This window comes from Lactuca saligna, chromosome 8 (assembly GCF_052625555.1).
Source record: "Lactuca saligna cultivar CGN05327 chromosome 8, ASM5262555v1, whole genome shotgun sequence".
NCBI lineage: Eukaryota > Viridiplantae > Streptophyta > Magnoliopsida > Asterales > Asteraceae > Lactuca > Lactuca saligna.
This window is the reverse complement of record NC_136424.1, coordinates 228,064,267-228,136,355: the sequence shown is the minus strand read 5'-3', so window position 1 is coordinate 228,136,355 and position 72,089 is coordinate 228,064,267. Positions and strand designations below refer to the sequence as shown.

Genomic DNA, 72,089 nt, shown 5'->3' with positions numbered 1-72,089 from the left:
CCCAATATTAGTTACTTAGGCCAAAGTGAATTGATGCAATTCCATGAAATTACACTTTGTGCCATTGCGAAGACGTTAGTGGAGCGTGTGTGGTTTACCAGCACACTAAATGGTTCGAAGCAAAGGTAGCAAAGGGTGACTCAATGTTTGTCATAGTTCGATGGAGCGTGTGTGGTTTACCAGCACATCGAATAGGTGATTGTAACATGTGAGGGCACCATGTAGTTTGCATGGTTATTCACACCCGCTTTGTGATCCTTGGCATCCCAGTCACAAACAAGAGGGGCATATCGAGATTTAAGCATGCCATTGAAATATTCAATGAATCTCAAAGGATCTAGGAGTTTTCATAGATTTAAAACTTAAAATTAATTTTTCGTTTTTCATGGTGGAAATTAGTGAATCGTCATTCACTTACCTTCAAATGTTCTTCAATTTGGGTTACGGCATCCCTCTCCCGAGTTGTAGAATGTTGTGTTGGGTCCTATCCTTGGAATTTCATTTGGGTGATTTACCAAGGACTCAATCAATCAACTAACTTGATTTCGTTTTTCTCCCGATGTCAAAGTTCGACAACTATGGTCTTCTCAAATCCCGTGGAACAAGCATTCCACATGAAGATGATATTCCACGATTCGATCGAGGAACAAGAAATCATGCTTCACTTCCTCCTCCTCCTCCAATTATTCTCCCTAACCCACAAGATTGTAAAATTGAAAGGTTCAATATCACTTAAGCCCTTTTGGCAAGTAAACATAAAGAGGGCAAGTCGGTGTGTGCACACGTCTTAGGAATGAAGTCACACATTGATAGGTTAAGAATGATGGGATCCGTTGTCGGTGAAGAGATGGCTGTTGATTGGGTTCTTCAATCACTTCCTAACTCATATAGTGAGTTCGTAAGAGAGTACTATATGATGAACCGAGACGTGACCCTTATAGATCTCACCTATATGCTTATTGTTGCTGAATCAGCAATGGTTTGGCGCAATAGAAAAGCAAAGTTGATTGGTGAATCTGCCTTTGAGACCTCAATGGATATAGACAATGGCAACGAAAGACATGCTATGATTGAAAAGATTTATCATAAGAGAAAGGCGATGTGTGAAGTAGTTCCATGTCCTATTCCAAAAAGAGTCAATTTGCTTTTATTGCCAAGAGAAGGGGCATTGGAGACGAAGCTGCCATATTTACCTAAGAGATCTAAGAGATGGGAGAGTCGAAACGTATGGCTCTAATTTAGGTAAAATCCACTGACTAACTCTTTTAAGCTTCATTCTAGATTCTGAATACATAATGTGATAAGATTACAATTGATGTTTAGAAGGATCAAAGAAAAGAAAAGAAGCTTAAGGGAAGAAGTGAGCAGAATCTAACCATGAAGGAATGGATTTCGATCGCGTTTCTCGAAGATTAGATTCTTGAGCTACTACTTAGAGTAAGAATTAGATTACTAAGAAAGATGTATTAGCATAATTTTTTCAATGAGTTGCGTTGTAAGGACAAATTTTTCCGCAATAAAATAAATTTTTGATTTTAAAATTTATTTATTTATCCTTACAATGGCGTGTATGAAAAATTGATGTTAAAATGATTAGCAATAATGGATTTGTTTCTTATTGTGTTATCGAAAGTCAAGAATTTACCAAATAGGGAGAGTTTCTCATCGCCCAAGTTTCAATTGGATAGAAACTTGGAATCATACAACCTAGTTGCACGATGAATGAGAAATTTCATATTTGGAAATTAGACTAATTCATTGACAAAGTGTCAAGTGAAGGACTAGGAGATCGAGTACACAAAGTTGTGTGTTGATCAAGTTCACCATAAGAGTAACAAAGATATTCATCATGATTTACTAAAGGCTTAGTAAATATGATTACACTTACAAGATTAAGTGTAATTTTGAATTGATTAAAGGGTTTAGATCAATAGCAAAATGAATAAGAAGAATCAAGTATGCAGAAAGATAAGAGTTTCTCCATTCTAAGAAGAAGGGAGAGTAGCTTTTATGCTTTATGATAGGTCTTAATGATTAAGAACCATATCTTAATTGATCCTCTAAATGAGTCTTGGTACAATTGTATGTCCAAGAAGAGGAATCAAAGATTGAAGAAATGGTCAAATCAAGAAGTCAATCATACTCCATCCCAAAACAAGTCTTAAAGTCAAGATTGTGGCATTGAGTGAATAGTATTAAGAAGGTTTATAACATTCATCAATTGTGGAAAGTTGTGATGTCTTGGATAAGACAAAGACCAACTAAGACCAAAATTATGAAGTGTTTTGTTTTGAAAAAAGCTACACTAACTCTTGAATATTTGTTTGTTAAGAAATGTTTTGATAAGAGAATCGTATATGTCAAGGAGTCAGTGGGAGTCTTAATAGTCTTGAAAAGTTTCAAGAACAAATCAAATAAACCTTATCGATTATCACTAGCACACGAGTTGAGGCTTACAACCTATTGTGAAGACATTATTTTGTTTTGCTATAATTAAGGGAGAGAATATTATGCTTCATTTCAAATCTAAAGGATTAGGTTGTGGAATGTTAATAAATTTAGTCAAAGGTACATAGTGTGTTCTTCAAATTTCGATTTTGATTACGGCATTCCTCTTCACAATTCGAATTTTGAGAACATTGAAAATAAAACATTGTGCGTCATGTCCCATACACTTTGGGTATAGGATCGATTGCAAATGCTTTAATGTTTGACCATTCTAAAATTTTCCAAATGTCCAGCGCATTTAGAGGGAAAAGGTACTAGAATTGGTTCTGACTAAAATAATTAAACAACTATCAAAGGACGATTCGAAGTTCGATGAGAATTGGTCGCTTGTGAGTAGTTGGAAGTATAGTATTGGAAATTATGGAAATGTTACCATATTGGATGGACAATATCGACATCATTACGAATAGATAAGATTCTATTAAGAAATTAGTTGTCATATGGAAAATATGGAAGCGTGTCCATATTGGGAAGTAAATATTGAAAATCTATGACTAGATTAGAAACCTTTATGCAAAAGGATGTTTAAAGGAATGTACTTTGAGTGAGAGACATCATATCTAAGGAATTGTCTTGTAACAATCTACATTAGAGGACTTTGTAATATCATTGGCAATATTCTTTGAGACTTTGGTGCAGTGACATTACAAAAGGATCATTGCATAAAGTGTTAGAATCTAGTATATTCTATAAGTAACAAGAATTTGATATTCTTACACTTAAGAAAATGGATTTGGAGTTGTAAAATGAGAATGATTGGAAATGTGTTCAATTTGTCTATTTCACAAAGTAAAAAACATAGGTAAACATTGTGTGCATGCTAGGAGCATGGGACAAGTGTAATAATTCAAGTATAAAGTTGATTACCCGAAACGACAAATAATGATTAATCGATATGGTGATAAATAAAATGTGTTTTATTTATGCTCAAAAGGTTGAGGCCATATGGGATTAGTATTATTCTTGTGTTTCACTTTGCATGTTTTGACTTCCAGAATAATTGAGTTTATTAAGAATAATCGAATTATTCGAACGTGCCACAGTCGTTCATATGTTGGAAGTAGATATGAATGAAGATTGTTGTGAATTGGTGTGTGGATTGTCTAAAAGAGTATTAGACATAAGCAAATGTTTTCTACAACGTTCATGAGTGCTTATAAATATGATTTGAGCATTGGATTAAACCCACGCTCACTTGGATCACTCCATGGATTGTATTACGAGTGATTGGTGAGACGATAACATCTTATATTCTTGAAACCGAGATGTGTGAGTTGTATCTTGCTAATCTGTTGCACATTGATAATATGTAAACGCACTAGTAACTTGGTGTTATAAAACATATTGTTGTGTGTGATTTGGTTAGTGAGTGCAAGCAAGCATTGTATCAAAGTTTATCCGTTCCTTTTATCCAAAGAAGGATAAAAGCGATATCTTTTGGGCCCCTCGATGGTTTAGTGATGACAAACGTAAATGCTCGGCCGGGCTAGGGCTAACTTGATTTGTTCAATTAGTATGTCGTCATAAATCGGAAATCGAGATATAGTACAAAGAGAATGATTAGAAATCATATCTCAGACGATATCTAGAATGGAGGAATATATGATCCCTTATCTAAGGACACGTGTATCTGATAGGATCAGAGTTGACAGCGGCTTTGGAAAGCTACGATTGCAGATCGGGATCTGAAGTCATACGCATAATAGTTATTAGACTTATCCTAGTGGGAGACTGTTGGATTAGTGTCTAAGTCCATGACTATTTTTGTATGTACTTGACCCGATGGTGCATGGTCCTTTTGGGTTGCCTTCACCAAAGCAACTTGATAGGATGAATTATGGAGAGAAAGGATTAAATGTGATTTATTAATATATTATGGGAATAATATATTAAAGGAGAAATCATATTGTTTAATTAATATTAGTCAATAATTAATTGGTAATTGGTTTTGTGACTAAAAGAGATTAATTAAACTTAAGGGACTGGAATTGTGATTATAAGATAATTGCAATTTGGGCCATGGATTGCCTTATATTAAAGGATAGACGAATTCTAATGGGAAACCCATAAGGAAATCGCCCATGGGCTTAATTAAAGGAGTCTATGGGTTGCTTAGGGCTTAAGCATCCAAATTAGGGTTTCCTTGTTAGATAACCCTAATAGCCCAACTATATAAAGACCCCTTAAGGCTCAAAAACGTGGCTAAGCTTCTTGTAAGGGTTTACACACGTTTTTGGCAGCCTCAAACCTCTCTCATCTTCATCCTCTTGCTTATGGTGTTTGTAAGCCATTAGAGGAGTGACACTTGTGACTCTAAGCCTTCCAAAGTCAATTCAAGGAGGAATTGGGATTGTTATTGCTACATAACAATCAAGGTATGATCTTAAACCTAATTACATATTAATATGATTACTTGTATGCTAGAATTAGGGTTTATAGTCTTGGATTCAAAGCATGTACAATAGAGAAACCTAGATCCAAGCAGTAGGGTTTGTATGAGCACATAGGATGTCTTATGACCAAAACCCATCAGAACATTCATGAACCGTAAACACCCAACAAATGGGTTTTGATGCCCCAAAGCCCTCCCAATGCTTGGATATTGACCTAGAATCTTGCATAAATGACTTAAGGACCCCAAATCATGAAATGGATGGAATAGCCATGAGTTTACTTCCGTAAACTCATGGGTTTATGGTATTAAACTCCCAAGAACCATTCAAAAACCGTAAACACCCCAAAAAGGGTGTTTTGATGACCCAACTCCCTATCTAGCATGACTTATGGACTAGGAACTTGCTTGGATGATCTACGAACCCCAAAATTAGAAGTGGATGGATAAAACATGAGTTTACTACTGTAAACTCATGGGTTTATGGTAGTAAACTCCCCAAAAAGGGTCCAAGGATCGTAAACTCCAAAAAGTGGGCAATTCATGCCCTAACCACTTCCTACACCCTTGAAATCAACCCTAGAACCTTCCTTAGTGAGGCATGAAGCTTAAAAGCACACAAATACACCCCTTCCATGAGTTTATGGCTGTAAACTCATGAGGAAATGGGTCCCTCAACCGCAAACTCACCTAAGGTGAGTAATTGAGGAGTAAACTCCATAATGGGACCTTACACTCCTTCTTTGCAACCCAATAGCCTCCTAACACTTGACCAAAGAGTTTTTCTTCACATTAGGATGCCTATATGTGTTTAATTAGTGTCTTAGTCACTAATTCCATGTAAATATATCTCTTCATATGTTACTCGGGTCATAAAGTGTGTTCAAGCCTTCACTTGACTCCAAGCGCTCATCCGACACTTCCACCCGATCTACTCGCTACAGGTGAGTTCATACCCCTTAATTAACCTTTCAAATGTTTTTACATGTTTTAGGGGGAATACAAGTTAAATACAACAAGTTATAGTATCAAATCATATGTGATTTATAACTTGCAATCAAAAAGGATTATTCTATACTTTTAGCTACTTGTCAAGAAAACTGTTTTAGATAATTATCAAACACATTTTCTATGTTAAATTGTTATTAAACTATTTTCAAACTATTTTTAAACTAATTTTATTTTAAACTATATCTACACCAATATATTTATATAAGTAAGACTTGAAGGACTTAGGACCGATAGCTCGCCTTACTTCCTGTTCTTGTTTGATTGTGGTCTTAGGGTATACTATTATCCGTCCGAATGTCATTGAATTCTTAGTTATATATCATGTATATTTGTGTTAGATACGAAAGTATTCATCTTATCCAATACCTTTGTAAATCAAAGGCATGAAATCCCACACTCTATTTAACTATAACAGGTATAGTTAACACTACTGCTTTTTACCTCTCTCATTATGATACTCATTACTATTACAAGTTAATGAACGTTAAAGAGAACACTATATATACTATACTAAAAGTTTACTATACTATAATACAAGAAAATACACTAATCCAGAAAGTGACACACTATCCCTCTATACGACACTCTACTACGTGAATACCATGTAACCAGAGCTTCCCGGAAGGAAAGGAACACTACATGTATAGATCTATACAGGATGGGCGCTAGTACATCCCGACTGTTAACTACAGTCCGAGCTGACTAGGCCTAGGGGTGACAAAATATCGCTATACTACGTGTAACCGGGAAGGTCATCGGACTCTCTATTATCACTCAGTTTGGTTACATGAGAGATTACATTCATATCCAAATTAACACACTAAGAATTAATGTCTAAGCTAACTTCCGGAAGTAAATAAATATATATTACTAATTGAAGTTTGCAACACTACTACAGCCAGTTGGCAATATCTTTCCTCATATATTTTACTTGAATGAAAATTATTAACTTATTTTTATAACTGAAAGTTTAAATGGGAATAATTTTACACACTCGAAGGATTAAACTTATAAATGCTCAATTCTAGAAAATATAGGATTTTTTAGGGATTTTTACTATTCTCAAACATTAAATGCAGATTTTATATTTCATCATTGTAAACACATTTATACAAGCAACGACTCTAAATTCTTATGAACTCACCAGCTTTATGTTGATACTCATTTTCAAAATAATTTGTATTCTTAGATCAAAAATAGACAGGTACTGGTGCAGCTTTTGAGAAGATGGAGCATATACAGGACCCATCTTTTATTTTAGTTTATACTTTTGGTGTCTATTAACTGCACAAAACACGATTGTATTTACAATTACTATATCAATGAAATGGTTGTTGTCGCTTGTATTTACTATTATGCAATTCTTATGATACTGTACATGACATCCTCTACCCCAGAATGTATTCTGCCGTTCTCGGTTTTGGGGTGTAACACAAAGAAAGTTGCCAAAACTCCTCATGAGATGTGAACTGGTAAAGTACCCAAACTAGACCACATCAAGATTTGGGGTTGCGAGGCTTTTGTGAGATGCGAGACTCATTATAAGCTTAAACCTCGAAGCGAGAGGTGTATTTTCAGCGGCTACCCACAACAATCCTTTGGTTACCTCTTCTATAGACCTAGTGAAGATGTGGTCTTTGTAGCTAGGAGGGTGTTTTTTCGAGAGAGAGAATTCACAAGCCAAGGAAACAGTGGGAGGCAAGTTGACCTTGAAGAAATTCAAGAGTCAAGCGGTGAAGGAACTTCAAACCCTATCACTCAACTTGAGGAGGAAACTCCTGTTGAGCCAATTGACAACTCTTTACCTCTAAGGCGTTCCACAAGGGTTAGGAATGCACCTGAGCATTACTATGGATTCCATATTACTACAGAAGGTGATACACTTATTAGTGGTGAGACACTTATAGGTCTGGATAAACCTAACAGTTACACGGAAGCCATGGCATGCCCTGAGTTAGCCAAGTGGAAAGAGACAATGGACAGCGAGATACAGTCCATGCATGAAAATCAAGTTTGGAAGTTGGTTAAGAATGTACCATGTCGTAAGACTGTAGGGTGTAAATGGATCTTCAATAAGAAGACTGACATGGATGGTAATGTACACACTTATAAGGCACGACTGGTAGTAAATGGTTTCTCACAAACTCCAGGAATTGATTATGATGAGACCTCTTCTCCAGTGGCCAAGATTAAGTCTATTAGGGTTCTATTAGCCATTGTCGCATTTCATGACTATGAAATATGGCAAATGGATGTCAAAACCGCTTTCCTTAATGGAAATTTGGTTGAGGATGTTTACATGAGTCAGCCAGAGGATTTTTTTCAATATAGAGTACCCTAATAGAGTGTGTAAGCTTGAGAAATCCATTTATGGGTTAAAGTAAGCACCTCGCATATGGAATCTTTGCTTTGATGAGAAAGTCAAGGAATTTGGCTTTTCTAGGAGTGAAGATGAATCATGTATATATGTCAAGGCTAGTGGGAGTATAGTTAGCTTTTTGGTATTGTATGTGGATGACATACTACTTATAGGAAATGACATCCCAAGTCTGCAGGAAGTTAAGTCCTGGCATGGGAAGTGTTTCTCTATGAAGGACCTGGGAGAAGTTGCCTATATTCTAGGGATAAGGATCTTGAAAGACCAGGGATAAGCATCTCCAGTATGCTCGGAGCATATGGCTGAAGGATAATATTAGATTTAGTAGTTAGATAACCTTGAAATTTGTAAAGTGTAATTGACATTAGATGATGAATAAAAGGTGTTTTATTTATGAGCAAAGTGTTGCTATCTCTTGTCGATCGTTTACTATATTTCTTTTGCATGTTTTGACTTCCAGAATAAATATGTTTGGTATATCATATTATTCGAACCTCCACAGTCGGTTATATGTCGGAACTAGGTATGAATCAAGACTGTCATGATTGGTTGCAGAGGTGTGACAACACGAAGTTCAAGACACGGCCAACATGTGCTTGGGAGTGACTGTGGTGTGCGGCATGCCTAAAACTTACCCAATACCCAAACAATGAGCCGTCATTGCAACGAGACATGAAATACTATGGGAGTATTTCTTGAGCCAAATCCGTTATAAAAATCCTCATCCCAGTGTTGCTCCTCAATCATTCCTTTAGCGATAATTTATCTGATTTGATAACTCTTTCCTGCCTTATCGCTTAATAAAATTCTATATCTGTCATAAAGAGATATCCCTTGTATGATATCTCTTGATTCAATTCAGAGGACTTACCATCCTCCTTTTCCTGATCTTATTAGATCAAGATGCCTCCAAGAAAGAGACCCAGCTCAAAGAATAACAACAACCCTCCTCCGCCACCACCTTCTCTTCAAATCGATCCGGTAACCCTTCAAACAATTTTTACTGTTGCATTTATAACAACCATGTTGCAAACGAACCCGGGTAGTTCAGGAGGTGGTCCCCAACCTCAAAACCAGGAAGGTAGACAAGGACACCAAAAGGAGTGTTTCTATAAAGACTTTATGAATACAAGACCCACGTTCATCGATGGCACAATAGGTGTCATTGCTCTAACTAGGTGGTTAGAGAAGATCGAATCTATCTTCGAGATCTATGCTTGTTCAGAATCCGACAAGGTGAAGTTTGTCGCATGCACTCTCACCAATAAAGCTCTGACTTGGTGGAACGGCCGAGTCAAATCCCTAACTCTACCTGTAGCCAATGCTATGGGTTGTTAAGTTATGAAGGAACTTCTGCACGCAGAATATTACCCTCAGAGTGAAATTCAGAAGCTGGAGCATGAACTCTGGAACCTAAAGATGAACGGTTCCGATATCGCCACCTACACATCTAGATTTGATGACTTAGTGCTTCTCTGACCGGGATTCGTTACCTTGGAGAGTAAAAAGATTGAGAGGTTTATCTGGGGGTTGACCCAACCAACCAAAGGGAATGTTTTAGCTGCGAAGCCAGATACCTATGACAGTGCCAAATGCCTAGCGCAAACCCTGATCGATCACAATGATGAACAAGAAGGAGCAGCCACCACTCCTGAGCCAACAGAGAAGAGTGGTGAGAAATGAAATTTTTGGAAAAAGAAGAAGAAGAGTCAGTCTTTCATGAAGCCCTCAAAGAAACAGCAGATAGTGGCAGTCCACGCTGCCACTACCCCTGCTACTATTTCTGTTGTTAATTCCTCAACCCAAGGACCTATCACCAGGTATGCCGGCATCCTCCCGTTGTGTAACCAGTGCAGTTACCACAATCTTATCCCTGGTCCTTGTCGTGCAAAGATTTGTAAGAGCTGTGGCCAAGAAGGTCACCTCGTGCGAAGCTGCAGAGCACCAACCCAATTACTAGTCAAGCTTCTGGAGCTGGTACCGTGAACTACAGACTTCGACTATTTCAAGGGCATAGCAGTATCCATTCTGTCGTCCATGTCTCGAATCCTTATAAACGCCTATCCAACGATACCTTAGTAATCCCTTTGATGAGACCAAAATCAACGAAAGTTTGAGCCTCCATTGAAGAACAAGTTGAGATCATGGACAGAGAGATCAAATGTACGAAACAAAACCGCATCCCGATAGTGAGGGTTCGCTGGAATGTCAAGCGGAGACCCGATTCCACTTGGGAGCGTCAAGACCCGAAGCATTAGATTCATCCACATCTCTTTTCATTTCATGATCTGCATCTTAATCTATGAATTTCAGGACGAAATTCCCTCTAACGGGGGGCTAATGTGACAACCCGAAGTTGTCCATCGCCGAAACCCATTTCGTCCGTAAAACCCATCTATAGCGGTTCGTTCTGAATCTGTTTTTGGGCTAAGTTATTTAAACTTATAAGTTTGTTTTAATCTTATAAGTGCTCAAATCCTTTAGAAACTCATGAAAATGGCCCAAAATCATTTAATTGAAAATTTATAAATTCTATCCCACCGGATTACGATAGCTTAATCGGGTGCTACCAAAAGCCCCGTTTAACGTCAGTATCGGGAAGAATTCCACCATATCCCAAACTGACGACCTATTTAAAGCTCAAAAGACTTCATTTGAAGCCTTTCCTCTCTCTCACTACTCTCTCTCTCTAACCTCTCTCCTCAAATCAAATCTAAGGGTCCAAAAACATCAATTTAAGGCTTCAAATCATCAAGGTATCTTCCACAACTCCTAGTATATCATCCTTAGCCTTCAAATTCGTGATTTATCTATGATTTAGGACCATGTTTATGTGTTTACAGCCTTGGAGCATGCTTGGGCCGTAAACACACATATATGGAGTTTTCATGCCTTTAAACCCTTCCAAAACACCATTGAGGCTTAGATATGACTTATAGAATTATGGAACTCGACTTGGAACACCTTGAACATCAATTTAGAGGATTAAACATGAGTTTACTACCCAAGAACATGCTTGGGAAATAAACTCATTAACATGGAGAGTAAACTCCTTCTAAGGTGTTAAATTGCCACTTACACACCTCCTAAGCCTTGAACAAAAATCTGGAAGCAACCACAAACGAATTAGGTGCGTAAAACTCAAGGAAAACACCCCCCCCCTAAGGAGTTCATGGCCATAAGTGAGAGTATTGGGCCGTAAACTCCTAAAACTATGTCAAATGGTGCCCAAATTTTACCCCTAGACTTGTAAAATAGCTTGAAATCACATGTTATTAATTAAGGACCACCAAAACATCAATGAGTTAGTGTGTGGGGGAGTTTATGGCCATAAACTCCAAGTTTACTACCATAAACTCCAATAAATGGTCCATATGTGTGATAAATCCATTTCAATGCCCTAGATGTAATCCTAGCTAATTTATGCAATTGATTCAAAGCCATTTTGCACCATAAAACACCCCACCATGAGTTTACGGTCGTAAACTCATAAGGAATGGGACTTAGGGCCGAAAACTCTAGTATGAGTTTACTCTTGAAGAGTAAATTCCATATCCAAGCCATATTTGTCCTTAAATGCCACCTAGGTCCCTCCAAACGCTTGTAATGAAGTGTTTTCGCGATTAGAAGTGTTTGTCCCTAACAAATAAATTATTCAAATCCTAATTAGATAAAAATGTGTATCTTTTCATAATACATAGGAATCTTGTGCGTTTGCAAACCCAGAACTGACGTTTAGGATCCAAACCGACGCGTTCCTCAACCAGTGAGTTCATACCCCTACCCTTTTTCAAATGTTTTTCAAATGTTTTCAGGGGGGGGGGGGGAATACAAGAAAAAGTACAAGGAAATCTTGTACTTAAACTTATTGTTTTCTGTTCAAATGTTTCACATTTTGAATACTTTTAATACCGAAAATCATACTAACCATTTATTCGAATTGCAGAGTGAATTGTCAAACTAAATGTAGATTCCTTTAATAGATGTTATAATCTAAGTTTCATATTATGTTTTGTATAAGGAATCATACTACTCATAAACTAAGATTAATACTAATAGGACATAACGAATACAAATACAAATACGAATATAACTAATAGGATAGAATGAATACGAATATGAATACGAATACGAATATAACTAATAGGATAGAATGAATACGAATACGAATACGAATAAGAATACCAATAGGAGTAGGAATAGGATTAGGAATATGAATACAAATACGAAATAATGCCTTTGGATGACGCCAAGACTTTGAATATACAGCTAGTGTACCCCTTGGGTGTCACCAGAGTTTCGAAATTAATTTGGCAGTACGCCTCTGGACATCGACTGTCAACAGAGCTTCGAAAATACATCTAAGGTACTCTTTTGGAAATCACCAGAACTTCGAAAACACTGTTAATGTACGCTTCTGAGTGAATCCAAAAATTCGAATATACCTCTAAGTATAGCAGATAATCAACAATCGAATGTAGGATAACTAAGATATCAAAATACTTAACTAATACTATAAGTAAGGTAGTTACTAGTACATCGAAATCTAAACTACTAATTAAGTATCAAAAGGACAGCTAAACACTTAGGAAAATATTGGATTTTCCTAGAATAACGTAACAACTCATAAACGAATTAAGTAACGAAATGATAACTAAACTATTTTTACATAAGAAAATATGGGATTTTCTAGGATAACAACTTTTTCAGAAACCAAAAAGGGAACTCATTCTTTTCAAAACTAAACCGCTTATGAACTCACCAGCTTTATGCTGATTTTCAAACTGCATGTATTCTCAGGTCAGCATTAGACAGGTACACCTCCACCTTTTGGAGAAGACGGAGCGTTAGAAGACTCTTCTTTGTTTTTTTTTCATATGATATATGTATATAACACTTGTGTAATTTTTCTTTCAAACAGATGTAAACAATTCTATGTAATGTAATGTTTTGTGTTTACTGTGTTACTATGTACATTGGATTTGATACTCAACGTGGAGTCCGCCCCAGAAATGTTTACGCCTTCGGTTTTCGGGGTGTGACAAGAAGTATAAGGTGTTCGACGTGGCTACAACAATCATAAGTGCTCATAAGGTCTGAGCATTGGACTCAACCCACGCTCATTGGAATCACTTCATGGAATTTATCTTGAGAGATCGTGAGACGGTAATATCATATAAGTCTTCAAACCTAGAGATATGATTTGTTACTTATGAGTTGGTTATGCATTGATTGTACGAAAACGCATTTGTAACTCGATGTTATAAAACATCCTCTTGTGTATCATTCAATGAGCGGTAGAACAAACATATGAGTTGAAGTTCATCTGTTCCTTCTTGGATTAGAAGCTGATATATGGGCCCCTCGATGATTTTTTTTTGACCTATGTACCGGGCCCAGTCAGAACTACGTTGATGTGTTAAATTAAGTTCTTTGTCAAAAAAATCGGAAATCGGGAAACAAATTGTTGGACACTAAGTAAGACATTGTTCCATGTATTTGTCCGGATGATATCTCGAACAGAGGATTATATGATCACTTACCTTAAATGGCGTATCTAATGGGTTTTGAGCATTCTAACACTTCCTAAATGTACATGCAACCCTAATAACCTTGGATGTATGTTTGTCTAATTACCATGCAAAGTTGATTTCCAAAGTTATTATCCTATCTAGCATACATGGGGAACAATTTTAACTTGAATAAAAGATAGAACTACATACCTTGTTGTTGCTTTTGATCCTTGAAACCTTTTGAGCCTAGCACCCCAAGTGTGATGCCTCAAATGCTTCGCACAACACCAAATGCTATGTAGTAAACTTGGAGAGAAAGTATAACACTCTAAAAATCAGCTCTAGCCCTCAAGTATGCATGTGTAGCCGATTTTGCGAGAAACATGAACTTTATATAGTATTGACACATCTAAGGTTCCACCATGTAAACCCTAATGTGTCATCACTCTTCATTTCCATGACCCATGGGTTTGTAACTCCCATGGAGCCTCCATGGAGCATCCAATGGGTTTAACCCAACTTGATTATCTATGGAGCCTCTTAGCCCACTATACAAGATATGGATGATATACATAATCAACCCATATGTTTAATTAGTTATGCTTTGATCACTTAATTAATTCTAAATTAATTCATGATCAAACTAATTAAATAATATTATTAATATATTAGAACTTATAATATATTAATAATCACAGGTGTTATTTCTCTCATTTAGTCTATCGAATTGCATGGTGCCATGCAACCCAAATGGACTATGCCGGGTCGGGTCAAGTACTTACCAGAAATAGTTATGGACTTAGACACCTTATCCAGCAGTCTCCCACTTGGATAATTCTAATAACTATAATAGTAATACTTCAGGAACCGATCAGCAATCGTAGCTCTTTTCAAGGTTTCTTGGAACTGAGAAGATGATGGTACACCATTGATATGATCTCACTCAAAATTGAGGTTTGAACACATTTCCCCCGATCGTTCTTTTGGTTGCAGAATTGTAAAACAACGGTGGAAACCGCGACGCGTTGTCTATAAAGAGACAAGAACATTGGTATAAAGCGCCACAATCAACCCACCAAATTTATTGATTAGTTTGAACGCCACAAGCTATGAAAACCTGATAAGTTCTAAAGTTCACAAAGAACAAAAAGAGTTAAAAACTCACAAATTGTATTCAAAACTTGATTAATTTCAAATGGATACAAATACCACATTTTTATAGTGTGGGAAGAGCACCTAAAGAGCCATGAATTAAAGAAGTGTCTTTAATTTAAGGCATTTAACCCCCAAGTCTAAACTATGAACCTAGACATGGTTTATCACAAGGTTCATGTAACCTAAGCCCCTTTTATCTTCCCAACACTTATTTAGGAGATATAAAAATGAAAATTACATAATAAAATATAGAAAAAATCGAAATGGGCTTATAAAGGCTCTTATTGGATCTTGTAAATCACTCTTGGACTTGAATTATGGTAATCCAGCTTTGATTAGGTCCAATGGGTCTCCATTCACTTTATTTAGTACAAACTTATCTAATCAACCCATTTAAAGCCTCTTTGAATGCTTTAGCTCGTGCCCTCGTAATTGGTCCATTTGGCATTTGAATTGGATCCTTTATTGATAGTTGTGGGTTTGCATCATTCCCCTCCTCTTGAAAAGGATTTGTCCTCAAATCAGAACCTACATTAAAAGGAGCTAGATCAGTGACATGAAAGCTGTACTAACATTATACTCACCCGGCAGGTCCAATTTGTATGCATTGTCATTGATGTGCTCTAAAACTTGGAAAGGACCATCCCCTCTTGGAAGAAATTTTGAACGTCGTTGGGCTGGAAATCATTCTTTTCTCATATGTAACCAAACCCAATCACCAGGTTCAAAAATTATCTTGTGTCGCCCTTTATTCGCTTGTTTTGAATATTGCTCTGTTCTTCTTTCTATATTTAGTCTTGCATTCTCATGTATCTGTTTCACAAATTTAGCCTTTTTGTTTCCATCTAAGTTAACCTGCTCAGGAAAAGGCAGAGGTGATAAATCCAAAGGAGTCAAAGGATTAAAATCGTATACAATTTCAAATGGTGACATTTTTGTAGCAGAATGAGTGGCACGATTGTATGCAAACTCAACATGTGGTAAACAATCCTCCCATGTTCTGATGTTCTTCTTTATTAAAGCTCTCAAAAAAAGTGGACAAGGTTCTATTCACCACTTCTGTTTGACCATCAGTTTTTGGATGACAAGTTGTTGAAAACAATAGTTTTGTCCTTAATTTTGCCCACAAAGTTTTCCAAAAATAACTCAGAAACTTAAAATCCCGATCTGAGACAATGGTTTTTGGCATTCCATGCAACCTGACAATTTCTCTAAAATACAAATCAGCAATGTGAGATGCATCATTAGTTTTATTTCATGCAATAAAGTGATCCATTTTAGAAAACCTATCAACAATCACAAAAATAGAGTCCTTTCCACTTTTGGACCTTGGTAGACCCAACACGAAGTCCATTGAAATATCGACCCATGGTTCACTTGGTATCGGAAGTGTAGTATATAAACCATGGTGTTGAACCCTGGATTTGGCTTGCTTGCAGACAATACAATTATTACAAATTCTTCCAACATCCACCTTCATTTTTGGCCAAAATAAATGTTCCTGCAAAGTAGATAATGTTTTTGCGACCCCAAAATGTCCCATAAGGCCTCCACTATGTGCTTCTCTAACCAAAAGCTCACGTAAGGAAGATTTAGGAATGCAAAGTCTTGATTCTTTGAGCAAAAAACCATTATGTAAGAAAAACTTTTCAAAAGAGCATTGTTCACAGGCTTGGTAAATCTACCCAAAATCAACGTAATTGTGGTATAATTCCTTGATTTGTTCAAATCCTAGAATTTTGGAAATCCAGAGAAGAAAGTAGAGAGTATGTACGTGACAAAGCATCAGCTACAACATTTTCCTTACCTTTATTGTATCGGATGACATAAGGAAATGTCTCAATGAACTCCATCCACCTAGCATATCTTTTGTTTAATTTTTGTTGTCCTTTTAGAAACTTCAAGGACTCATGATCTGAATGAATGACAAATTCTTTAGCCCACAAATAGTGTTTCCATGTTTTCAATGCTCGGACCAAAGAATAAAGCTCTTTGTCATAAGTTGGGTAATTTAAAGTTGCCCCACTTAGTTTTTCACTAAAATATGTCGAAGGTTTACCCTCTTGCATCAAAACTGCACCAATTCTAATTCCTGATGCATCACATTCAATTTCAAATGTTTTGTCAAAATTAGGCAAATACAACAAAGGAGCATGAGTTAAGTGAAACTTGAGTTGTTGAAAAGCATGCTCTTGTTCTTTTCCCGATTTAAACCCAACATTCTTTTTGATGATTTCTGTAAGTGGTGATGCTAAAGTGCTAAAATGTTTGACAAACCTACGATAAAAAATTGCAAGGCCATGAAAACTTCAAACTTCACTTATAGTCTTTGGAGTTGGCCAATCTTGGATGGCTTTTACCTTTTCTTCATCAATAGCCACTCCTTGGGAGCTCACCACATACCCAAGGAAAACGACATGGTCGGTACAAAAGGTACACTTCTTCAAGTCAACATATAGCCTTTCCTTCCTAAGCACACTCAAAACACATGTTAGATGCTCAAGGTGATCTTTTGGACAATTTGAATAAATCAAAATATCATCGAAGTAGACAACCACAAATTTGCCAGTATATTCACGCAAAACATGGTTCATTAATCTCATGAAGGTACTAGGTGCATTTGTTAGGCCAAAAGGCATTACTAACCATTCATATAAACCATGTTTTGTTTTAAAAGCTTTTTTCCACTCATCACCTTCTTTCATGCGAATTTGGTGATATCCACTTTTTAAATCAATTTTGGAAAAAAGTTTTGCTCCATACAACTCATCAAGCATATCATCGAGTCGGGGAATGGGATGACGATACTTTACCGTAATATTATTGATGGCACGACAAATCTACGCACATTCTCCAAGAACCATCCTTCTTTGGCACCAACAAGACCGGAATGGCACAAGGGCTCATACTTTCTTGAACCAATCTGTATGCAAGTAAATCTTCAACTTGCCTTTGTAGCTCCTTGGTTTCTTCAGGGCTTGTTCTATAGGCTGGTTTGTTGGGAATAGATACCCCAGGCACAATGTCAATTTGGTGTTCAATCCCACGAATTGGTGGCAATCCATTTAGAACATCTTCAACAAACAAATCTTCAAATTCCAGCAAGAGAGAGGTAACATCGCTCGGAAGAATTTCGGCCAAAATATTAGTGGCTATTGGAGCTTCTTTGAATAAAAGAAGTACAAAATGCATTTCTAATTTAAAAGCTTCTTCTATCTCACTTTTTTTCCAATGCAATATATTTATTTTCCTTTTTTTTTTCTTTCCCTCTGTTTTTCATGTTTTCATTGTTTTTTCCACTCTCTTTTTTTGTTCACTTTCTTTTTTTTGTTCATCTTCTTCTTTTTTCTCACTCATTTTTTTTGTTCATCATCTTTTTTTTCTCACTCTCTTTTTTTCCTTCACTCTTTTTTTACGCATCTTGTTGAAGTTTTACTTGATCTTGTTAAACTTGAATTGGTGACATTGGTACAAGAGTTACCAGTTTTGTTTTGTAAACAAAGGTGTATTTGTTGATGAAACCGTCGTGACTTACATGGCTATCATATTGCCATGGTCTACCTAGCAGCAAATAAGTAGCTTGCATAGGAACAACATCACACAACACCTCGTCTTCATATCTTCCAATCTGAAATGAAACCATCACCTATTTTGTAACTCGCACCTCACCACTATCATTGAGCCATTGGAGTTTGTGTGGCTTTTGATGCTTCACTGTGGGTAGACCTAACTTTTCTCAACCATGGAAGTACTTGCAACGTTAATACAACCCCCACCATCAATTATAACACTACATACCTTGCCTTGAACATAGCAACGAGTATGAAATATATATTCTCCCTTTGGGCGTCGTCTCCCTCCTTGGATTGACTATTTAGAGCTCGTCTTGCAACCAACATATCACCTCGAACAGCCACCTCCTCATCATTACTACAATCTTCCGGTGAAACTATAGAATCTGATTCATCTGTTTCGATCTCGCCATTTTCTCTAATCACCATGGTAAGCTTATTTGGACATTGACTCGCAATATGACCCCTTCCTTGACACTTGAAACACTTTATGTCACGATTCCTAAGAGTAGAAGAATCGGTTTTTCCTTTTGACGAGTTTGTTGTTTTAGGATCAGATCTGGAATTAGAAGAAGAAGTAGGTGTATTTTCCGATTTTTTTTGAAGTACTAGCCTTCCAAGTGTTATTTCGAGACCCGCCACCTCTTTTTAATTGTTTTTCAATTTTAACAGCCATATGGACCATGTCTTCAATTTCAACATAATGTTGTTGTTGGGTTTTGAGCAATCTAACACTTCCTAAGTGTGCATGCAACCCTAATAAACCTTGGATCTATGTTTGTCTAAATACATGCAAAATAATAATTTTCCAAGGTTTATAACCTATTTAACATGGCATGGGGAACATTTCAACATAAAAGAGTTAGAAGAGATTACATACCTTTTGGTGAGTTTGGTTCTAAGGAGTTTGAGGGCCAAGCACCAATAGTGTGAATGCCTCAAATGGAATCACAAACACCACAAACTCTTGGAAAACTTTGAGAGAGTATACACCTTGTATAAAATCGGCCACACACATGCACACACACAGTAGTTCACTAGTTTTCTCTTAGGCTCCATTTCATGCTCCATAAGCATGCTTATATAGTGTGCATGGTTAGGGTGAAACCCTAATAACCCATGTCTTTTCCTTTTCCAAGGATCCATGGGTTAAAAGCTCCATGGATCATCCATGGACTTCCACATAAGCCTAGCCCATTAACAAATGAGTATTAGCCCACACTATATATAAAACAAATAACCCATAATTTAATTAGTATTCCTTTTAATCTCTAAATTAATTCATAATTAATTTAAGACTAAAACTAATTAAATAACGTAACTTCATATTAATATATTATAACTCATAATATATTAATAAACATATGTGTATAACTCTCATAAAATTATCCATAATAGTTTGGATGAGATGCAACCCAAATGGACCATGCCGGTCGGGTCAAGTATATACCAAATAAGTTATGGACTTAGACACCTTATCCAATAGACTCCCACTTGGATAAGTCTAATAACTATATTTGCCTATAACTTCAGGAACCAACCAACAATCGTAGCTCTCGAAAACTCCCTCGAACAATGAAGACTCTGTCGAACTATGAAGCGCCATTTTAGATAAGTGATCACATAATCCTCTGTTCTCATGATATCAGCCGGACAAACACATGGAACTATGTCTTGCTTATTGTCTAGCAGTTGTTTCTCAATTTTCCGATTTGTTTGATGAAGAACTTCACTGAACACATCGGTTTAGTTCTGACCAGGCCTGGTACATGGGTCAACACAAAATCATCGAGGGGCCTAGATATCGCTTCTATTTCTAGAAGGAACAGATAAACTTCGACTGATATGCTTGTTCTACTACTTATTGAATTGTACACAAAGGCACGTTTTATAACATCAAGTTACTGATGCGTTTACGTGCAATCAATGCACAACCAACTCATAGGTAACAACTCATATCTCTAGGTTTAAAGATTTATATGATGTTATCGTCTCACGATCACTCGAGATAAATTCCATGAAGTGATACAAGTGAGCGTGAGTTTATACCAATACTCATAACTTATGAGTACTCATGAATGTTGCAGCAACCATTGCCATGTCTAAACACCTTTAAGGCATCTACAAACCCAATTCATGACAATCTTGATTCATACCTACTTCCGACGTATGATCGATTGTGGAGGTTTGAATAAATTAATTATTCTGGAAGTCAAAACATGCAAAACTGAAACAATAGTAAATAATTGACAATGATAGTAACACTTTACTCATAAATAAATCACAAATTTTATTCATCATCAAACGTCGGTTACATTTTACAAGTTTCAGGAAAACTATCTAATCTGTAAAACTAATATCGTCCCTCAGCCCGATGCGTCTCGCATGCTGAAAATGCTTAACCCTCGTCAGTCCCTTCGTAAGGGGATCTGCAGGATTCTCATCCGACGATATCCTCCTTGTCACAAGGAGTCCTTCTTCAATCTTGTGTCTTATGAAGTGATATTTTCTGTCAATGTGTCGGGATCTGCCATGATCTCTTGGTTCCTTGGCTAAGGTAACCGCACTATTGTTGTCACAGAAAATCTCTATAGGTTCCTTAATAGCTGGTACAACTCCAAGGTCTCCGATGAAGTTCTTTAGCCATATCGCCTCCTTCGCTGCTTCACTCGCTGATATATACTCTGATTCACAAGTCGAATCAGCCACCGTCTCCTGCTTGGAACTCTTCCAAGAAATTGCCCCTCCATTTAAGGTAAAGATCTAGCCCGACTGAGAGCGGAAATTATCCCTATCAGTCTGAAAACCAGCATCACTATACCCTAATATTTTCAAGTCATCACTGCCACCAAGGGTAAGGACCCAATCCTTAGTCCTCCGCAGGTACTTGAGAATGTTCTTTACCGCGGTCCAATGAGCCTTCCCAGGGTTCCCCTGATACCTGCTGACCATGCTCAAAGCAAATGCCACATCAGGACGGGTACAAATCATAGCATACATGATCGAGCCAACTGCGGAAGCATACGGTAATTGGCTCATCTCAGCTATCTCTACCTCCGTACTCGGACTTTGAGTCTTACTCAGTTTGGTATTGCTTTGGATCGGTAAATCTCCTTTCTTGGAATTCTCCATCTTGAACCTTTTCAACACCTTATCCAAGTAGGCACTCTGACTAAGTCCAATTAGTCTTCTACTCCTTTCTCTTAATATCCTTATCCCTAGGATATAGGTAGCCTCCCCTAGGTCCTTCATAGCAAAGCACTTCCCAAGCCAGGACTTAACCTCCTGCAAGGTTGGGATGTCATTTCCTATGAGTAGTATGTCATCCACATACAGTACCAAGAAGCTAACTATACTCCCACTAGCTCTGACATACACGCAAGACTCATCTTCGCTTCTCAAGAAGCCAAACTCTTTTACCTTCTCATCAAAACAAAGATTCCAGCTACGAGATGCTTGTTTTAATCCATAAATGGATTTCTCAAGCTTGCATACTCTATTAGGGTACTCTGCATTGACAAAACCCTCTGGCTGATTCATGTACACATCCTCAGCCAACTTTCCATTAAGGAAAGCAGTTTTGACATCCATTTGCCATATTTCATAATCATGAAATGCTGCAATGGCTAACATAACCCTAATAGACTTAATCTTTGCTACCGGCGAAAAGGTTTCATCATAATCAACACCTTGAGTTTGAGTAAAACCCTTCGCAACCAGTCGAGCCTTATAAGTATGCACTTTTCCTTCCATGTTTGTCTTCTTTTTGAAGATCCATTTGCACCCGACTGTTTTACGGCCTGGTACATTGTCAACCAAGTTCCAAACTTGATTGTCATACATGGACTGTATCTCGCTGTCCATAGCCTCCTTCCATTTAGCAGACTCCGGGCCTGCCATGGCTTCCTTAACACTGCTAGGTTCATCCAAATTTACTAGTGTAGTATCACTAGTAAACGTATCACCTTCCGTAGTAATATGAAAACCATAATAAAACGCAGGTGTGAACGCCTCGAAGGTACAGACTCGTTAGCTGGATCAACAGGAGTTTCCTCCACAGGTTGATTGCTAGTGTCTGAGGTTCCTTCACCAATTGATTCTTGAATTTCTTCAAGATCAATCTGCCTCCCACTGTCTCCTTGGCTTATAAATTCTTTCTCGCGAAAGATCCCTCTTCGTGATACAAAGACCACATTCTCACTGGGTCTGTAGAAGAGGTAACCGAAGGATTTCTGTGGGTAGCCGATGAAAATACACCTTTCACTTCGGGGTTCGAGCTTATCATGAGTTTCGCGCCTCACGAAGACTTCGCAACCCCAAATTTTGATGTGGTCCAAATTGGGAACCTTCCCAGTCCACATCTCATGAGGTGTTTTGGTAACCTTCTTTGTAGGGACTAGATTAAGGATATGGGCGGCAGTCTCTAAGGCATACCCCCAAAAAGAGATTGGTAACGAAACTCGACTCATCATAGAGCGAACCATGTCCAACAAGGTTCGATTACGCCTCTCAGCTACACCATTCAGTTGTGGTGTCCTGGGAGGAGTCAATTGTGAGACAATCCCACACTCCTTAAGGTAGTCAAGGAACTCGGTACTAAGATACTCACCACCTCAATCGGATCAAAGCATCTTAATGCTCCTGCCCAATTGATTTTCTACTTCCTGCTTGAATTCCTTAAACCTTTCAAAGGTTTCGGACTTATTTTTGATTAAGTAGACATACCCATATCTACTAAAATCATCAATAAAAGTCACATAATACTGATTAGCATCCCTTGTGGCGGTTTTGAATGGCCCACGTACATCAGTATGTATTAGGTCCAACAAACCTTCACCCCTCTCACAAGTTCCAGTGAAGGGTGATTTTGTCATTTTTCCAAGTAGACAAGATTCACAACTATCATCTGATTTGAGGTCAAATGATTCCAAGACTCCACTCTTTTGGAGTTGGCCTATGCGTTTCTTGTTTACATGTCCAAGACGACAATGCCACAATGATGCTTTATCTAGGCTAGTAGAAGAATCAATATACAACACATTATTTCCTAAGTTGTCTACAATCGACACAGTTTCATACACACCATCACAAAGTAATGCTTTAAAATAAAACACATTATTAAAGAAAGCATTAATACCACCACATTCATTATCAAACGAAAAGGTAAAACCTTGTTTGTACAAAGCATGAAAAGAAATAATATTCCTCGCCATTTCAGACGAGTACACACATTTATTCAAATCTAATTTTAACCCATTATTAAGCAACAAAGTATAAACTCCAATCTTGGAAACAGGTGAAGCCTTCCTATTCCCCATGATTAAGTTTATCTTCCCGTGCTGCACATCCTCACTTCTTCTTAGGCCCTGCAAATCAGAACATATGTGAATACCACATCCTGTATCAAGCACCCAAGAGTTAGAATATGTTGAGTAATTAGACAATATAGTGTAAATACCTGCATAGGTGGGTTTCACTTTCCCATCCTTTAGATCCTGCAAGTACTTAGGGCAGTTTCGCTTCCAGTGTGCCTTTTCATGGCAATAAAAGCATTCAGCATCCTTGGGAATGGCAGAAGGAGTGACAGAACCGTTCTTAGTCTTTGATGAGGAGCCTTCAAGAGACTTTCCCTTGGTAACCTTCGAAGGGTGCTTCCTCTTTTTCCCTTTGCCTTGCCCAATAGCTAAAACAGGGGTAGAAGTTGGAGTAGGAGTAGTAGAGGTAACAACCGCTTTACCCTTAACACTGGTTTCAGCGGTCTTCAAGAGTCCTTGAAGCTTGCTGAGGGTAACTTCCTCCTTGTTCATGTCACACCCCGCTAAAGCGGAAACGCAAGGTATGACAGCGATAACGATTTCAATGCAAAAGATAAAGATACATCACCATAGCAGTATTTAAAAGTTTACAACCCATAGCTTCAAAAGAAACAAAATACAAGTTTTTCAAAATAACATTGTTCGAAATATAGCTTCATAATAGCTTCAACACGATGCAGCATGCTCTATGATGATGAATCTTTATATCCACTTACTAATTACTTCCTGAAAAAGCATGTAAAACGAGCATCAACTATGAAAATAATTGGTGAGTATCACAAGTTTATAAATCGAGGGTACAATAATGCTTTTCGTAAGTACAAGTACATTGCTTTAATGATAAAACAAAGTTGATTGCTATTAAGTATACAAGTTTATTGCTAGAACGAGAAACGCGTTTGTATGTGTATGAGCAAACAATGAGTCTCAACCAAACCTATGACTGAAGCCCTATCGAGATCTATGCTTATCGTTCCATAGATGAATATGGTATCATGCACTCCAGCGATTCGGGCGAGTGAGGAGTTGTCAATTCCTAATAGCGCTATCCATAACGACCATTGGCTCAAAGAGTTAATGGTTAGAGATAAGGGAAGGGCCTTAGTACGATAAGTTCTCATGTTCCGTGTTGCATAGACATACATAAAGAAACATAGCAATACAATAGCAATCATGTTTGATACAATTCAATTTAAATACAACATGCAAACAGTAGTTTTTCTGGACATGCTTTTCCATCCCAAAACATAAAAACCGAAAATAGGGGAGTGCGTGAATACTCACGATGTTTTGTGTAGACACAAGCGGTACTTCGGGATGCACCAACGTCTTACTACCGGGATCCTACGACATCAAACACACGCACTAGTGAGTTTCCATGTCGATATCTAATGCTAATATACTAAACTCTACATATAGGGAAATGCTAATTTATGTTTTAGTATTGGATTTTAGATCAATTAGTTACACTTTTTCTGAAGTAATGAAATTCTATATATCGGGCGATTAATTACAACCTTGGAATATAAACTTTCCAAATTTTTAAGTCCTTATTACAACATAAATTCATGAAAATAGCATTCAAGGGATAAAAATTCTCAAACTTTTTATTTAACTGTTATTACACAATACTAAGCTGGGAAAATTATAAAAATGGATTTCCAAGCTGTTTAATTATATTTTATGATTTTTGAGCATTTATTTCAATAAAAATTGAAATAAATAGAAAACAGTTTCCAAAATTACCCAAACTTTTTATTTAATTGTTATTATACATAAATAGGCTGGGAAAAATATAAAAGATATTTTTCAGTGGGTATTTCTATTTTTCCTTGCTTTATTCCTTTAAATAGTCATTAATTAAAGAAATAATATTAAACAGTTAAAATAAATCACCATAAATTTTTGTAACATCATTTACAGTATAAATATCCTGAGAAAAATATCAAAAGTGGTTTTCATAATGTATAAACTGGTTTTGGGTATTTATGTATATTTAAGTGTATTTTAGTGCAATTAACTTTAGAAAATAAGAGAAAAATAGTTTACAGTAGAGAAAAATATTCAAAATTTTTATGTAACCTCCTACTCTATAATATTATATCCTGGTAAATTTTCATGAATTTTGGATAATCAGAACTATTTCTCCTATTTTTAGACCATTATAATTACCGAAAATTGGGAAAAATAGTAAAACATGATGGAAAATCTTGAAATTATTTTCTGGAGTCACCCATCAAAGGTAAGGTATGCGAAAATTGTTAGATACAATTTTCACATCCTATAAAGTGGTTTTGTAATTTATCATGTCCTAAATAAAAGAAAATTAGAAATCATATGAAACAGTAACAAAAATTGCTGAAATTTGGTGAGGGGTCATTATTCCCCATAAGGATCATCCATGAATTTATTTAGGATTTATTGACCTCTGGAAGTATTTTATATGATTTATGCCCTTGGTTTTAGCAATAATTCTAATAAATCAAAGAAATAACAAAAGCTCTTGAAATTTTCCAGATTATCTCATGCATGCAAGGGCTTTCAAAAGGAAAAATGTAAAAAAATGTATTCAGAAGAGAAATGAGGGTAATGATTCCAAACAATTTAAGAAAAGTTGCATGCAATAATGCATGAAGTGTAAATGTGGCTGAAGTTCATGAATTTGTGTAGCCCATTCAGTGAGGTTTTAAGCCACGAAATTTCAACCATACTTCACTAGATATGTTAAGTTTCTAAGGTATTTTTCCTCAGATTTATGGTTGGGTTTAAGGCCATTGTTTAAGCAAGATAAAAATAGTGATCACAGAAAAAGAGCTGTATGCGCAACCTTTTTGTAAAATCTGCTAAAAATCGGATATTTAATATTTTACAGTGAGACCAGTTGGGTTTGAAAGCTAGCTCGTGTAACTAACCAATACAAAAAGAATATCATGATTTGGTTAAGAAATGACTGAGTTATGACTGTTCAAAGTCGAACAAAGTAATCTGGCAGATTGCATGTTTGCTTGTGTGCATTATTAGGGTATTTCAACAAGAACATCATGCATGTCTTTGGTAAGGCCCGATTTCTAACACATGCATGGAATGAATGAGCATCCAAGATGTACTAGAAATGGTTTAAATGCTTTTGTTCATGCATGAACACAAAAGAAATGGAGAAGAACATGAAATATTAGGTTTTGATGTCACATGATCATATGTGCATCTTTTCCACTCCTTGCATGGGTTTGATCCCGGATTTTCACCATCTCTAACACATGCATTGTGTTATGGTGAGAATCTACAAACCAAAAGGGGAGAATAAAGATTTCTAGCCATGGAAAGGCATAGAATCCGAAAAGTAGAGAAGACTAAGAAGAAAAAGAGGTTTAACCATGAAACTATGGAAGAAGATGTTGTTGTTTACCTTGGTTTTGACCTTGAGAGAAGTAAGAACACTTCAAGGGCTTCACAATCTCGAAATTTTGCAGAGAAATGAGAGGATTTTCGTGAGTTTAGAGAGAGGTAAGAAGAGAGTGAAGTGTGTGAAGAGAGTGAAGAGGGAAGAGGTGGAGTAAGGGTTTAAGCTTAATGATTGTGTTTTGGGGAAGAGAGAGGGCATGGGGAGAGGTGATGGCCGGTTTTTGCATGCATTTTGGCCTCCTCTCTGCTAAATTTTAAACTTTATAAACTTCTCTCCTATATTTTATATAAAAACATTCATTTTTATAAAATGTTTATTAAGCAATTTGATTTATTTAAAAATCTTGTTTTCAACAAATAATTTATGATTAATACTTGTAATTTATATTTCTAGTTCATTGGTATAATCCATAATTTGATTAATAAAATTTGATATTAGGAAGTTTATAGCCAAATTTTATAAAGTTTTTAAGCTTCTATTAGGAAGTTTATAGCCAAATTTTATAAAGTTTTTAAGCTTTATAATTTATAACTTTGGATTTTTGGCTCTTTAGGGTTTTTGGAATATTGTTTGATATTCAACAACATGTTGAAGTATAATTAGAATGTTTTAATTTATTTTTAGAGTTTTATACCCTATTTCAATTATAACAAAGCTTGAAGCTTTATTCTAATTATAGTATTGGCATTTCCTATTGTAGCTAAGCAACTTACTAGAATTGTAAGTATCAAGTATATTAGTCCTAGACCTTAGTTGGATCCTAGTTTATGCAAGATTTTTGACCTAATTTATACTACTAGGTCATGGCATGTTGTGCATGAATGGTTATTATAAAGATGCATGAGTCCAAGAATGACCTGAATTGGAAGTTGTCACAGTATCCCCCATTTAAAAAGAATTTCGTCCCGAAATTCATTCTATGTCATCGCTTGTCATCGCAAGGGAATAGTTACGAATACTTTTCCTTTATGTAGTCCTCGCGCTCCCAGGCATACTCCGGCCCGCGTTTTGAGTTCCATCGAACTTTCACAATCGGGATCTTACTCCGCTTAAGTTGTTTTACCTCCCTGTCAAGGATTTCTATCGGTTCCTCAACGAAGCTCATCTTATCATTGATCTTAATTTCCTCCAGGGGTACTATCAATGTTTCGTCGGCTAGACATTTCTTAAGGTTGGAGACGTGGAATGTGTCGTGAATGGCGCTTAACTCTTGGGGCAATTGGAGTTTATACGCTACTGGACCAATCCTTTCAAGGATTTCAAAGAGTCCAACATATCTCGGGCTTAGTTTTACTTTCTTACCAAAACGCACAAGCCCTTTCCAAGGCGACACTTTTAAAAGTACCTTGTCTCCTACTTGGAATTCTAATGGTTTTCGACGATTATCCGCATAACTTTTCTGACGATCTCTAGCAGCTTTAAGCTTATCCTTGATGATAGCAATCTTGTCGGATGTTTCCTGGATAAGTTCGACTCTAGTCAACTGTCTGTCTCCGATTTCTGTCCAGCATAAGGGCGAACGACACTTGCGTCCATACAATGCTTCATATGGAGCACATTGGATACTCGTGTGGTAACTGTTATTGTAGGAAAACTCAATTAGGGGTAATTGAGTATCCCAATTTCCTTTGAACTCAATGACACACACTCGTAGCATGTCTTCCAATGTTTGTATTGTTCTCTCTGTTTACCCATCTGTCTGAGGGTGGTAAGCTGTGCTCAAATCTATCTTTGTTCCTAGTGCCCTCTGTAACATCCACCAAAATCGAGATGTAAAACGACTATCTCTATCAGAAATGATAGATAAGGGTACACCATGCAGAGAAACAATTTTGTCGATGTAGATTTGGGCCAATTTTTCCATCTTGAAATCTTCTCGAATGGGGAGAAAGTGTGCAGATTTCGTCAGTCGATCTTCTATGACCCAAATTGAGTCATGACCTTTAGCAGTTCTAGGAAGTTTGGTAACAAAGTCCATAGATATTTGCTCCCATTTCCATTGGGGAAATTCAGGTTGTTGCAACAACCCGGATGGTTTCTGATGTTCAGCTTTGACTATTGAGCATGTCAAACACTTCCCAACATACAAGGCAATATCCTTTTTCATTCCAGGCCACCAACAGTACTCTTTAAGATGCTTGTACATCTTATCTGCTCCAGGGTGGATGGAGTATTTAGATAGATGGGACTCCTCTAGTACCATGTCTCTCAGGTTGTTAACCCTTGGAATCCAGACCCTGTCTTTAAAATAACGAACTCCATCAGGTTTGGTTTCAAATCTTTCTTCCAAACCATGTAAAGTTTCGCCTGGAAGATTTTCCTTGCATAACGCTTTCTCCTGGGCATTAATGATTTGAGATTTCAAGCTTGTCTGAATTACCATTCCCAAAGCTCTCACATGGGAAGGTTTCACTCTTTCTTTCCTACTAAGAGCGTCGGCTACTACGTTAGCCTTCCCTGGGTGATATCGTATCTCACAATCATAATCACTAAACAACTCTACCCATCTTCTCTGCCGCATGTTTAACATTTTCTGATCCAGGATATGCTGAAGGCTTTTGTGATCGGTATAAATGGTGCACTTGGTTCCGTACAAATAATGCCTCCATATCTTAAGGGCAAAAACTATTGCTCCTAGTTCTAGATCATGGGTGGTATAATTCTTCTCGTGCGGTTTGAGTTGTCTGGAAGCATATGCAATGACCTTATCTTTTTGCATTAGCACACATCCTAATCCTTGATGAGACGCATCACAATACACCACAAAGTTCTCTAATCCTTCTGGTAAAGCCAGAATTGGTGCATTGCACAGCTTGTTTTTCAGGATTTGAAACGCCTCTTTGTGTTTCTCTACCCAGAGAACTTTTCTATCCTTTTGGGTCAAAGATCTTAATGGTTGAGCAATCCTAGATAAATTCTCAATGAAGCGTCTGTAGTACCCAGCTAATCCTACGAATTTTCGTATTTCTGTCGGGGTTTTGGGGGCTTCCCCTTTCTTGATTGCCTCGATCCTAGCTGGATCTACATGGATTCCTTTTTCTCCAATCGCATGACCAAGAAAATGTACTTCCCGAATCCAAAATTCACACTTAGTGAACTTGGCATACAACTTCTGCTCCTTCAACAGCTCCAACACTAGCTTCAGATGTCTATTGTGATCTTCTTTGGTCCGCGAGTAAACAAGTATGTCATCGATAAATACAATTACAAACCTGTCTAGGTATGGTCTACAGACCCTATTCATCAAATCCATGAATACAGCGGGTGCGTTCGTTAGTCCAAAAGGCATGACTAAGAACTCATAATGTCCATAACGGGTTCTAAATGCTGTTTTTTGAATCTCCTCTTCGTGAATTCTTAGCTGATGATACCCTGACCGAAGGTCGATTTTTGAGAAGTAGGAAGCGCCCTGCAACTGATCGAACAAGTCATCTATTCTAGGGAGGGGATATCGATTCTTGATTGTCAACTTGTTCAATTCTCTGTAATCAATGCACATTCGGAACGAACCATCTTTCTTTTTGACGAATAACACGGGGGCTCCCAAAGGTGAAGAACTTGGTCGAATAAACCCTTTGTTTAGAAGTTCTTGAAGTTGTCCGGATAGTTTTGAACCACTGGAATCTCCTTGAGTTGCTTAGCTTCAGGTTCTCTTTCTAGCACGTGGGCCATGAATGCAATACAATTCTTCTTCAGGTACTTGTGAACCTTCACGCTTGATACTATGTTTAAACTTCTTCCTGGCTTCTCACCGTGTATGATAAGGGTTTCTCCATTAGGGAGAGGCACTCTGATGACTTTCTCATAACAACCAATGTCCGCTCTATTTTTGGATAACCAATCCATCCCTACTATCACATCAAAACTACCTAGCTCTATAGGAATTAGGTCAATGCTAAAGAGTTTATTAGCTAAATTCAAAGTACAACCAGGAATTATATCACTAGCCCTAATTTCATACCCATCAGCAAGTTCAATAGCATAAGCATTCCTCATCTTTACCGATTTTAAGCCAATTAACGGTCTAAATGCTAAAGAAACAAAACTCCTATCTGCTCCCGCATCGAATATTACTGATGCAAAATGGTTGTTCAGGAGGAACGTACCTGTTATCACTTTAGGGTTCTGACGAGCTTCTTCTGCACCAATCACAAAGGCTACACCTCTTGGCTGTCCAACTTGATTTCCTTGAAAGTTTTGCCTAGCTTGGCCTTGTCCATTGTTACCAGGTCCATTGTTCAGTTTAGGACATGCTCTACGGAGATGATCAGTACTCCCGCACTCGTAACATGTCCTTTTTCCCTCCTTATTCACCTTACAATACTTCGAGTAATGGCCTGTTTGCTTACAGTTTTGGCACACCGGGCAAGCTCCTTTGTGATGGAAGTTACACTTATTGCACTTCGGAAGCGGCCCTGAGTACTGCTTTCGCTCCTGCACTTCTTGTCCTTGAGTTTTCACTGGTTCTTGCTCCTGGGCTCTTACTATAAAGTTTCTTGAGACTTTCTGCTTCCTCCCTGACTTGCCTCCATACTTCTTCTCTCCCTGATTTGTTGGCTTCCTCTTGCTACTAGAGCTTTCCTTTGCTGATGCTCCCATCCTTATCACATCATTGGTTAGTCGATTTGCTAGGCTTACTGCACTTTGAATGGTAGTTGGGTTTGCTGAGGTAACCATTCCCCGAATCTCTGGTGCCAGACCCCAGATGTAACGATCTATCCGTTACTCCTCAGGAGTAACCATGTGAGGTACTAGTTTTGCTAGTTCATGAAATCGGACTGTGTACTTCTCTATTTGTGTTCCAACCATAGAATGGTTCCAGAATTCATATTCAAGTTTCTGAAGTTCATCCTTGGGACAATACTCCTCTATCAGCAGCTTCTTTAGGTCTTCCCAAGTTAGCTGATATGCTGTTGTACGGCCTCGGGTTTGCACTAGAGTATTCCACCAGGTTAATGCCCTATCTTGGAATAGGCAAGATGGATACTCAACTTTGTTGCGCTCGAGGCATTTGCTAATATGAAGGACCGACTCCATGCTGTCAATCCATTTCAGTAACCCGACCGCACCTTCCTTTCCATGGAACTCCTTAGGTTTACAGGCCATAAAGGACTTGTAGTTGCATTCTCTTTCATTGTTTCCCCGGTTTCCTCCACTACTACCTTGGTTAGCATTAAGTCCTGCAGTTACTTGAGTAACAATGTTTGGGATTGCTTGCATGAGTTGTTGTGCTACCATTTGAGCAACATCGGGCGTTTCGTTCTGTGGGTGCCCGCGATTAGGCCTTCCTGACATGGTTCTATGACACAGGAGAAGAAATACGTATAAATACATAAAATAATGTATAATATGTATTTCACTACCATTTTGAAAACCGTAAGTGTTGTCAAATTAATGGGTTGCATTAATACTATGCATATAGATTTGAGAAAGAAAAGAAAAGAAAAATCTCTTTTATTCAACCATTTACCAAATAAATTTTAGGGTTTGACCTCATAGTAAAAGTTTTCAAACATAAAATAAATTTTTTCATTACCATTTGAAATAATCTTAAAACCAAACCAATACATCAATCCCAAAATAAAGTTTTAAATATTTTTCCCAAAAGACACCCAACATGGGTTTTCATTTTAAAACAAAATAAAACAAAATACTGAAATCAGAACCAAAAGCCAATCGCTATCCCAACAAGAAGCATCAACACCACAATCAGGAATAGCCCACCAAACACATAATATGCTGTCATCGCATGACCTGCCTCTCGTCTAGCAGCACTAGCAGTGTCAGCAGTCTCCATCGAATGCTGATACAGGATTTCCATTCCTGCCAAGACTTCATCCAAAACTTCTCGATGCCCAGCTATCACAGCGAGACTGTGACGTAGGCCCGCTGCTATCGACTGCAATCTCCGGGACTCCTCCGGGGTCATACCTGGCTGTCTGACAGGTATCCCTATGACTTGCTGAGGTGAGGGTGCTCTCGGTCCTGCATCGCTGGGTTCTGCTCCGCTAGGTCCTGCCGTGCCATGTCCTGCTGTGCTGGCGGGTATCCTTCCTGGAATGGGAACACTCTTTCTCGCTGTCCTCCGAATGCGAAGTCCATAGAGCGGTGCCTGTGGCAACACCGATGTAGGTGATGCCTCACGTCGTTGACTCGGGGTGATGTCATTGCTGATCTCCACTGAGTTCCCAGTATCTTCCGTGTCCTTTGATGGGTCTTCTTCTACCGAGGCGGGGGGATTACGTCGAGGGATAATAGTGATGTAGCCAGACTCATCGGCTGAGGCGGTAGCGCAGGAAGATGACGATGTTGACATAGTGGACTGGGACATAGTTTCAATGAGATATGAAATAAATGACAATGCATGCCTATAATATGCAATGCTTACACACACCAAAATTACCCATTTTGAATTTTTGAAATCAATTTTTCTCAAATATTTTTGTTGAACATATTCCCATTATAATTAGCTCAAACTTTGTATAAATATTTCCTTAATTAAACATAGGTGATCAGGCTATATTTAATCGAGGTCCAATGATACAACTCCCGACCTAATTATACTAGTAATATGTTTGATGTCAAAAGAATTTCTTTGTAAGTTTTAGTTATAGGTTGTGTTTTCTTAAAGAAAAACCGATGTTCTCTATAACTTTAGCTCTGATACCACTTCTGTCACACCCCGCTAAAGCGGAAACGCAAGGTATGACAGCGATAACGGTTTAAATGCAAAAGATAAAGATACATCACCATAGCAGTATTTAAAAGTTTACAACCCATAGCTTCAAAAGAAACAAAATACAAGTTTTTCAAAATAACATTGTTCAAAATATAGCTTCATAATAGCTTCAACACGATGCAGCATGCTCTATGATGATGAATCTTTACATCCACTTACTAATTACTTCCTGAAAAAGCATGTAAAACGAGCGTCAACTATGAAAATAGTTGGTGAGTATCACAAGTTTATAAATCGAGGGTACAATAATGCTTTTCGTAATTACAAGTACATTGCTTTAATGATAAAACAAAGTTGATTGCTATTAAGTATACAAGTTTATTGCTAGAACGAGAAACGCGTTTGTATGTGTATGAGCAAACAATGAGTCTCAACCAAACCTATGACTGAAGCCCTATCGAGATCTATGCTTATCGTTCCATAGATGAATATGGTATCATGCACTCCAGCGATTCGGGCGAGTGAGGAGTTGTCAATTCCTAATAGCGCTATCCATAACGACCATTGGCTCAAAGAGTTAATGGTTAGAGATAAGGGAAGGGCCTTAGTACGATAAGTTCTCATGTTCCGTGTTGCATAGACATACATAAAGAAACATAGCAATACAATAGCAATCATGTTTGATACAATTGTAAGTATCAAGGAAGTTTATAGCCAAATTTTATAAAGTTTTTAAGCTTTATAATTTATAACTTTGGATTTTTGGCTCTTTAGGGTTTTTGGAATATTGTTTGATATTCAACAACATGTTGAAGTATAATTAGAATGTTTTAATTTATTTTTAGAGTTTTATACCCTATTTCAATTATAACAAAGCTTGAAGCTTTATTCTAATTATAGTATTGGCATTTCCTATTGTAGCTAAGCAACTTACTAGAATTGTAAGTATCAAGTATATTAGTCCTAGACCTTAGTTGGATCCAAGTTTATGCAAGATTTTTGACCTAATTTATACTACTAGGTCATGGCATGTTGTGCATGAATGGTTATTATAAAGATGCATGAGTCCAAGAATGACATGAATTGGCAGTTGTCATAGTTCATATGATATGTCATTCGAAAATGATCATAACAAGAAGGCAAGGAGTGCAAAATGATGTCAATTGCCAACTCCTCGGGGATGTTAACATTCAGCTTCAGCAAACGGTCCACATACTTTTGCATCTTTTGCATGTGGCCTGTGACGGATTCACCATCCTTCATGCGGGTAGTTATTATGGAGGAGATTATTTCATACCGCTCCTGACGAGCACTCTGATGGTACCTTTCCATCAGGTCTTGGTGCATCTCAAAAGGGTAGAAATCTTCATACGACTTTTGGAGCTCGGCTGTCATCGTGGCCATCATGATACATGCCACCTTAGTAGCATCTCTCTCATGAGTCCTGAATTCAGCGATCTCCTCAGGAGTAGCAGTAGACTCATCAAGTTCTTTTAACTCCTTATCGAGGACATATTCCTTGTCCTCGTAACGAGTAACCATCCTGATTTTCCTAATCCAATCCATGAAGTTGGAACCATCAAAGATGACCCTCCCACAAAGATTCATGAGAGAGAAAGAACCAGTTGGGTTAGAGCCTGAAGCATTAGTGTTGGAAGACATCTGAAAGAAGAAAGTAAGTTTAGATTAGATATTTAGGATCCTTAATAAGACACCCAAATGTAATATTAAGGCTAGGATCCAATCACAATATATTACACTTAGAAGAGGGATGCCGTAATCTAAGTAATAATATATTTGAAAGGTAGGTGAATGACGATTCACCAATTTCCACCATGAAAACGAAATGATTTATTAGGTTTAATTGGATTTGAAATTCCTAGATTCTTTTGAGATTCATTGAACTTTTCAATGGCATGTTTCAATCTCGATTGTGCCCTTCAAGTTTTGTGACTGGGATGCCGAGGATCAGAAAACAAGGTGTGAATAACCATGCTAATTCACTTGGTACTCTTAATATTATCACCTAATCAATGTGCCGGTTAACCACACACGCTCCATTGATCTATGACAAACATTAAGTCACCCTTCGTGATCCTTACTAGTCCTAGTTATTGTGCCGGTTAACCACACACGCTCCACCAACGACTTGGTAAGGTACAAAGTGTGAATTCCATGGACTAGCACCATATTCACATTTTTCCTAAAATAACTAAGATTGGGAATTAAAAGAGTTTAGTTATTTTATAATATTTATTATACTTTTAATGAGGATTTAAAGTCATTGTTCTACCCGTTCGGCTAACGACCCTCCACTGATCAAGCAAGCGGTGGGTGAGAGTATACACCCATTAAGTCGCCATTTTATAGGCAACAACCTTATACCCACCTTATAGACCGGCTTCGTGAATGAGGCCTACTAACGGTAAAACGACTTATTCTTATACATATATATAATAATTAACCATTAATGTTATAAATAGTATAAGGGTTGAATTTTAACTATTAAAACTCTAAGGTTTGGAATTAAAGTTTATTAAAGTGTGTGAAACTTTACAAATTCCAAAACTTGAGGGCAAGTTTTGTAACTTTGCAAAACTCTTCTTTTCATAACTTATGAATTAAAGGTTCATAAAAATGAAGACTCTTCATTTTCATGTAACTTATGTGTTTTAAGTGTGTGTTAAATGAAAGTGACCTTTGGTAATCCATAACTTGAGGACAAATTATGGACTCCATTAAAACACATAAATGATAAAGAATTAATCCTAAACAATTCAGCAAATAATTCCTATCATTTTCTAAATTCATAAGAACATGAACATGATCATCAAAAATTCAAGAATTATATGAACACATAAAATCATGGAATTTTGATATATGCTATTGTAAATGGATTAGAACAACCATTACACCAACTAAAATAAGTTTTATAACACCAAAACAGTTTAGGGTAATGTTTCTAGTCCATTTCCAGCAGCAAAAGTTGAGAATCTGCATTCTTTCGATCCTACTCGTCGAGTGCATGAACTTACTCGCCGAGTAGGTTGAAGTTTGCCTTGGACTCGTCGAGTCCCCCCAATGGACTCGGCGAGTCCACCATGCTGACAGCAACGATTTCGACTTTTTTTCACTATTTTGCATCAAGTATCAAACAAGCAAGCCTAGGCTCTGATACCACTGTTGGGTTTTGAGCAATCTAACACTTCCTAAGTGTGCATGCAACCCTAATAAACCTTGGATCTATGTTTGTCTAAATACATGCAAAATAATAATTTTCCAAGGTTTATAACCTATCTAACATGGCATGGGGAACATTTCAACATAAAAGAGTTAGAAGAGATTACATACCTTTTGGTGAGTTTGGTTCTAAGGAGTTTGAGGGCCAAGCACCAATAGTGTGAATGCCTCAAATGGAATCACAAACACCACAAACTCTTGGAAAACTTTGAGAGAGTATACACCTTGTATAAAATCAGCCACACACATGCACACACACACTAGTTCACTAGTTTTCTCTTAGGCTCCATTTCATGCTCCATAAGAATGCTTATATAGTGTGCATGGTTAGGGTGAAACCCTAATAACCCATGTCCTTTCCTTTTCCAAGGATCCATGGGTTAAAAGCTCCATGGATCATCCATGGACTTCCATATAAGCCTAGCCCATTAACAAATGAGTATTAGCCCACACTATATATAAAACAAATAGCCCATAATTTAATTAGTATTCCTTTTAATCTCTAAATTAATTCATAATTAATTTAAGACTAAAACTAATTAAATAACGTAACTTCATATTAATATATTATAACTCATAATATATTAATAAACATATGTGTATAACTCTCATAAAATTATCCATAATAGTTTGGATGAGATGCAACCCAAATGGACCATGCCGGTCGGGTCAAGTATATACCAAATAAGTTATGGACTTAGACACCTTATCCAACAGTTGTATCTCAATGCGATCACGAATTTCAAGATTTAGGCCATTTAAGAATCTAGCCATGGTTGCCTCAGGATGCTCCTCAATATTGGCACGAACCATCATAACATCCATTTCTTTGAAGTAATCGTCAACACACTTGCTGCCTTGTTTTAAGCTTTGAAGTTTATTGTAGAGATCACGAAAGTAATGACTTGGCACAAACCGTCTCCGCATAACACTCTTCATTTCATCCCATGTCTCAATAGGCATTTCTCCATTTCTCCGTCTAGTGATCAGCAGTTGATCCCACCATGTTAGTGCATAATCAGAAAACTCAACTACGGCTAGTTTTACCTTCTTACGATTCGAATATTCATGACAATCAAATATGAACTCCATTTTTGTCTCCCATTCAATGTACGTGTTCGGGTATGATTTTCCTTTGAAAGAAGGAACTTTCATCTTGATAGAACTTAAATTGTTATCTCTTCGTGTCCTCCTTCTATTTGGTCGCCTTTCAGGTTCCCAACCATCCTCCTCCTCTTCCCCATTAGAAACCTGTGATGATGCTCGAGATCGAGTTCTTTGTACTTGTACCTCCATTCGGTCCATTCTTTCATGTACTTGGTTAAATTCATTTGTCATCAAACGTCGCATCTCATCCATCATAGCTTGAACTTGAAGGTTTGGTGGGGGGTTTTGATCACCCATCTTATATTTCTGCCAAACAAATATATATATATATATATATATATATATATATATATATATATATATATATATATATATATATATAATAAGTTACTTCCTCCCAACACTGGCTCACGTGTTTCTCTCGAAAATAGTTCACTCAACCCTCATGTATCTCTCGAATGGCTTTTACCCTCTTTTAGTCTCACCACACAGCCTTTTACCACTCCCTTTTAACTCTTAAAGTTCTAAACAAACTAAAGAAGCAATTATCAAATTTAAACTTGTGGCCTTGAGGAATACAAGCTTACAAAACAACTTAAAAGAAATTGTATCCAAATTAAAGTAACCTCAATACACGAAAAGAAAGCCAAACAAACTTCGCTTTGCTAATGATGAAACAAAAAATGGCTTATTTTTTTTGGAAAAGAAAACTGACTACACTTGGAATTCAAATTGACTTTATAGAGAAAAAAAAAGGTTTTACTTGTTCCTCCTCCTCTTTCTTTCTTTATTTTTTCCTTTTTCATGTTTTTTCTTCTCTTTTTTTGTAAATCTTTTTTTTTTTTGATTTTTTTGTAATTATCTCTTTTTTTCCTTCTTTTCGCTTTTTTTTTACCTTTGATTTTTTTTGAGGAAACTAATAGCCAAATGAAAATATAAAGGAAACAAAAAGAAATGTAGAATCTAGAAGTTTGACAACTTAGAAATTCAAAAGTCACTAGTAAGAACCTTGACAACTTGTGACAAGACCCACTACCAATATGCGTCTTAGAACTCAAGTAATCAAGAAAAAAAACAAAATAGATATGCAACACAAAGAGCTGGCTTTGATACCAAATGATGTGATCTCACCCAAAATTGATGTTTGAACACATTTCCCCCGATCGTTCTTTTGGTTTCAGAATTGTAAAACAAAGGTGGAAACCACGACCCGTTGTCTATAAAGAGATAAGAACCTTGGTATAAAACGCCACAATCAACCCACCAAATTGATTGATAAGTTTGAACGCCACGAGCTATGAAAACCTAATAAGTTCTAAAGTTCCCAAAGAATGAAAAGCGTTAAAAACTCACAAATTGTATTCAAAACTTGATTGATTTCAAATGGATACAAATACCACGTTTTTATAGTGTGGGAAGAACACCTAAAGAGCCATGAGTTAAAGAAGTGTCTTTAATTTAAGGTATTTAACCCCCAAGTTTAAAACTATGAACCTAGACATGGTTTATCACAAGGTTGATGTAACCTAAGCCCCTTTTATCCTCCCAACACTTATTTAGGAGATATAAAAACGAAAATTACATAATAAAATATAGAAAAAAAACGAAAAGGGCTTATAAAGGCTCTTATTTGATCTTGTAAATCACTCTTGGACTTGAATTATGGTAATCCAACTTTGATTAGGTCCAATGGGTCTCCATGCACTTTCTTAAGTACAAACTTCTCTAATCAACCCATTTAAAGCCTCTTTGAATGCTTTAGCTCGTGCCCTCGTAACTGGTCCATTTGGCATTTGAATTGGATCCTTTGTTGACAGCTGTGGGTTTGCATTAGCCATTTTAGATAAGGGATCATATAATCCTCTGTTCTAGATATCAGCCGGACAAATACATGGAACATGGTCTTACTTATTGTCTAGCAGTTTGTTTCTTGATTTCCGATTTGTTTGACAAAGAACTTAATTGAACACATCAACTTAGTTCTGACGGGGCCCGGTACATAGCTCAAAACAAAATCATCGAGGGGCCCAGATATCAGCTTCTAATCCAAGAAGGAACAGATAAACTTCGACTCATATGTTTGTTCTACTACTAGTTAAATTACACACAAACGCACATTTTATAACATCGAGTTACCAATGTGGTTTTGCACGATCAATGCATAACTAACTCATAGTTAACAAGTCATATCTCTAGGTTTGAAGACTTATATGATATTACCGTCTCGCAATCACTCGAGATAAATTCCATGAAGTGATACCAGTGAGCGTGGGTTGAATCTAATACTCATAAATTATGAGCACTCATGAGTGTTGAGGCCCTGTCCAACATCTTAGACCTCTACAACCAACTCATGACAATCTTACTTCATATCTACTTCCAAGATATGACTGACTATGGATAATTTGAATAATATGTAAAACAACATATATATTCTAGAAGTCAAAACATCCAATAGAAATAATATTAAACGATTGACAAGGGATAGCAACACTTTACTCATTAATAAATACACCTTTTATTCATCATCAAATGTCAATTACATTTTACAAATTTCAAAATTATCTAACTACTAAGACTAATATCATCCTTCAGCCCTATGCTCCTAGCATGCTGGAGATGCTTATCCCTACCCAGTCCCTTCGTGAGGGGATCTGTCGGGTTCTCATCCAATGATACCCTCTTTTCCACGAGGAGTCCTTCTTCTATACGATGTCTGATGAAATGATATTTTCTGTCAATGTGTCTGGATCTCCCATGATCCCTTGGTTCCTTTGCTAAGGCAACTGCACTTTCACTATCACATAAAATCTATATGGGCTTCGATATAGCTGGTACAACTCCAAGGTCTCCAATGAAGTTCTTTAGCCATATAGCCTCTTTTTCCGCCTCGCTTTCCGCTATATACTCTGATTCGCAAGTTGAATCAACCACTGTCTCCTGCTTGGAACTTTTCCAAGAGATTGCTCCTCCATTTAATGTAAAGATCCAGCCCGACTGAGAGCAGAAATTATCCATATCAGTCTGGAAGCTAGCATTACTATACCCTACAACTCTCAAGTCATCACTCCCACTAAGGGTAAGGACCCAGTCCTTAGTCCTTCGCAGGTAGTTGAGAATGTTCTTTACCACTATCCAGTGAGCCTTACCAGGGTTCCCCTGATACCTGCTAACCATGCTTAAAGAGAATGCTATATCAGGATGAGTACAGGTCATAGCATACATGATCGACCCTACTACCGAAGCATAAGGTACCCGACTCATTTTTGCTATCTCATCATCGGTACTCGGGCTCTGAGTCTCACTCAATCTAATGTTACTCTAGATGGGTAACTCTCCTTTCTTGGAATCTTGCATACTGAATCTCTTCATCACCTTATCCAAGTAGGTACTCTGACTAAGTCCAATTAGTCTTTTACTCCGGTCTCTCAAGATCCTTATTCCTAGAATATAGGCAGCTTCTCCTAGGTCCTTCATAGCGAAACACTTCCCAAGCCAGGACTTAACTTCCTGCAGAGTTGGGATGTCATTTCCTACGAGTAGTATGTCATCCACATACAACACCAAAAAGCTAACTATACTCCCACTAGCGTTGACATATACACAAGATTCATCTTCACTCCTAGAAAAGCCAAACTCTTTGACCTTCTCATCAAAGCAAAGATTCCATCTGCGAGGTGCTTGCTTTAATCCATAAATGGATTTCTCAATCTTAGAAACACTATTATGGTACTATGTGCTAGAAAAAAAACCTCTGGTTGATTCATGTAAACATCCTCAACCAACTTTCCATTAAGGAAAGCGGTTTTGACATCCATTTGCCGTATTTCATAGTCATGAAATGCAGCTATGGCTAATAATACCCTAATAGACTTAATCTTGGCTACTGGTGAAAAGGTCTCATCATAATCAAATCTTGGAGTTTGAGAAAAGCCCTTTGCAACCAGTCGTGCCTTATAAGTGTGTACATTACCATCCATGTCGGTCTTCTTCTTGAAGATCCATTTGCACCCAACTGTCTTACAACTTGGCACATTGTCAACCAACTCCCAGACCTGATTGTTATACATGGATTGTATTTCGCTACCCACTACCTCTTTCCATTTAGCAAACTCGAGGCCTGCCATAGCTTCCGCATAGCTGTTAGGTTCATCCAGACTTACCAGTGTCTCATCACTGATAAGTGTCTCACCTTCTGCAGTAATATGGAAACCATAGTAATGCTTAGGTTCATTCCTAACCCTTGTGGAACGCCTCAGAGGTACAATTGGAGGTATAATCGGATCAACAGGAGGTTCCTCCTCAAGTTAACTGCTAGGGTTTGAGGTTCCTTCACCACTTGACTCTTGAAGTTCTTCAAGGTCAATTAGCCTCCCACTGTCTCCGTGGCTTATGAACTCTCTCTCTCGAAAGACAGCCCTCCTTGCTACAAAGACCACATTCTCTCTAGGTCTGTAGAAGAGGTAACCAAAGGATTTTTGTGGGTAGCCGATGAAAATACACCTATCACTTCGAGGTTCGAGCTTCTCATGAGTCTCGCGTCTCACGAAAGCCTCACAACCCCAAACCTTGATGTGGGCTAGACTAGGAACTTTTCCAGTCCACATCTCGTGAGGTGTTTTGGCAACCTTCTTTGTAGGGACCAGATTAAGGATATGGGTGGCAGTCTCTAAGGCATACCCCCAAAATCAGATTGGTAGCGTAGCTCGACTCATCATGGACTAAAAAATATCAAACAAGGTTCGATTACGCCTCTCAGCCACACCATTCAACTGTGGTGTCCTAGGAGGTGTCAATTGTGAGACAATCCCACATTCCCTTAGATAGACGAGGAACTCAGTACTAAGATACTCACCACCACGATCGGATCGAAGCATCTTAATGTTCCTGCCCAATTGATTCTCGACATCCTGTTTAAATTCCTTAGACCTCTCAAAAGTCTCTGACTTATGCTTGATTAAGTAAACATATCCATATCTACTGTAATCATCAGTAAAAGTCAAATAATAACAATTAGCATCCCTTGTGGCATATTTGAATGGTCCACACACATCCGTGTGTACAAGATCCAACAATCATCTCACAAGAACCTGTGAAGGGCGACTTTGTCATTTTTCCAAGTAAGCATGATTCGCAACTATCATCTGACTTTAGGTCAAATGACTCGACGACTCCATCCTTTTGGATTTGGCCTATGCGTTTCTTGCTTATATGTCCAAGACGACAATGCCATAATGATGCTTTATCCAAGTTATTATCATTAGTAGAATCAATACACAATACATTATTTCTTAAATTATCTACAACAGACACAGCTTTATACACACCATCACAAGGTAATTCTTTTAAAAAAAACACATTATTAAAGAAAGCATTTATTCCACTAATTTCATTATCAAAAGAAAAGGTAAAACCTTGTTTATACAAAGCATGAAAGGAAATAATATTTCTTGCCATTTCTGGCGAATAACAACATTTATTCAAATCTAAAGTAAATCCACTACTAAGTAACAAAATATGAACTCCAATCTTGGTGCCAGGTGAAACTTTCCTATTCCCCATGATCAAGTTTATATTTCCATGCTCCACATTCTCACTTCTTTTTAGTCCCTGCAATTTAGAACAAATATGAATACTGCAACCGATATCAAGGACCCCAGGAGTTAGAATAGAGTGAATTATTAGATGAGATAGTGTAAATACCTGCATGGTTGGGTTTAACTTTCCCATCGTTCAAATCTTGTTGGTACTTTGGACAGTTACGCTTCCGGTGCGCCTTTTCGTGGCAATAGAAGCATTCAGCCTCTTTGGGATTAGAAGAAGGTGTAACGGAACCATTCTTGGTTCCGCTAGAAGAGGAGCGATCAAGGGTCTTACCCTTGGTACCCTTCGAAGGGTTCTTTCTCTTATTCCCTCTACCTTTCCCGATTGTCAGGACAAGTGTCGAGTTTGGAGTAGAAGTAGGAGTGGTCACAACCGACTTACCTTTAAGAACTGATTATGTGGTCTTTAGAAGTCCCTGAAGTTTACTAAGTGTAACTTCCTCCTTTTTCATGTGGTATGTCATGCGGAATTGATCATAACACGAAGGTAAGGAGTGAAAAATAATATTAATTGCTAACTCCTCAGGGAAGTTCACATTCAACTTCATCATTCGATCCACATACCTTTGCATTTTCTGCATGTGGCTCATGATGGGTTCACTATCTTTCATTCAGGTTGTGATCATAGAGGAGATGATTTCATATCGCTCTTAATAAGCACTCTGATGGTAGCGGTCCATCAAATCCTAGTGTATCTCAAAAGGATAATAGTCCTCATATGACTTTTGGAGCTCGGCTGTCATGGTGGCCATCATGATGCATGCCACTTTGGTAGCATCTCTTTCATGAACCTCATATTCAGCAAGCTCCTTAGGAGTAGCAGTTGGCTCAAGCACCTTGAGCTCCTTGTCAAGAACATATTCCTTGTTCTCGTAACGAGTGACCATGTTGATTTTCTGATCCAGTTAGTAAAGTTGGATCCATCAAAGATGACTCTCCCACAAAGGTTCATGAGAAAGAAGGAGCCAGTAGGGTTTGAGCCAGGAGTAGAATTGTTGGAAGACATCTGAAAGGAAGAAAGTAAGTTTAGTTTAGATATAGGGATAGTCCATAATAAAACACCCAAATGTAATATTAAGGCTAGGATCCAATCACAATATATTATAACCTAGAAGAGGGATGCAGTAATCCAAGTTATAACATATTTGAAAGGTAGGTGAATGACGATTCACCAATTTCCACCATGAAAATGAAACATAAATTATTAGGTTTTATTTGGCTTTTAGAAATTCCAAGATTCTTTGAGATTCATTGAACATTTAAATGGCATGTTTTAATCTCGAGTGTGCCCTTCATGTTTTGTGACTGGGATACCGAGGATCACAAAACAAAGTGTGAAGTAACCATCCAAATTACTTGGTACCCTCAATGTTTTTTCACTTAATCGTAGTGCCAGTAAACCACACGCGCTCCTTCCGACCTCATGAAAAAACCTTAAGTCGCCCTTTGCCTTCCTTGTAAAGTCCAAGTTAGTGTGCCGGTAAACCATACACGCTCCACCAACGACTTAAACAAGGTACAAGGTGTAATTTCATGTATTAGCACCTTATTCACATTTTTCCTAAAGTAACTAAGATTCGGAATTTATAAAATATTTAGTTACTTTATAATAATCATTATACTTTTAATGAGAATTTTTAAGTCATTATCCTACCCGGTAGGCTAACGACCCTCCACCAGTCAAGCAAGCGGTGGGTGAGAGTGGACACCTATTAAGTTACCATTTAATAGGCAAAAACCTTATACCCACCTTATAGACTGGCTTCGTGAGTGAGGCGTACTAGCGGTAAGACGACTTTGATTTTATACATATATATATATATATATATATATATATATATATATATATATATACTATTAACTTATAATATTATAAGTATAAGGGTTGAATTTTAACTTTTAAAATTCTTAGGGTTGGAACTAAAGTTGTAATCAAGACATTACTTGTCCAAAACTTGAGGGCAAGTTTTGTAAACTTTCAAAACTTTTTATTTCTTGTAACTTGTGAGTTAATAGAGTATTAAAAATGAAGACTCTTCATTTTTATAACTTATGTGTTATTTTAATGGTTTTTAACAAAGTGACTTTTGGATTTCCATAACTTGAGGACAAGTTATGGACTCCATTAAAACACATAATGATCATGAATTAATCTACCACATAGGTTACAAACAATTCCTATGATCATCTAAACATCATAAGAACAAGAACATGAACATGAACACTTTCATGAATCAAAAATTACACTTTCAAAACTTGTAATTTTGATAATTGTCATTGTAAATGGATTAGCATAAACATTACACCAACTAAAACATGTGTACAAAAACCAAAACAATTTAGGGTAATGTTTCTAGTCCATTTCCAGCAACTAAAATCGAAATTCTGGAAACTGTAGCTTCTACTCGTCGAGTACAAGAACAAACTCGACGAGTAGCTTGCATTTGGTCATGGACTCGTCGAGACTAGCACCCCAAGTGTGATGCCTCAAATGCTTCACACAACACCAAATGCTATGGAGTAAACTTGGAGAGAAAGTATAACACTCTAAAAATCGGCTCTAGCCCTCAAGTATGCATGTGTAGCCAATTTTGGGAGAAACATGAACTTTATATACTATTAACACATCTAGGGTTACACCATGTAAACCCTAATGTGTCATGACTCTTCATTTTCATGACCCATGGGTTTGTAACTCCCATGGAGCCTCCATGGAGCATCCAATGGGTTTAACCCAACTTGATTATCCATGGAGCCTCTTAGCCCACTATACAAGATATGGATGATTTACATAATCAACCCATATGTTTAATTACTTATTTTTTGATCACTTAATTAATTCTAAATTAATTCATGATCAAACTAATTAAATAATATCAATAATATATTAGAACTTATAATATATTAATAATCACAAGTGTTATTTCTCTCATTTAGTCTATCCAATTGCATGGTACCATGCAACCCTAATGGACCATGTTGGGTCGGGTCAAGTACTTACCATAACTATTTCTGGTATGTACTTGACCCGACCCGGCATGGTCCATTTAGGTTACATGGCACCATGCAATTGGATAGACTAAATGACAGAAATAACATTTGTGGTTTATTAATATATTATAAATTCTAATATATTAATAATATTATTTGATTAGTTTGATCAAGAATTAATTTAGAATTAATTAAGTGATCAAAATATAACTAATTAAATATATGGGTTGATTATGTAAATCATCCATAACTTGTATAGTGGACTAAGAGGCTCCATGGATTATCACATTGTGTTCCACCCATAGGATGCTTCATGAAAGTTACAAACCCATGGGTCATGGAAATGAAGAGTCGTGACACATTAGGGTTTACATGGTGTAACCCTAGATGTGTCAACACTATATAAAGAGCATATTCTCCACCAAAATCGGCTACACATAAGAAACAAGAGGGCTAGGCCGATTTTAGTAGTGTGTATTCTCTCTAAATTCATTCCAAAAGCATTTGATGTTGTGTGAAGCATTTGAGGCATCACACTTGGGGTGCTAGGATCACAAGGTTTCAAGGATCATAAGCAACAACAAGGTTTGTTATTATATCTTTCATTCGAGTTAAAATTTGTTCCCCGTGTATGCTATATAGGAATATGACCTTGGAATTCAACTTTGCATGATAATTAGACAAACCTAGATCCAAGGTTATTAGGGTTGCATGTACACTTAGGAAGTGTTATAATGCTCAAAACCCATCATATAGGTCTTGAGCTTTCAGTAGTACTTGCCCAATACTACCTTCCACACTTACTCGTACCTTCCTTAAGGTCATACCTAATACCCTTAATTAGCCCAACAATACTCAAAACATGACCCACAAAACACAGCTCATATGCATATCCTAGACTCTTCTAGTATTTCTCAATCCTCATAAAATTAGAAACCTCAATTAACATCGCAAGTTGCCTTATGCATGCCAGTTATACATAAATATAATAACATAGACTATCAAAAAAAGTTTCTACCCTATGTCCACAACGAAACAAGGAACGGGAAATGAGGCAGAATCCATCATTCTAGCGCTAGGCAATCCTAAGCATCTATAATTTTGAAAGCATACACTTAGCAAATAACAGAGTTAACATAGATTTCAAGAAATATATAGCATCAAATTTTCCTAGGTTACAATGCATCACACATGTTAGGAAATTTTATCACATACCTCTTGAAGGTATCCCTAGCCCTACTATTGCATTCACTTCACATATTAACATGCTAGTTGCAAATCATTAGCATGGTTTACTTTTGGGAAAAACTTATTTAAGCTTGGCCAATTGCACACATTGCACTCTCCCTTTTTACTTAAGAAAATTATTTTCAGAAAAACTTGAATTTTGTTCTTTTGAAAAGGTTTCCATTTCCTCAGTTTGATTTCTAACACACCTGAGGGTGTGCCCGAACCCCTCAAACCAAGGTCTGATACCAACTTGTAACAACCCAAAAACTAGATAAAATTTTTCATTTTTATAAAGGAATTACAATCATAACTTGTTTCTAAAATTCCATTGCATCATTTCATGTCAAAATATAAGAGTATCAATATCAATAAATACGAAAAATGTTAGAGAGTGAATGATGCGCCATCAAGCCAGACGCTCCCCTTTAGTACCGAAGTTCCTAAAAATACCCAAATAAACTATAAGAAAAACCTTAGTGAGTTCCCAAAATATCACATAACATACAACCACATAATACAATGCAACATACATATAGTTGACATTGGCTACCCCCGTGGTCTTTACCTGGAATGTCATGGGCTACCCCCATGGTCCGATATCCAAGCGCCATGGGCTACCCCCATGGTCTTCATACAAGTGTCATGGGCTAACCTGTTGTCTTCAAATAATTAAATATATAGAAATATCAACCCACATGTCAAATAATGGGCCAACATTGGTGCCTTCGACCCATTGTTATAGTTAGAAGACTCACCTCAGACTGCTGATAAATAATAATTGCTCGGCTACCAGTTCGGAAATCTCACACTGTAAATATACAATCTACCCTAATTAGAATTATGATATGAATCCACTCATGGGTCCAAAATCTATAGGTCCAAACTCTTCAAATAAGGCCCACATGCCTTTCTTCTTTAACGGGCCCAACTACTCGGGTTCCAAAGTCAATAACGGGCCATAAAGTCCAAAAGACCCAACCTTGCCACCTAAGGCCCATTCCATGACACACAAGGCCCACTAAGGAAACCGATTCCAGCTATCCTAAATGGGTCATGGCACAACACTAGATAACGCCCAAGATTCCTAAAAGCCCAAAACTCTCCCCATCAGCCCAAAGGACGTACACGCAGCATACACCATAAGTATGCTGTCACACCCCAAAACCAGAGGCGAAAACGTTCCGCGGAGGACATCATTGTCACACCCCGAAACCGAAGGCGGAAACATTTCCGGGGCGGACTCCACATTGATTATCAAATCCAATTCACATAGTAAGTAAAGTAAACAATCATTACATTACATATAGAAATTTACATTTGTTTCAAAAGTAAAATTGTACAAGTGATATACATATGCATCATATTAACAAAAGTAAAGACGAGATCTTCAGTACACTCCATCTTCTCCAAAAGGATTGCTGGGTACCTGTCCATCGCTGACCTGAGAATACAAGCGGTTTGAAAATCAGCATAAAGCTGGTGAGTTCATAAGATGTTTGTTTTCTGAAAATGTACCAGTTTCCTTTACTTTTCCAAAAAGGTTTGTTATCCAAGAAAATCCCATATTTTCTTAAAAAGGTTTGTTATCGTTTGTCAACATGTAAAGTAAAGTTGTACACTAAAAACATGTTTTCTCTTGTGTAAATGTACAATTAGGTTATCTGGTTTGACATACTGTTCTGGTTATGTACCAACGTATTCCCAGGAAAGTCCCACACTTTCCTGATTGTTTGTTGCCAATTGTGAAAGATGTAAAGTTATTCTGTTTGTTACCCTGTTCTAGTTATGTAAACGTTTCCCCAGGAAAGTCCCATACTATCCTAAATGTTGGTTATTACTGTAAAAGATGTATCTGTAAAATGTAGTTATGTTCAATGTTTCCCCAGGAAAGTCCCATACTTTCCTGAATGTAAGACCGGTTGTATATTACGTAGTATAGTTTAATACATAAAACTATATAATGAGAATCATGGGATTACTATCCCGAACTAGATATGAATTAGTTTGAAATATGCGATCTATAGATGGAAAGTAGTTTGAAAACCATGGGACTCAAATCCCGTACTAAGTACCAGACAGTTTAATATACATGAAAACATGGATTGAAAACCATGGGACTACCGTCCCGTACTAGATATAATATAGTTTGATATTCATGGAAACATAGATTGGAAACCATGGGACTACCGTCCCGTACTAGATGTGGTATAGTTTGATATTCATTGAAATATAGATTGAAAACCATGGGACTTCCGTCTAGTACTAGATATAGATTCTAAACCATGGGACTACCATCCCGTACAAGATATAGGTTGAAATCATGGGATTACTATCCCGTACTAGATATAAGTTAAAGACCCTGGGACTACCATCCCACATTAGATATAAGACCAATAGACTGAAAACCATGGGACCATCATCTCGTACTAGACATGGAAACTATAGATAGAAGGTAGATATGGAATCAAAACATAGTCAAAACCAAACCCAAAGTGATACCATGAATAAACTTATATTAATACGTATTGTGAGTCGGGTAACCATGCGGATACAACAACAAGACCTCCTTGACGTTTGTCAGACGTTGGACGATATCCAGAAATTTGTCACCCCAGGCGTGCCCGCCTAACTGTAGCTAGCAGTTAAGGTGTGGGATTGTCAGTCCCGAATAGATCTATTCACAAATTCCTCGCTCTCCCTCCAGGAGACTCTGGTTGCACTTCCGGGGAGGATTTACTGATCATCCAAAAAGGGTAGTGACGAACTCACAAGCTAGTACTAAACTATTCACAGGGTTCTCATATGATATCAAACATACAAAAGATTATGAAACATAATACAGTGAATACAGATACGTACAATGAAACTATCTGGCAATACATTCAAAATGAAACGGAGATACACTGAACCGGACATAGTTTATCTAATAACTTTGTATACATATCGGTACGTGATGAAACAAGAACTAAAGAACCCCAAATTATTCCCATAATAATTTGATTAGTTTGGTTATTTCCTTAACTGAAATTCATATAGTTGTAGTTGATAAATCATCCCTTATGCTCAGCATAATACATAAGGGGTAAAGGTATTTATAAGTTATCTAGATATTATTTGAAATACATCAATGTTATGTATTGAAAACATTTATAGTTTGCTTGTATTCCCCCCCCCCCCCCCTCTGAAAACATTGAAAACCCATTGAAAAAGTGTAGGGGTATGAACTCACCGGACGAGAAACGTGACAATTTCGGATGCTAAACGTTGGTTCGGGGCTTGAAAACGTACGGGATTCCTTTGTATAATGAAAAGATACACATTTGTATCTAATTAGGACTTAGATTACTTAATTGTTAGGGACAAACACTTTTAGTCGTGGAAACACCCCATTGCAAGTGTTTGGAAAGACCCGGGTGGCGTTTAAGGACTTGTATGACCGGGAAATGGAGTTTACTCTTCAAGGGTAAACTCATGGTGAGGTGGTTTATGGTGCAAAATGGCTTCAAACATGTCACACCCCGCTAAAGTGGAAACACAAGGCGTGGCAGTATAAAGGGTTTCATAGCTAAAGTTAAAAGACCACACCAACCATAGTATTAAAAATCATTACAAATTTACAATGGGTTTGAACAACTTTTACAAGAAATTAGAATGAAAATAGAAATACAACACATGCGAATGCTCCTAAAAGTGAAGTGTCCCTAAGTGCCACTTACTCGATAATTCCTGAAAAAGCATGTAAAACGAGCGTCAACAATAAAAATAGTTTGTGAGTACTCACAAATAAACAAAATAATCTTGGTTCCATGGGTTGAAATCAAGGTTTTGATAAAAGTTTCCAATAATAAAATTATATTGCTAAAAGGAGTAAATAAGTTTGTAAACACAGTTCGTTGTCATCATGAGAAATAAAATATGTTGCCCGAATAAGATGCAACATACATATTGTCATGAAAGATAAAGTTCGTTACTCAAACGAGTAAACAAGTTTCATTGCTAAAATTAGCAATCAACTTCGTTGCTACAGTGAGCAAACAATTTCATTGCTAAAACATGTATATAAGTTTTCAGTAATAAAAGTTCGTTGTTGTAATGAGAAACAAAGTTCATTGCTATAATTAATAAACAAGTTTATTGCTATAATGAGTAATGAGTTTCGTTGCTAAAATAAGTATTCAAGTTTCATTGCTAAAATAAGTATACAAGTTTCGTTGCTAACACGGGAATACAAGTTTCATATGTGCATAAAGAATAGTATGTGCATCAAGTTTCCATTCATGAGTTCACAACCCAAGCCTAATGACCGAATCGTGCCCTATTGACTACTATGTGTATTGCAAACATAGTGTATAAAATTGTAAAATGCACTCAAGCGAATCGTGCTAGTGAGGAGTTGTCTACCTCCTGATAGCGCTATCCATAATAACCATAGGCTCAAAAGAGTTAATGAGTTGTGTCTAGAGATTCCATGGACTTAACCGTGATATAGTCCTCATGAATTAAAGTAACATACACATACATACGAAATATAGCAACCAAGTTTCATACAAGTCAAAATAAATACAACGGATATAATAGTTTAGGACATGCTTTTCCACCCCAAAACATAAAAACCAAAAATAGGGGAGTGGTGAATACTCACAATATGCATTGAGATGATGCAAATGGTGCCTTGACTATGCTCCACTCGTACCACTATCGATTCCTACAATAATGATATTCGCTAGTGAGTCTCTAATCGAAATCTAACACTAGTATACTTACTACTACAATAGAATTATGCCAATAGTGTGCCAAAATTTAATATTGATAAGTTATAAACATTTTTCTGTTAAAATTAAATTCCAATGAATCAATTGTTATATAACAATTTAAGTGTAATTTCTCACTATTGAAATGTTAATATTTAACATTTTAAGAGGCGTTCCAATGATTAAATGTTCAAAACTAAATCAATTTAGTTCTAAAATATCCCAAACTTTGCATTCCAGTTTTAATTGAAGTCAAAGACCTCAAAATAAATTTTCTTGAATTTTTGATTTGTCTAACTATTTTTCACCATTTTAGTTTCTTGAATAACCATAAATTCATGAAAAATAGTAATGAGTTAAGAAAATTCCCCAAACTTTTTATATTACTGTTATTAAACATTATTAAGCTGGGAAAAATATAAAAATGGATTTCCAAGCTGACTAATTATACTTTATGATTTTTGAGCATATATTCCAATAGAAATTGAAATAAATAGAAAATAGTTTCCAAAATTACCCATACTTTTTATTTAACTTTTAGTATACATAAATAGTCTGGGAAAAATATAAAACATATTTTTCAGTGGGTATTTCTATTTTTCCTTGTTTTATCCCCTTAAATAATCATTAATTGAAGAATTAATAATAAATAGTTAAAATAAATTACCAAAAATTTTTGTAACATCATTTACAGTGTAAGTAATCTGCGAAAAATACCAAAAGTGGTTTTCGTATTGAATAATCCGGTTTTGGGTATTTATGTGTATTTAAGTGTATTTAACCTTAGAAAATAGGAGAAATATAGTATACCGTAGGGAAAAATCATCAAACGTTTTTATGTAACCTCCTACTGTACAACGTCATGCTATGATAAAATTTCATGAATTTTGGATGAGTAAAACTATTTTTCCTGTTTTTAATCCATTATACACACAAAAATCATGGAAAAATAGATATACATTTTGAAAAATTCCCAAAATATTTCATGAGTCTTAAATACAGGGTAAAAGCTGTGAAAAATAAAAAATAATATTTTCACATTCCCTAAAGTGGTTTTATGATTTATTAGAGCTAAATAAAAAGAAAATTAAATACCATACTAAACAGTAACAAAAGTCATTGAAACTTCATGGGAGATGTTTATTAACGTAAAGAATCATCCAAGAATTTTTCCAGAATTTATTTACTAGTGTAATTATTTTATATGATTTAACACTCTATTTTTTTATTATTTTCATATAAAAATAAAGAAAATATATATTGAGTTGAAAAATTCCAGAATACATCTTCATGCAATTTAATAACCATGAAAAATTATTTTGAATTTTTTTTTTTTTTTTGATGTTGAAAACCATGCCTAAAGGCTCATAAATTATAGAGAAAACTTGGTTCTTGTGATTTGTGTAAAGATTATTGATGTTGCTTTGACAATTTTTACAACATGTTACAAAGACTTTTGAATCAAGATCTTTTTGTACCTATTAATGCATGATACTAAGAGTTCAAAATAATTTTCGAATGATTTTTAGTGATGAATAAGTCTTTTAAACATGCAACACAAAACAAATGTTCATAAGGAAAGTGTTGTTTGAGCAACATTTTTGTAAAAATTGGTAAAAATCGAAATGTTAGAATTTTCTAGTCTGGTCGGATGGATCTGAAAGCTAACTTAAAATATTATATTCCAGAAAAAGAATCACGAATTTTGGCTAAGCAATGAGTGAAATATGACATCTTAAAGTCAGGTAAAGAAATCTGGCAAATTGCATACATGATGATTGGTTAGAAAAGTGGGTTTTCATCATTTCCTTGAGTAAATCTATTCAAGTGTTTTAAATATATCATGATACACTCATATTATAGTCATGTTTCCAGAGAAAAAAAGATTAAAACTTATCAAAATGTATACATGCATTTATGAACAAAATTTTGTTTCTCAAAAACTCTTAACTTGAGTTTGATGTTTTAGTCCTTAAAATCGATTTTTGCACTAAGATCATGAACATGCAACCTTGTTTATCATACATGCATGGTGTTAGAACACATCCATGATGTTCTAAAAACCATTTTAACAAAAATAAAACAAGTTGGAAGAAGATGATGAAGTAGACATCGGTTTTTGATGTAAAATGCACATGCATAGCTTAAATCATTGTTGTGGATCTTCAAGAGATGTATGTTCTTTACCTTAAATTTATTTGTGGCTTGAAAAACCCTTATGAATCTCCATAATTTCGTGGTTAAGAGGCTGTGGTTGTGGTGTTTGGAGAAAAGAAATTAGAGAGAAGGTAGAGAGAGTTTTCTAGAGAGAGAAAGAAAAGAGATGTGTGTGTGTTGGAGAGTGAGAGTGAGAGAGAGATATATGGGAAGAGAGGGGTCCGAAATTTTTAGTATAATAACCCTTTCTCATTCATTTTGTTTTATAAAATTTAAAATATTTTATAAAATATCTAAATTTTATATAAAATGTGCACTAAAATCAAGTTTTTATTCATGAAACCTTGATTTTTGACTTATAAATTAAGGATGAATGTTAATGACTTAAATTTTTATTTTCCTTGATTATATTTCCCTAAATTTAATTGTTTTAAGATAACATTATAAGTTTCATAACTATTTTTATAGAATACTTGATGTCAAATTTTATAAAATTTAGGTTTTAGGGCTTTTACGGTTTTGAAGTTTAATAAACTTTGAATATCAAAATAAATTGAATATTTGAGACTTCAAATTATCTTATGGTATTATAACTCTTTTATAGTTATAAATAATGTTTGTAATTTATTTTTATCGGTTTATTGGCATTCTATGTAGTGATTCCGAGATTCAAGCGAAATTGAGGAATCAAGTATACTAGTCCTAGTCTTCAACTTTGACTGAAGTTTCTATGAGACTTATTGAAGGACCATGAAATAGTTTGGGCTAGGCTTTGTGTATGAATTGTTTTGGTTATGTATTTGTATCTGAATTTCTGATGTTTATGGTGTTTAGGGTATTTACGGACGTAAACGTGTTTATGGCCGTAAACACGTTTACGGCAGTAAACCCTGTTTACGGTCCAGTTTTGTATAAATAGTGTCAGTGTTAGTCTTTTGGGAGTTAGTGGTCCCTCTGTTTATAGTCTCTATTGAGTTGTACCTGACGATTTTGATATTCAATCGTGTGTATTCGGATCTAAACAATTGGTATAAAAGCAGTAAACTGGTATCAAACACATCTGATCGAGATTTTGGACGTTCAAGGAATTTAATGTTGACCGTAAACTCCATTCGAGAAACTGTAAACTATTGAAACACCATCATCGTAAACATTTTCGAAGAACAGCAAACATTGACCGTAAACATCAAAACAGCAAACACTCACCGTAAACTCCGTTTACGGCCGCAAACATAGTTTACGGCCGCAAACTCTTGTCTTGTCATACCAACCGTACACTCTTTTGGAAATGTTAAAACACTTAATTTTAAAAATGGATTCTCAAGCTCACTTTCATGAACTTGATACTGTTATGGGAACTACTACTCGCATTCCGAGGTTGATGTCTACTGAAGGATTTCCCGAATGGAAATACAGAATTGAGAAGTACATCGAGATGAAAGATTTCAAAATCTGGAGAAGCATACTTAGAGGTCCAGTTTGGGTGACCATAACTGTTGGAGGTTAGTTGATTGACAAGGCCATTGAAGACTACACTGATGAAGAATTTGAACTGGTTCAAGAACAGGAAAGAGCTTTAGCTACATTAACCATGGAATTGTCTGCTGACATTGCTCAAGACTTTCACAAATACACTTCAGCCAAGGATCTTTGGGAAGCTCTTATTGAGGTCTATGAAGGAAATGAAGATATGAAAGCAAGTAGGCAGGACATACTAAGACAAAAGTTTAACATGTTCAACTACATTCCAGGAGAAACTCTTGAGGCTCAACTGCAAAGATTCACTGCTCTTACAACTGACATGAAAATTTCTGGGATTTTCTTAACCAAGTCAGAAATCAACAAGAAACTGCTGAATGCACTTCCTCGATCATGGGATATGAATGTGGTTGTGATTAAGAAAACCAAGGATTTGAATCGTCTCACTCTTGCAGAAATTATGGCTGTCATCAAAGCCTGTGACATTGATGACAAACAGAGAGAAATCAATCATATGAATTCATATTCTACTGCAAATCTTGGTACTATATCCAACAATGCTGCTCTGTCATCCTTCATGACCCACTCAAGTCATGCTTTCTTAATTCAACAACCTCAGAGTCAAACCCTCAATGCCACAACATTGATTCCACCACATCAAGTTCCAAGTGTATCAGTTCAACAAGCTGTACCGGTTTCCAATGTGTCAAACAAAGCCTCATCTTCCAACACCAAAGAATCCGATGAAAATCTGGCTCTAGCCACTAGGCTAGTCAACTGTTACAATGCCTTTGTAGCTGGAGATCTTCCACCGCAACTATCTTTTGCTGATCTGGACCAGATACATCCTAAAGATGTGGAGGAAATGGACATCAATTGGCAAATTGCTATGGCTGTCTTCCAAGCCAAACAATTCGCCAAGAAAACAGGGAAAAACAATTGGGCTATGAATGTTGACAAAAAGGTGGGTTTCAACAAAAGCATGCTGAGATGTTTCAATTGTCACGAGCTGAGTCACTTTGCTTGTGATTGTCCAAAACCAGATCGTAGAGTCAATAACAACCGATAGGTGGTTGCCATGGGAAATAATCGTGTGGGAGCTACAACTAATGGAGAGACAGCTATGGTTGCTCAATCATTTGATTGGGAGGATCAGATTCAAGATTTAAACATATCAGGGCTAGAGAATGCTCACTTGGTTCAAATTGATGATGCTGCTTCAAAGAACAACGATGCTGATCCAGAAGCTGAAGTGATGGAGTTGCAGCTTGCCCTGATGGTTTCTACCTCCTCCGAATCCAAGAAAAATGAGGTAATCCTACCTTCTTGTTCTTTTCTTGCAAGGAATATGTTACACTTCTTCGAAATGAAGTTCAAACCTTACGTAGGCAAGTAGAAGATCTTAAGTATGAGGGTTATCAACTTAGGAAGGGACAGAAACCACTCAAAGCTCAACTAGAGGCCAAAATAAAAGACTTTAGAAAAATACAAACAGAATTCAGTAAAAAATGTGAAATTTATGATGATACTAAGAGACAACTAGATTGTGTGACCAAAGAACTTGATGAATTGAAAATTAAAACTAGAAAAAAATAATGTTAGTTTCAAAAATTACTTTGCTTCCAGTAAAACAGTTAAGTCTTTATGCGAAACACAATTGAAATTCAAAGAAAATGAAAGTAGAGGCCTAGGGTATGATTGTGTTCCACCACCTTTTAATCATAATTACACATCATTCCCTTTGACACAAAACGAAACTGACAGGGAGTCACATCTTCGATATGGCAAACCAGCTAGTTTTGTTTCAAGAGGTTTTATTAACATTGAAAGTACTAATGTTTCTACTTCCTCTGCAGATCCACTCTTAGATCAGGCCAAGTGTGAAGCTGGAGAATCTGTTTCTGTTATTAATTCTAATTTCTCTAGTGTGAACAAATCTGAGTGTGTTAAGATTCAAAAAGTTCCTTGTGTTAGCACACTGTCTGATACTGTTGAATTTAAACTTTTTGATATGTTTGATGAACTGTTTGGTAATTCTAATGACTGTGAATTTCATGAAGAATCATCAACTCCACAAATCAAAACGACTGAGACACCTTCACTTATCTCACAATCCTCATCTCATGCATATTCTCCTGAGAAAAGTAAGAGTGTCTGTAAAGAAAATAAACTTGAAAAATGCAATATCAATTCAAACAATAAACAGATTTGCTTTAATTGTGGTGTTGGTGGACATATCGCTCGGAATTGTCAAAACAGGATGTTTATGCATTATTTGTCATTAAGAAGTGAAAATGAGTCTCGAGGAAGGTCTTTAACTAGAAAATCCTCAAGGTCTTACTCTCAAAATAATAATGGGAAAGGATATAAAAACAAAACAAGAGCTAGTTTACACAAGAATAAGAATGTTGTCAACAATAATAAGCATTTTCAAAAATCGAACAAGGCTGCTTCAAAATCGGTTTCTTCAAAAGGTAGCACTGGATCCTCTAACATCACTGGTAGAAAATCCAAATGCTCATACCAATCTGTTAAGAAACCCATTTCAAAGCCAGATGACTTTTTGACAAAGCCTAATTTTCAATGGAAGCCCAAATCTCTTTCCAGTTCATCCCCGATGTTTTCTAAAGAAAATACAAATAAAGATCAGAATTTGAAAAAGATTAAAAGGGATTCAAAGAAACCATGTAGGAAACCCAGGTTTGTGATGACCTGGGTTCCTAAATCTAAATAATTCCACTCATTTTGCAGGGGCAGTTGCGGAGGAATATCGTTCGTCCATGGTATGTCGATAGCAGTTGCTCCTGGCATATGACTGGAGACATCTCCCAGTTGAGCGAAATTTAAACTTTTAATGGGGGTTATGTTTCCTTTACGGGTGGAGATGGTGGAAAATCACACAGCGCGAAACTGCTTCAAATGGAGTGTTGAGTTTTGAAAATGTGAACTGTGCACCCGAGTTAAAGCATAGTTTGTTGAGTGTCTCTCAGATATGTGACAAAGGCTATTCAACCCATTTTACTGATAAGGAGTCTTTAATTCTCAAGCCTGGCATCGTCATTCCAGAAGAATGGATTCTAGTTAAATCGAAACGGGACGGAAATGCTTACATCATTGACATGAACAGTAACCTACCTGATCATGTCACTTGTCTATTCTCAAAGGTTTCCGGACACAATGCTATGCTATGGCATCGAAGACTTGGTCATGCTAATGCGAAAAACCTGAATCGTCTTGCGAAAAATGAAATGGTCCGAGGCCTTCCTGTCAGAGACTTTATTACTTTTGAAAAATGTTTTTCATGTGCTCAAGGCAAACATCATCGGAAACCACATCTACCCAAGCAAATCAACTCAATTAGTCATGCTCTCCAATTATTGCATATGGACTTGTTTGGTCCGGTTAACGTCCTGAGCAACAACAGAAGCTCATACTGTCTTGTTGTGATTGATGATTACTCTAGATTTACTTGGGTCTTCTTCTTATCCAACAAAGCAGGGGTTGCTGATCTGATAAAGAAGTTTGTTGTGATGATTGAAAAACAAACCAGTAATCAAGTGAAGGCGCTTCGAACTGATAACAGAACAGAATTCAAGAATGCTTCTCTTGATCATTTTTGCATAGAAAAGGGGATTGTGTGGCAATATAGCTCTGCTCACACACCACAACAAAATGGTGTTGTTGAGAGAAGGAATAAAACATTGAAAGATGCTGCGAGGACAATGCTTTGTGATTCCAAACTTCCTGTCTTCTTTTGGGCCGAGGCGATCAACACTGCTTGCTACGTGTAAAATCGTGTCTTAATCAACAAAGCTCAAATGAAGACACCGTACGAAATTCTTTATGGACACAAATCATCCGTAGGCCATTTCCGTGTATTTGGATGCCCTTGCACCCTTCCTCACTTAGATTCCAACCCTAAATTTAATGCCAAAGCTGATGACTGTTACTTTGCGGGATATGCTGCACGCACTGCATACAGGGTTTACAACAAAAGAACAAAGCAGATTATTGAATCTTTTGATGTACGCTGGCTGGAGGAGAATGAAACTGATGCTAGAGTGGGTCCTGATTGGTTGTTTGATTACACATCATTATTCAGATCTCTCAACGTGTTCTCAAATAATTCAAGTGGATCTTCCTCTGGTCTGAAGAATGTTCCTGTAATTAAAGACGAAGATGAAGAAGTTGTCTAAAGACCCCAAATGATTGAAAGGGAATCCTCTGCATCACTTGAGGGGGAGTCTTCTGTTCACTTTGAGGGGGAGTTTTCTAAACAACCAATTAGTCATGCATCTAAAATTCCACCGGAAACTCCTAATGCTGATGCTACACCTCTTACACCCATTGAGAGAGAGTTCATGACTACAGATGCTTCCGCTGTCAATCCAACATTTATGGAACTCCTCTTTCCTGAAGTAATAGCAAACGAGTTTGTAGCAGAGTCTTCTAATTGGACTCAACCAACAGATGATGGAGGTTTCAATATTCACACTCTTCCTGTTTCTATCAATGAGATCAGCCAAGATATATCCTCCCGAATTCAATGCGATCATCCGATCGAAAATGTCATTGGCCGGCTGGATGATGGAGTCAATACTAGGAGTCAGAGTGGGGATGTGAATGAATGTCTTTACTCTTGCTTTATCTCTCAAATAGAACCCAAAAACATTGAATTGGCTCTAAATGATCCCAGCTGGGTAGACGCAATGCATGAAGAGCTAAAGCAGTTTAAAAAGCTTGGGGTTTGGAAACTGGTTGAGGTACCGAAGGGCAAACGGTCTCTCGATACTCGTTGGGTATATCAGAATAAGCAAGATGATTCTGGTGTAATCGTTCGTAATAAGTCACGATTAGTGGTCCGAGGGTTCCGTCAGATCAAGGGTCTTGATTATACTGAGGTGTATGCTCCCGTGGCTCGTCTAGAGGCTATTCGAATTTTCCTCGTGTATGCCTCTTACAAGAATTTCACGGTCTACCAGAAGGATGTCAAGACTGCCTTCTTGTACGGCAAAGTCAAGGAAGAAATTTATGTTGATCAACCCCCGGGGTTTGTTGACTCAAAGTTTCCTAATCATGTCTACAAGTTGGACAAGGCATTGTATGGGTTACATCAAGCTCCTCGAGTGTGATATGCAACTCTAACGAAGCACTTGCTTGAACATGGCTACTCTCGCGGTACCATTGATCAAACTTTATTCATTAAGCATATGGGTGATGATCAAATACTCGTTCAAATCTATGTTGACGACATCATCTTCAGGTCCACATGTCCAAAGCTGTGCAAAGAGTTTGAAAGCGTGATGAAGAAGAAATTTGAGATAAGTTCACTAGGTGAAATGACAATGTTTCTGGGGCTTCAAGTCAATCAGAATTCAACCGGAATGTTGCTGCATCAAGCAAAGTATGTTGACGATATTCTTGAGAAGTTTGGATTTCCAGACGCGAAGCCTGCTTCAACTCCCATGGCTGAAAGACCCTTGCCGACTCCAGATACTGATGGTGCATCCGTAGATCAAACACATTACAGATCGATGATTGGTTCCTTGATGTATCTCACTGCAAGTCATCCTGACATCATGTTTGCAGTGTGTCAATGCGCTCGCTATCAGGCTAATCCTAAACTTTCACATCTTATTGCTGTCAAAAGGATTTTTCGGTATATCAAAGGCAGTCCACGACTGGGTCTTTGGTATCCGAAAAATCCTGAATTTGATTTATATGCTTTTGCTAACAGTAATTATGTCACACCCCAAAACCGATAACGGCGGAATACGTTTCGGGGTGGAGGACGTAGTGTACAGTATCATCACAATTGCATAATAGTATAAAAAGAAACATACAACCATTTCATTTACATAGTGAATTTAATTACAAGCGTGTTTTGTATTGTTCAACAAACACCAAAAGTAAATCAAAAATAAGAGATGTGTCTTGCATGCTCCATCTTCTCCAAAAATGTTGCATTTGTACTTGTCTATCTTTTACCTGAGAATACAAGTTATTTTGAAAACGAATATTAGCATAAAGCTGGTGAGTTCATAAGAGTTTAGTGTGAGTTTTTGAATAAAAAGCATTAGAACCGATAGTATGAAAAGCTGAAATTTACAGTCATAAGTAGAAGTAAAACCTAGAAAATCCTATATTTTCCATAAATACGTTGTAAGTGAAAACCTTTAAGAAACATGTCATTTTCATCTTTAAAAACAATTTATTGTGAAAGTTTAATAGTGACTCACAAATAAGTAATGTAATATGGTAAGTTATGTTTGAAGTCAATAATAGTGGTGCAACTTCCTTTAGTATTAGATACTTGTTTACTTCAGGATATTAACTTTACCTTTAGTTTAGTATTTTAGTGTGGTTATAGTGTATTTATTGTATGTTACCAATAGTGTGAGTAATAGCGGACCCCATGACCTTCCCGGTCATGCAAAGTGTAGTGAAGTAGTGGCATCCCTGGACCTGTGCGGCTCGGACTAAAGTTAACAGTCGGGATGTAATAGCGTCTGCCCCATATCGATCTATACATATAGCGTCGTCTTCCTATCGGAAAACTCTAGGCGTAGTGCGTAGCGTATTATAGTGTTATCTTGTAGTGGGTTTGTGTTATCTCGTGATTAGTGCTTTCTCTTGTATTATAGTGTAGTAGTCTTTTGTATAACTCATATTGTATTCTCTTATTAGTGTCTAGTTTCATAATAGAGAGTATTATAGTGTGTAGAGTAGTAGCTAAAGCGAGTAATAGAGGCCTTAACTATACCTATTATAGTTAACTTAGTGTGTATGGTTCTTGTCAGGTTAGTGATTTAGGCATCTAATAAATTAAGAAATACTCGTAATCCATACTAACATACTAGATATATAACTAAGAAATCAACGACAGTCGGACGGATAACCTCTACCCTAAGCCCACAATCAAACAAGAACAGGAAATAAGGCGAGCTATCAGTCCTAAGTCCTTCAAGTCTTACTTATATAAATATATCAGTGTGGTTACATTTTATAAGAAGATTTGTTTAATAAAAGTATTGTCCAAAAGAAACTTTTAAAAACTTGTTTGTTTATCCAAAATAGTTTTGAAAACGAATAATCTATTTATAAGGCATAGTGATAAATCACATGTGATTTGAACTATGGTAGTGAATCACATGTGATTAACTTCCATAACATGAATAATTGTCTTGTATAACTTTCCATAAACATGTATAATCAACTTGTATCCCCCCTAAGACATATAAAACATTTGAAAGGTTCATTAAAGGGGTATGAACTCACCTGAAATCGCGTAAATCGGGTGAATCGGGTAAAAGTGTCGGGTGAGCGTTTTGTACCAAATAACGACTCGTGCACCTTTTAGGACCCTAATGTCATATGAAATATGTATTTTACAAGAAATTAATCATTTTATGCTTTCCATTTAAGTATTTAGGCATTCTAGCATCAATTCGGGGTTTTAGGGCCTAGAAGGGGTTCCCGGGAGTGGTACAAGGCCAAGAGAGGTTTACGGGGGGAGTCCATGAGTTCACTCCCTTGGAGTTTACGGCCCAAAGGCCACTCCTTGGGAGTTTACGGCCGTAAGCCCCCTAGGCTTGGCCGTAAACTCATGTGGTCCTCCAAAATTGCAAGTTAAGGCCTAATTTCACTTCCCTAAATTCCTAGCAAGTGTCTTGGACTAATTTGGAGGATTAAAACCCTCATTTTGTGACATTTTGGGGAGTTTACGGTCCAGGCTTGTGCTTGGGCTGTAAACTCCATTTTTTTCTTCAAAATGATATGTTAAATGGTCCAAAACACTTCCCTATACCTTAGGTAAAATTTTGAAGGCCTTAAGTGGAGTTTTAGGGACATTTTGGCATAACTATTAGGTGTTTACCCCCAAGCTTAGGCTTGGCTGTAAACTCCTCTTTTTGACTCCAAATGGTGTTTTTTAATGGCCTTAAACATTTCCTAGGTTCGTAGCTAAATTACTACATGCCCTAGATGAGTTTTTGGGACTTTTATCAAAGGTTTTTGGGTGTTTACGGCCTAAGCATAAGCTTGGGCCGTAAATTCCTTTTTAGGCTTCAAAGTCTCAATTTTCCATGTCCAAACTCACCTAGGTAATTTCCCTTAATTAGTACCCAAGCTTAAAGGAAGGGAAAATGGGGCTTTTGGCAAGGTTTTAGGTGTTTACGGCCTAAGGGGCTTCCTAGGCCATAAACTCCATTTAATCCCCTAAATCCTATGATGTTTGGCCTCTAAATGTTATGGACTATGATTAGAACAAGATAGGGAAGAAACCCTTATGTTTGGAAGCCGGAATTCGCGGTTTTGGAGTCGGGTTCGGGTCTAGAGAGAGAAAGTAGTGAGAGAGAGTGAATGAGTGATAAAAAGGCTTAAAAGTGGTGTTCATTTGCTTATATTTGTCTCGGGCATTGCACCCGGTACATGGCTACCCGATGCTAAAGTTTAACGGGGTCAAAACATTTTACCCGGGTGAAGTGGTTGAAAAGTAATATAACTCTATTAAGTTAAACGGGGTGAACACTTACAAGTTATAATTACTTATGATAATACCAAGACATATAAATAACTAGATATTTGTTTATTGACGACTCCAAACACTATAGAAAAATAACATATAGTGACGCATTCCGTTAGTCAAGATGGGATTTGTAACGGCAATATATTTAGGGTTGTCACATCATCCCCCCATTAGGGGAATTTCGTCCCGAAATTTAGAATTCATACAGATAAGAATTACAGTACTACTAAGCGAAGAGATGGGGATATTTGAGTTTCATTTGGTCTTCGCACTCCCAAGTGAATTCCGGTCCTCGCTTGGCGTTCCACCGAACTTTCACAATTGGGATACGGCTTTGTTTCGTTCATTTTACTTCCCGATCCATAATATCTGCAGGCTCTTCCATGAAGTTGAGGCTCTCATTGACTTCAATCTCGTCGAGGGGAATTACGAGAGTCTCGTCGGACAGGCATTTCTTCAAGTTTGAGACGTGGAAAGTAGGGTGTATGTTGCTTAGCTCGCGAGGTAGGTTGAGTTTATAAGCTACATGGTCGATTCTGGTGAGAATCTCAAAAGGCCCTATGTACCTTGGGTTCAGCTTTCCACGCTTTCCAAAGCGTATCGTGCCCTTCCAGGGCAAGACCTTCAACAGTACTCGATCTCCCACCTGGAATTCCAAGGGTTTTCTTCGTTTGTCGGCGTAGCTTTTCTGTCGATCTCTAGCGGCTTTTAGTCGTTCACGTATCTATACAATCTTCTCGGTCGTCTCTCGAATGATCTCTGGACCAGTGAGGGTGCTGTCAGGAACTCGTCCTTTAGCTAGTAGAGTGTCACCCACCTCAGCCCAACACAGAGGGGATCTGCACTTCCGGCCGTAGAGGGCTTCGAATGGAGTTGCCTTGATGCTCGTATGATAACTACTGTTGTAGGAAAACTCCACAAGAGGCAAGTGTATATCCCACGATTTTCCGAAGTCAATCACACAAGCTTGCTGCATATCTTCTAAGGTTTGGATCGTCCTCTCACTTTGTCCGTCGGTCTGCCGATGGTAGGCTGTACTCATGTCCAGCCTCGTCCCTAGTGCCTTTTGTAATGATTGCCAAAATCTAGAGGTAAATCTACTATCTCTGTCGGCGATAATAGATATAGGGACGCCATGCAGTCGTATTATTTCTTTAAGGTATGTTCTAGTGAGTTTCTCCATCTTGTCTGTTGCTTTGATGGGTAGGAAGTATGCGGACTTGGTCAACCTGTCAACGATGACCCAAATGGTATCTAATACACCCGTTGTCTTGGGCAGTTTGGTTATAAAGTCCATTGTGATCCGCTCCCACTTCCATTCTAGTATCTCAGGTTGTTGGAGGAGTCATGATGGCTTTTGATATTCGACCTTGACCTTCGCGCAAGTAAGGCACTTACTCACAAAGGTAGCAATTTCCGCTTTCATGTTCGGCCACCAATATAGCTTTTTGAGATCGAGATACATCTTATCTGAACCCGGGTGGACGGAGTAGTGAGTGTTGTGTGCTTCCCTCATAACCAAGTCTCTGAAACCTCCATGGCGTGGGGTCCAGATTCGGTTCATGAAGTAGTAGACTCCGTCATCCTTAACCTCCAGATTTTTATCCATTCCGCGCAGGGATTCTCCCATCACGTTCTCAGGCTTTAAGGCTTCCAGCTGAGCCTCTTTGATCTGTGTGGATAGATGCGAATGGATAGTCATCGTCAACGACTTGGTCCTTCGACCAGAATACTCCTTCCTACTCACTGCGTCTGCTACTACATTGGCTTTTCCCGGGTGATATCTAATTTCACAGTCGTAATCGTTAAGTAGCTCGACCCATCAACGCTGCCTCATGTTGATTTCTTTTTGGTTCAGTATGTGTTGGAGGCTTTTATGGTCAGTGTACACCACGCTCTTCGTCCCATACAAGTAGTGTCTCCATATTTTTAGTGCGAACACTACCGCTCCTAACTCGAGGTCGTGAGTAGTGTAGTTTACTTCATGGGTTTTTAGCTGCCTCGAGGCATAGGCAATAACCTTACCTCATTGCATTAAGACACAACCGAGCCCCTGATTGGATGCATCACAGTATACAACAAAATCTTTTGTCCCTTTGGGAAGGGATAATACTGGTATGGTGCATAGGGCTCGCTTCAGGGTCTGAAATGCCTTCTCCTGCTTCACTTCCTAGTCGAATGATACACCGTTCTATGTCAGCATAGTGAGAGGCTTCGCAATCCGAGAGAAGTTTTGGATGAATCTACGGTAGTAGCCAGCGAGGCCTAGAAATTGATGAATTTTTGTAGGCGTCTTCGGTGCTGACCAGTTCTCAATAGCTTTAATTTTGGAGGGATCCACGTGGATTCCTTCTTCACTAACCACGTGACCTAAGAATTCAACTCTTCAGATCCAAAACTCGCACTTAGAGAACTTCGCATATAACTTTTCGGACCGCAACGTTTCTAGGACTCGTCGTACATGATCCCTGTGTTCTTCCTCGCTTAGAGAGTAGACGAGGATATCGTCAATGAAGACGATCACGATCTGAACGAGGTATGGATGGCACACCCTATTCATCAAGTCCATGAATACTGCGGGGGCGTTTGTCAATCCAAAAGGCATCACTACGAACTCAAAATGCCCGTAGCGGGTTCGGAAGGCTGTCTTCGGAACATCTTCCTCAAGCACCCGTAACTGATGATACCCAGATCTAAGATCAATCTTAGAGAAGTAACTTGCTCCTTGTAGTTGGTCGAATAGATCGTCGATACGAGGGAGAGGGTAGTGATTTTTGACCGTGAGTTTATTGAGTTCCCTATAATTGATGCACATCCGAAACGATCCATCCTTCTTCTTCATGAACAAGACCGAAGCTCCCCAAGGTGAGAAGCTCGATCTTATAAAACCCTTGTTGAGCAGTTCGTTGAGTCGACTAGATAGTTCTTGCATTTCGGCGGGTGCTAGATGGTAGGGCGACTTAGCTACAGGGGTAGCTCCTGGGACTAGGTCGATTCTGAACTCAACCTGACGTTTGGGAGGTAGGCCTGGAAGATCCTTCGGGAAGACATCAGGGAAATCGCATACTACGGGAATGTCTTTTGGATCTTTCGATTTCTGGTTAGCGTCGATGACGTGAGCAAGAAAGGTACGATATTCCTTGCGCAAGTATTTATGGGCCTGCATACTGGAGATGATACGAAGACTCGTACCTGGTTTATCTCCATAGATCATTAGGGCTTCGGAATCCGAAAGATTCAGGTGAAGGGCTTTCTTGTAGCATAGGATATCAGTGCGATGAAGACTCAACCAGTTCATACCAACAATAACATCGAAATTCTTGATTGAGACTGGTATAAGATCGATTGGAAATGAGTGATCGTCTAACATGAGAGTGCAACCTATGTAGATTTCGCTAGAGCTTTTTGTTTTCCCATTAGCCATTTCTACGATGAATGTTTCTTTTAGTGGTTGAGGGGTTTGTTTGAGTAAGTGTTTAAAGTTATGATTTACGAAGCTTCTTTCTGCACCACTATCAAATAAGACACAGGCATAGGAGTTGTTGAGAAGAAACGTACCCGTGACTAACGTGGGATCAGCTACCACTTCATTGTGACCGATAGCGAGTAACCTTCCAGTTCCCCCAGCATTTGTAGCCTTCAGACAGTTCTTAAAATGACCTGCTTCACCACAGCCATAACAAGTCAGGGTCACTCCCGCACCAGGAACCTGTGTGATAGGTTTGGGAGAGACCTTGCAAAATCGGACAGTATGGCCCTTCCGGCCGCAGTTGGAACACTGCAATTCACGGCAGGGGCCGTTGTGGTGGAAAGGGCACTTAGGACACTTGGGTAGATTCCCGCTATAAGCTTTTGGCGGGGCTGGTGCAGCTGGAGTGGTGGCAGCATGGACCGCCACGATCTGCTGGTCCTTCGAGGAGTTTTGAGTTTTCTTGCCCTTCTTCTTATCCCATCGCTTCCTTTTTCTATCAGATGAATCGGGTGGTGCAGTGGTAGTGGGGGTTGTTGTTGTTGTTGGTGCGGAAGAGACTTCATGGTTGATCAAACTCTGGGCCAATTCCTTGGCGCTGTCAAAAGTGGTAGGGTGTGAGGCCAGAACATTTCCTCGATACAGGGGCACTAAACCCCAGATGTATCGTTCAATCTTCTTGCTTTCGGAGGGGATCATGTTGGGACACATAGCCGCCAAGTCGCAAAACCTAGCCGTATAAGCTGTTATGTTAGTCCCTTTCATCTTGAGGTTCCAGAGTTCTTCCTCAAGTTTCTGAATTTCGCCCCTAGGGAAATACTCCTCTCTCATGAGGTCTTTTAGAGTGTCCCAGCCCATGGCATTGGCTGTGACCAAGGAGAGTGAACTGACATGGCCATTCCACCATGTCAAGGCCCTGTTAGTGAGGGTAGCAGTAGCGAATTTGATTTTGCTCTCCTTGGGGCAAGAGCACATTTCAAATACAGCTTTAGTTCTTTCGAACCATTGGGACGATGCTAGAATTCCTCTAGTACCGTTGATGAAGGTAGGTTTACAGTTCATGAAATCCTTATAAGTGCATCCCTGCACCCTTTGATGGACTTCACCGAACCTGGAGTTACCACCGCTCGGGTCCCCAGAGTTCATCTGGGCCATGGCTGTTGTCACAGCCGTGATCACCGCTGTTTGGAACAACACCGGGTCGATTTGCGGAGGAGGGGTTTGAGTTGCTGGTCTTCCTCTGCTTGTACGCTCTCATGGATTGAATCACATAATTCAAGATCAGAATGAGAGTCATAGCAACAGAGTAGTTAACTGCCAATATACTGGTATTAATGATGTAATACAGGTTCACGAAAATTGACCTAACAATAGGTCTTACATCAAACCATAGGGAAAATGTTGGCAGGTTAGAGGTTTAACTAGAGTACTTTTAAGTTAGGAATGTTTACAGACAGGAGATCTACGGAACATAGAGAGAAAAAGGCTAGTCCTTTAAACAAAAGAGTGAGGTAACTAGACGTCTTCTACTGGCGATGGTTACTTGTTGGGCGAATCCTCAGATCCGCTAGCTGCCGCATAAGTTCTTGAAGGTGTCGATCATGAGTCCTTTGGCGTGCTCGGAGTTCCATAACCTCGGCTCGATATGCAGTCAGCTGATGCTGCAGAGCCTTGTTGGTCCTCCTTGTCCTGTCCATGGCTTCTTCGAGTTGGCGGATGCGAACAGTGTTGAGATTTGAATTGGCATCCACTTCTACAACTCGACCAATAGTAGCTTGACCCTGTTCAACATTCCTGGCGATCCTTCGGATCATGATGGGCAGAACCCGATCTACTAATCCTCCTTCGCGTATGTTGTAGAAGCTACGGTCTCCATTGTAAGGCAAGGGTTGGCCCTGCTCCTCGCTCCATCGGTGCAAGGATATCTCCCACATAGGAGTGGGACCCCGAAATGTCGGACGGGGGTTGGGGTTCGGAGCTCCGGAAGGTAGGTTATTAACTTCTGGCTCGGAGTCGGAGTTATCCGAAAAGCCTTCTGCTCGGTGGTCATCCAGAGGGATTGGGTGATCGTCGTCCGACTCTTCGTTGAGCCATCCTCCATTGCCTTGGTTTGGGTAGTACGGGTCACCTGGAGGGTGGAAGCCAGCCATGATATCTATGTGAGAAAAGGGAAAAGAAGATTAATAGGCGCACTAACCTAAATTACTTATAAGATGATTGTCACGAGTTAGACCAATACATGCATAATGTATACTAATTACATGTGACCGGGGCAGGATAGTCCGTCAAATAAATGACCCTAACTTTAAATCCACAACCAAACAAGGAACAGGAAGTAAAGCAAAGACCACAGATTCTAAGTCTATAACGCCCAAATCACATGTAACCGGAAAGTATCCATTTAGCAACTATTGCTCCATCAGTAACGACCCTTTTTAGTTCTCACATATGTATGTTTTAGAGATACATAATACTCCTATAGTATTCTTATGGTAACATTATTGTGATGGTGTTGGTAAGTTTTTAGACTTGTTGCAACACTACAACCAAACTTAGGCACATGCTAGTCACTTCCAGGAAAACGTAGTTGATCAGGCTACATCCCCCAAATGTGACTATATGTCTCTAAGCCCAATCGTGCTGTCCAACAATCTTAATACTTTAGTTTTGTCCTAGCATGATACTGACTTCTGTGTTTTATAGTGATGTGTGTGTGTGTGTATATATATATATACATATATATATACATATATACTTAGTTAAATCCTTTAGATACTTAACAGTATATATATTTTTGGTCAGAGTGTTTTAGTCCCGAAGTGTTTATAGTTCGTATATCTTTTATAGATTGATATACTTGATTCACTATAAACAATGCTCTGATACCAATCTGTCACACCCCAAAACCGATAATGGCGGAATACGTTTCGGGGTGGAGGACGTAGTGTACAGTATCATCACAATTGCATAATAGTAAAACAAGAAACATACAACCATTTCATTTACATAGTGAATTTAATTACAAGCATGTTTTGTACTGTTCAACAAACACCAAAAGTAAATCAAAAATAAGAGATGTGTCTTGCATGCTCCATCTTCTCTAAAAATGTTGCATTTGTACCTGTCAATCTTTTACCTGAGGATACAAGTTATTTTGAAAATGAATATTAGCATAAAGCTGGTGAGTTCATAAGAGTTTAGTGTGAGTTTTTGTATAAAAAGCATTAAAACCGATAGTATGAAAAGCTGAAATTTACAGTCATAAGTAGAAGTAAAACCTAGAAAATCCTATATTTTCCAGAAATACGTTGTAAGTGAAAACCTTTAAGAAACATGTCATTTTCATCTTTGAAAACCATTTATCGTGAAAGTATAATAGTGACTCACAAATAAGTAATGCAATATGGTAAGTTATGCTTGAAGTCAATAATAGTGGTGCAGCTTCCTTTAGTATTAGATACTTGTTTACTTCAGGATATTAACTTTACCTTTAGTTTAGTATTTTAGTGCGGTTATAGTGTATTTATTGTATGTTACCAATAGTGTGAGTAATAGCGGACCCCATGACCTTCCCAGTCATGCAAAGTGTAGTGAAGTAGTGGCATCCCTG

General features: G+C 37.6%; 1 protein-coding gene across 1 annotated transcript; it reads right to left on the bottom strand.

The window, feature by feature from the left end:
* Window positions 1–16,211: 16,211 nt before the first annotated feature.
* On the bottom strand, window positions 16,212–38,569 carry LOC145010531 (uncharacterized). Its single transcript, XM_078969060.1, has 5 exons — window positions 37,881–38,569; window positions 18,755–19,087; window positions 17,805–18,176; window positions 16,731–17,233; window positions 16,212–16,570 (listed from the first exon to the last, which is right to left on the bottom strand). The coding sequence occupies exons 1-5, from the start codon at window positions 38,567–38,569 to the stop codon at window positions 16,212–16,214; spliced, it is 2,256 nt and encodes a 751-aa protein (XP_078825186.1).
* Between the last annotated feature and the right edge of the window lie 33,520 nt (window positions 38,570–72,089).

Bases quoted from the DNA above. Each gene is read 5' to 3' on its own strand.
- LOC145010531 (XM_078969060.1), bottom strand. From the start codon at position 38,569: ATGGGTGATCAAAACCCCCCACCAAACCTTCAAGTTCAAGCTATGATG. The intron at 18,177-18,754 runs GTATGTAGTGTT...TTGGAAAAAAAG, and splicing joins GTTGCTATGTTCAAGGCAAG to TGAGATAGAAGAAGCTTTTA. The intron at 17,234-17,804 runs GTGCGTAGATTT...TTTTTATCGTAG, and splicing joins AAGGATGGTTCTTGGAGAAT to GTTTGTCAAACATTTTAGCA.